The 72,089-nt window shown below is 36.5% G+C and overlaps 1 protein-coding gene across 8 annotated transcripts; it reads right to left on the reverse strand.

Annotated features, from left to right (window-relative positions):
* Positions 1-30,665: 30,665 nt before the first annotated feature.
* On the reverse strand, positions 30,666-54,145 carry LOC141611913 (uncharacterized). 8 transcript variants are annotated; one of them, XM_074430564.1, is made up of 10 exons: positions 53,776-54,133; positions 52,394-52,627; positions 52,018-52,307; positions 51,867-51,934; positions 51,642-51,770; positions 51,485-51,537; positions 32,760-32,815; positions 31,796-31,886; positions 30,973-31,139; positions 30,666-30,891 (listed from the first exon to the last, which is right to left on the reverse strand). In XM_074430564.1, exons 7-10 carry the CDS (start codon positions 32,796-32,798, stop codon positions 30,844-30,846), a joined length of 345 nt encoding a protein of 114 aa, XP_074286665.1. In that variant the 5' UTR covers positions 32,799-32,815; positions 51,485-51,537; positions 51,642-51,770; positions 51,867-51,934; positions 52,018-52,307; positions 52,394-52,627; positions 53,776-54,133; the 3' UTR covers positions 30,666-30,843. The 8 variants fall into 8 exon arrangements, 2 of the variants coding, with proteins under 2 accessions (XP_074286665.1, XP_074286664.1); XR_012528890.1 differs by having other exon boundaries at positions 30,679-30,891; positions 31,096-31,139; positions 53,776-54,132; XM_074430563.1 differs by having other exon boundaries at positions 30,666-31,139.
* Between the last annotated feature and the right edge of the window lie 17,944 nt (positions 54,146-72,089).

The following is a 72,089-nucleotide window of genomic DNA, read 5'->3' on the forward strand; positions in this document are numbered from 1 at the left end:
AGTAGCCTTAGTCGTAGTACTATTTACTATTATTATTATTATTATTATTATTATTATTATTATTATTATTATTATTATTATTATTATTATTATTATTATTTGTAATAAACGGCGGGGTTTTTAGAATCCTAGCCTAGCATTTATTTCAACATTTATACTATTTGGCATACTATTATTATTTATGGAACAAATGAATAAAAGATTAATTGGTTAAGAAACCGTTGTGATTTTCTTTTATTATTATTGTCGAATTTCAAATGCGAATGCAAATGTCCTTCTATTTACATTTTAAAATAATGGGCTGTATTCTGTGAAGGATTGCCTACGTATTCATTACAAAAATGAAATCAAACCCTGTGCATAGTTCGAATAAATGTAAAAGAATAATTGTTCGAAGCAAGAGCTTGTAATGAACTTTAGAAAATAAGCATGAGCTTTACTTACTCCTAAAATACAATTCAATTTATTTGATGACGTGAGGATGTCGAAATGTCAAGACGCAAGAGCATAGTGACATAAGCTTTCTTTCAGCGGGCCGAGGGCCATTTTTATTTTGTGTCGCACGAGCGGCACGTAGGTGTTACGCAAGGCGCGTTTCCTATCTGATGCTAAAGGTAGTATCGTTTTAGTTGGTCAAGGTTAGTGGGGTTAGCAAATTCATTCCCATCTAGGTCTGTAATCCTAACCGCACCTCCTGAGAGTATGGTCTTGACTAAGAAGGGTCCGACCCAATTAGGTTTAAACTTTCCACGTGGATCGACAGGTAGGAGAGCTCTGACGGATTTGAGCACCAAGTTTCCTTCTTTGATGTTCCTAGGCTTAACCCGTTTATTGAAGGCTCGTTTGATACGTGCCTGATATGTTTGCACATTATGTAATGCGCGCAACCTTCGTTCATCCAAGAGGATGAGTTCTTCATATCTATCCCTATTCCATTCAGCTTCTGGAATTTGACTTTCGAGCAGAATGCGTAGGGATGGAATTTCTAGCTCAACCGGTTGCACAACTTCCATGCTATAGGTTAGAAAGAAAGGAGTGGCCCCAGTGGGCGTCCTAACTGATGTGCGATAACCCCATAATGCGAATGGTATTTTGCTAGGCCAATCGCGATAATTGTCGATCATTTTCTTGAGGATGGTGACGACGTTCTTGTTAGCTGCCTCTACTGCACCATTAGTTTGGGGTCTATAAGGCGAGGAATGGTGGTGTTTGATTTTGTATTTGGCTAGCAATTGCTCTGTCTCAGCCTGGAAATGTGATCCATTGTCACTGATGATCTCATGTGGGCAACCATATCGACAGATGATATTGGTTTGTATGAACTTTGCCACGTTTTTGGCGGTGAGACTAGTGTAAGATGACGCTTCGACCCATTTGGTAAAATAGTCGATAGCTACCAAAATAAAACAGTGACCTCCTATTCCGGCTGGGGTAATCTTCCCAATGATGTCGATTCCCCAAGCAGAAAATGGCCAAGGAGATGTCATGGTGTAAAGCAGTGAAGGAGGGACGTGTTGCATGTTCGCAAAGATTTGGCAATTATGGGTCCACTCAAGGGTCCACTCATGTGAGGACCGCAGTGAAGGAGGGACGTGTTGCACGTACTTGATATAATACGACTCCATCGTTGTCCAGTAACATCCTAGACATGTGATTTTCTTTGCCATCATGGGTCCACTCATGTGAGGACCGCATTCTCCGTCGTGGACTTCTTCCATCACTTTTTGTGCCTGTGAATGATCAAGGCAACGCAGGACTACACCAAGAGGTGTTCTTCTGTATAATTCTCCTTGCATGAGGAGGTATTGAGAGGCTAGTAGGCGTATGGCGCTTTGTCCCCTCTTATCCATATCTGGTGGATATGTGCCGTTGAGCATGAAGTTCAAAATGGCTTGGAACCAAGGTTCCTCTGGACTTTCTTCTTCATCTGTAATTTGTTGGACTTAGGCTGCTTCTGACCGCCATTCGATGTATAAAGGCATTTCTACCATGTTGTCTGGCATATTAAGCAAAGATGTAAATTTTGCAAGAGCGTCTGCAAATTGATACTCTTCACGAGGTAGGTGTAGATAAGTGACCTGATCGATGAACTGGGCGACTTGATCTATCCTTCCTTGATACGGTGCTAGACTTTCACTTCGAATTTTCCAAGATCCTGTAATTTAGTTGATGATCAAGGATGAGTCTCCGTAGACTCTAAGGTTCTTGATGCCTAAACTTACTTCTTCTTGTAGACCAATGAGAGAAGCTTCATATTCTGCTGCGTTATTTGTCACCTCGAAGTCGAGTTTGACAGACAGTGGTGTATGCTCCAAATCCTTTTAAATTTGATGCTCCATCGAAATAAAGGTCCCATGAGTCTAAACTAGTTTGTAGTATATCCTTGTCTAGGAATGACCATATGTCTATTGCTTGGGTGTCGTTGATAGGGTTGTCTGCGAAGAATTCGGCAACGACACGTCTCTTTATGACCTTCAGAGGTACGTATTTGAGGTCTAACTCTGAAAGCATTAGTGTCCATCTTGCCAATCGACCATTGAGAATGGGTTTCTCGAAGAGGTATTTGACGGGATCAATTTTGGAGTATACTTTGACCGAGTAGCTAAGCATGTAGTGGCGTAGCTTCTTTGTCGCCCACACAAGAGCGAGGCATGTCTTTTCGAGAGGTGTTTACTTACATTCATATTCTAAGAACTTATTACTAAGGTAGTAGATAACTCTTTCTTCTTTTCCAACAGTTTGTGCAAGCATAGCCCCCATGGCTGTTTCAGTAACTATGAGATATAAACCAAGAGGTTGATCTCGTTGGGGAGGCATTAGCACCAGTGGTTTGGCTAATATCTCCTTGATCCCGTCAAACGCCTTCTGACAGTCGTCGTCCCATATGGTATGATCTGTTTTCTTGAGCTTCTTGAAAATAAGTTCGCAGATCATAGTAAGCTTTGATATGAATCGGCTTATATACTGTACTTTATCCAGGAATCCTCTAACCTCTTTCTCTATTTGGGGTTGCGGCATTTCGATTAGAGCCTTGATCTTGGATGGATCAATTTCTATTCATCTTTGACTGATGAAGTATCCCAGAAGCTTACCTGACGTTACCCCGAATGCACATTTCTGAGGATTGAGTCTTATGTTGAATTTGCGCAATCTTAGGAAGAATTTGCGAAGGTTATCAATATGCCCTTTCCTGTCCTTGAATTTCACAATCATATCGTCGATGTATACTTCTACTTCTTTATGCATCATGTCATGTAGCAAGGTGGTTGCAGTTCGTTGATATGTAGCTCCCGCATTGATGAGCCCAAATGGCATAACTGTATAGCAATATGTGCCCCATTGAGTAACGAAAGTTGTCTTATGCATGTCTTCTATGGCCATTTTGATTTGATTATACCCTGCATACCCATCCATGAAGAACAACAATGCATGATCTGCTGTATTATCTACCAATATGTCGATGTGTGGTAGAGAGAAGTCGTCTTTGGGACTTGCTTTATTTAAGTCTCTGAAATCAACACAAACTCGGATTCGCCCATCCTTTTTGGGTATGGGGACTATGTTAGCAACCCAGTCTGAATACTCGGAAACTTTCATGAACCCGACTTTGAATTGTTTATCGACTTCTTATTTGATTTTAAGAGCCCATTCAGTCCTCATTCGACGAAGCTTCTGTTTGAAAGGTTTGAAACATGGTTTGATTTGAATTCGATGTTCTGCAATATCCCTGTCGATTCCTGGCATGTCCTTGTAAGACCAAGCAAAAACGTCCTTGAACTCGTGTAGGATATCGATAAAACTGGCCCTTCAGTTGGGTTTAGGGTCGTCCCTATCCTAAGTTCTTGGGGTTCTAGTTCGGTTCCTACGTTGATGGGTTCGGTGTTCTCTATAACTGCTGCCCCTTCCCCCTCTTGTAATATCTCTTTAACCATATAGGGTGGTAGTTCGACTGAGTCTGGTTCAGGATCATCCTCATCATCATCGTAAATAGAATTGCATTCACAATAACACAAAGAATAAGCAGAATCTGATTTATTCATATTAAATTTTGAAAAGAGTTGAAACAAAGAAGCCATCTGAACTCCAAGAGGATTCTGAGTATTGTTAGGCTTACCTCCGGGAGGTATGGGTAAACGACCATCTTCAATCATATCCTGAAGGACATGATTTAGCGTGAAACATTTCTCCGTATCGTGTCCCTTGCCTCTATGATATTCGCAGTATGCATTCTCGTCCCAGAATTTGGACTTCTTTTCTGGGGCAGGTGTAGGTCCTATGGGTTGGAGCTTACCTTGTTTCATCAATCTCTTCAGAGCGTTGGAGTATGAATCTCCAATGTTAAGAACGACTCGTCGAGCCTTGATATCCACGACCTACCGTTTTGGACAAGAGTCCTTTACGGATGTCATCTTCAATTCTTGTCCCTAGTACAGTCAAATCTTTGAAGGACTTTATGTTTTGGTACCTCAAATGGTTTGTATAAATGGGCCTCAGCTTATCCACAAACTTTTCCACAAGAGTAGCTTCATCTGGACGTTCAACAAGTTGTGTGCTAGTCTTCCTCCACCTACTTAGGAAGTCAGTGAAGCCGTGTTTTTCATTTTGGGTAAGAACCTCTAGAGTACGCATGTTGACTTGGATCTTAGCATTGTCCGCGTATTGTTTAGTGAATTCAATTGCGGCATCATCCCAAGTGGAAATCTTCTTGTGCTCCAAAGAGTAGAACCATTGCTTAGGAATGGTGTCGAGAGATGAAGGAAAGATACTTTGGAACATCTCAGGTTTGATGCCTTTGATAGACATGTAGTCTTTGAAAGCACGAATGTGGTTCAAAGGGTTTTCATGCCCCCTGAACTTCGGGATGTCAGTCATGTTGAAGTTGGTTGGCAATTGAGCATTCACGGCCTCATACTTGCGGTTATTCTCCCTCTAGATGTCATCTCCCTTAAGGTACATTAGTTGCTCCTCCAAGTATTGGAGTCGCTTTTCAGCTTCAGTAGGACCTAGTGGGGGGTTGATTTCTTGTTGTCCAACAAAGGATGGAAGGTTATCATGCACGATCTCGCTAGGAATATCGTTTTCTGCAGGAGGGAGCCTAGTTTCTATAGCAACGATTAGGCCTTCAATAGCGTTGAGGCGATCATAAGCTTGGTCTTTGCTTGTTTGGACACGGACGAGCGCAGCTAGGATTTGATCATTACCAATTTGGGGTTGACAACTAACACTTGTGGTAATAGTTCCAGGCATCTTAGATACTGGATAAGAGATCGGCAACGAATCAAAACGCGATCGACCATTCTAGCACACTTACTCAAAGAAAAGACTCAACTTGTGAAGTGGGAGTGTGCCACTGTGTTAAGTAAGGTTTGAAAATGACAAAGTCTTGAAATGTTTATCCTAGGAAACTGTAGTGTAGTTGTAGGAGTGCTGACTCGAAGTGAGGTTTTGAAATGGGTTTTGAGGCCCGAATTGGAGAGTTGGACAGAGTTTCGACTTATTTTGCGCTAATTTTTGGGTCATTTCGAAAATATTCAGGTTGAAAAAGAAAAACGGTTTTTGATTTTTTTTTATAGAAATTTCGTCATGGTTTTGTTTACAAAATGGTGATCACATATGTTACAAGCATTCATACAGGCATTATAACGGTATGCTGAGTGCATTTAGAAAGGTTTTGGCTTAAAAGGTGGGTTGCCATACCAAGCAATCAAACTCTGGTCTGTGGAGAGGTCCGTGCCAAACATGAGTAAGGCTGGTTCCTAGTCCATTTCCTCGAGTAGTGAAAGCTCTTGATACAAACAGGAGTATGCACCATGGTATGGTTGACGTTAATCGCTATCTATCTTTAGGCCCAGATAAGAATTTGGACCGTCCAGACGGGACGATTGGTCGAATGGGTTGGGTTGGGCCTAGGAAGGCCGAAGAAAACGACCTAAGAAGGTCGAGTAATGAAAACCGACAACTTTCTTGTATAAACTATTCCCTAACCTTGTTCAAGTTTCACCCTTAGCAACACGTAAGTGTATTCTCCCTAGCGGAGTCGCCAAACTGTGGACACGGGTCACGGAGGAGCTTGGGAGCAAGCGTTTGCATTTGTGGAGTCGCCACCAATTTTTATGGGAAATTGGAACCGTTCGAATACCTTGTGTCATGTCAAGACACAAAGTAATGACATAGACACTAATAACTCGTTAACCTTAGCATTCTATGTCTAGAATGACTCTCGTGGATGCCAATGAACACGGATGTTCACAGAGATCTGGAGTAAGGGGTGAGGGTACGTATTAGGAAGCTCTTTAATCGAACACCTAATCCCGCCCGACTCGATAGCGGCCTCTACTAATGATTAGGGAAGTTATTCATACTTGATATGTCATCGATTATATGCATGCAATGCAACATCCAAAGTTTTGATCCTAACATGTGAAGATTAACTAAGTCGGTGAACAAATAATTAGCATTTATTAATGTTGAATTAGGGTTTAAAATTAATTAGATGTGAAAACAAGTAAATAAATGATAAAATAAAATAAATAAGTAAATTGCGATAATTAAAAGTTACAATAAATTACAATGATCCGATTGATTTACATTAAAAATATACTTAAGACGGACAATTTGAGAAAATGAAAGGAAAATAAGATATAGAAAGATTAAAGGTGATATTACAGATAATAGTCGATTAATTACTTAATGAAGGGATTTGGTTCAAAGCAAGAACGGAAGTCCAGGGACAGAAATCACCCAGGAACAGGCACAGCATTGTTGCGTCCCTTGGAAGAGGAGCAGTGGTCACTATGTCTGTTCCTGAGGTGAGTTCTGGCTCTGAAGTCAGAACTGCGAGTTGTTACATTCGTTCGTGTGTTTAATGGTTGATTATTGATATTTGTCTCGGATGAAAATGATTTAGCGCATTATTAACATGTGAAACCGTCATAAAAGCGATAAAACGAATTAAAACGAGTTAAAACGAATTCAAAACGAATTAAAACGAATTATGTCAAACTAGGTTAAACTATGAAGACGGAAATGAATCAAACGGCGTGACAAACTGGAAATAGACGATAAAAATATGTACAAAGGCGAATCCTAGAAACTTGATATGAACAAATCGAGTCCCTAAAAATCCAGGTTTGATTTAATGGTGAAACCCGCAAATATTGATTATAAGGGATTTAAACCGTAAATAAAACACGATAATTATTAAGAATATGTATTAAAAGATTATTATGTATGAAGAAAAGAGAAGAAAACAAGAAAAGGAAGCAAAAGGGACGAACTAACAGAGAACCGAGGAAGAAGAAGAAAATCAGGAACTGCGGCAGCCTCTGGAAGAGGCGCAGCAGACGTTGCGACTCTTCGAAGAGGCGCAACAATTGCTGCGTTTCTTCTCGACGTCTGCCCACTGTTAATCCGTAAAAACTGTTTAATGAAAGGGTTTTAGAAATCGGTTTTATGCATGCTTTCGACGTAAATCTTACATTAATTAGTACAATAAATAAAATACAATAAAAAGATGGGATTTACACCCTCAGACGTAAATGTTTGACGAAACGAGATTAACTAAGTTAACGTATAGTGATTGCTCGACTCGAATGTATGTAGAAAGTGCCCTCGTTAAAGGATTTAGATTAAATTGATTGATGTGTAGTGGTCAAATTGGTCGGTCATGCAACGTGACTGGAACTCATGATGATCTGAGCTTACGTGGTCGATTGATCAAGCACGTAGGCGTCGAAAGCTTAGAGCACGGTCTTAGAATGCAAAGGGAGAAGAGAAGGGCGAATACTCGCGTGAAAAATATGTGGAACGAAGGTCCCTATTTATATTAAAAAATATGGAGAGTTATGGAATGACTCAAACTTTGGAAACAAATCACGGAAAAATATGAAAATACGCAGAAAAGGGCTGGGGAAGAGGCGCAACAGCTGCTACGATCCTTCGAAGAGGCGCAGCATCTGCTGCGTCATTTCCCCAGAGGTTTCCTCCTCCGGAAGAAAGAATTCCGCATTTCTTTTATGAAATTGCGGTGGATCTCAACTTCCTTATTCATTAAAATAAGATTTTCGCGATATATTTTACCAAAAGATATAATCTTAATTTATGGAATAAATATCCGGAATATTCCGACTCGGCATTTTGAATGGTTTCTTAGAAAATGAAGCGGTTTTTGGACCCGGACTCCAAATGAACTCTAATTAGTATCAAAACAACCGTATTGGCACGTAGATGATGACCAAGGGGTAGACACAAGTATTTGAGCTATCACTTAACGATAAACTTACGAACTGTCATAAATCATTTCGCGTACCAGACATGCGGCCCAATCATCACCGGGTGGCTGGCGGGAGGTGCAGAAATGAGGTATCTATAAATTACTCCCTTTGTTGTTAAGCCTATACCCTTTGAACCATATTTTCTTGTGCCTTCCACCAGATCATCTTGAGCTTCCATATGAATCGAACTCAAGAAGTAACATTGATAGTTCCCATCATATAGCTTCTTGACAATGGATATATCAAGTGGCGACTTATACGGTTCTTTGAATTGAAAATCCGAACAAGTATTATCTTGTAGTAATTCCTAACCCAAGATTGGTAAATAACAAGATCGTCGGACTCACCATTGGACATGTTTGGAATTTCTTCATTATCACCTTCATCTAATGATCCAACAATATTTGTGTCAAACTCCTCTTCCCCTTTTGATTTTTCACCCTTATTTGGACAGTCTTCTGAACTGTCTGTTTGGGTAAGATAAGGCATCTCCACAATCTGGCAGTCACCTGTACTGTTCTGTGCATGCTTTTTGCCACTTCTTTGTGAACGTCTTGCTCTTCTTGAAGATTGTTTTCGACATGCTCTTCTTCTTCCTCATGAGTAACAATAAACTCAATCTTTTCTTCCTTGATCGGACTATTTTGGAGAAATAAATTGTGAACCACTTCTTCTTGTTGATCATCATCACTCAATGGTTCAACATCATAGATCATTCTTTCTTCCTTGTCGCCTTTCTCGTGACGTGGATTCTCGTTTTCTGGCGTGACAAAATTAGGGATCATCTTGCAAAGCTCTTGTGTGGTTAGAACTCGTTTTTGAGGACACTCGTTGGCTATGTGTCCATAGCCTTGGCACTTGAAACATCGCCTCATAGAACTTCCTTTAGTAGACTCCACGGCTACGCTCTTGCCTTTGTCTTTCACATCTGCTATTTGAACTTCCTTAGGCTTGTTACATTCTGGCTCCGAATACGAACTCGAACCTGAATTTCCTCCTCTTGAATAGGCATAGGATTTCCTTGTTTTATCATGCTTCTCAAACTTTAAGGTCAAACGACACACATCATCAAATTCATCATAGTTTTGAACTTCGACCATAGTAGCAATTGATGGCGTAAGTCCCTTTATAAATATAGCAACTCTAAGCTCTTCCTTTTCCTCAAGATCACAAACAATCGTCATCCTCTCGAATTCTTTGATATACTCGGCCACGGACATATTTTCTTGCGATAAAGATTGCAACTTTAGGTAATTTTCTTGCTCATAGTCTCTTGGTAAGAATCTCCTCATAAGATGCTTCTTTAGTTTCTCCCAAGTATCAATCTTGCCTTTCTTATCTCGCTTCCTCTGTTTTTTCAAGTTTTCATACCACAATGATGCATATTTAGTAAGTTTTAGAATAGCTACCTAGAATTGTTTATGCTCATCATACTCCTTGTACTCGAAAAATCGTTCATCTTGCCTAACCAAATCCAAGAATTTCTCGGGATCCAAATCTCCATTGAAATCAGGTATGTCAAGCTTTAGACCTCGATCATCATTGTTCTTGCTTTCTTTCTTAGGTTTGGAAATTGCATCATCTGAATCTGACCCACGGGACGTACTTCGACTTGGACTTTGTTCTTTACCTCGCCCAACTGAAAGGTTCTTTATCATATATTTTAATTCGTCCATAGCGTCCCTCATCTCATTTACTTGATTTTGAAGTGTGCTCGTAACGTCATCGGTACCCTTGCTGGAATCGGCATCTCCTGGCATCTTCACTTCCCAAGATTAACTTGTTAAGAAACAAATTAATAACCTGTCTCTGGTAACCAATTTGATGTAAAATCTACTCGGTATTAAGGATTAGAACAGTACGTTGGACTGTTCGTTTTATGTTGTAATATACGCAGCGGAAATTGAACTGTTTATTTTTGGTTTTTGAATGATAATGAACGAAAATATAAAAGGATATGAATTAGTTCTGAAAATCTTGCAAGACCCCTCAACTAAAACTAGGATATGACGTGAATAAACTCTCCTCCCTCGCAAGGAATTCGAACTCACACATGACTGGTTTTGTGACTCTCAGCTCGCAAGGATTGATTCACACTCTAATCTCTCCCTCGCAAGAAAGAAATAAGACACTCAAAGCTCGCAAGCAATAAGCAATAAGAAAACTTGTATTAATTCTCAAACTCAATGTATCTAAAAACTGAATACATAAGACCCCTATTTATACTAAATAGACCGACCTTAAACTCCCTAAAAATAATAAACTTTCCTAAACTAATTAGGAAATAACAACTACTCTATCAAGAATTAGGAAACTAAACTTTCCTAAAAAAATTAGGAAAGTATTACACCAACTCGACTTAGGAAAATAAGATAATCCTATTTGAACACAAAATACTTATTACCTAAATATAATTAAACTAGGATATGACTCCTTTTGGTAAGAAGTCTCGACGTCTCTTCCTTGGGCGTCAAGTAAACACGTGAACAATGCTCGAGCGTATTGAACAGTCCGGGTGTGTGTTCCTTAATTTGGCTTCGGTCTGACTGATTTCTTCCCAAATTTCCACGGTTGCTTGTCTTGAATCAATTTTAAATCTTTTAATCATTTTTGAAATATTTCCACTTATCAATAAATCATTATCTCCTAATGCTCCTGCATCAATATCTCTTACATTTTTGAGATATTGGGAATGAAGGGACTCTACCATCTTCGAAAGAAGTCCTACCGTATCTTACCTTGGAGTTTATGTGCTCTTTTGTCTATGATGTAAAGGAGAGGACCGTTTCCTTCCGCCTTATGAACGATGACCATAACCTGACACTTGATGAGTTTGCCAACCAACTTGGGCTAGAGACTGAGAAGGAGGGGTACTTGAGGGATGTGGTGAAAAACAGTGGGGCACCTCACTATCTACCTTACTTGACCGGGAGACCTATTCCGAGTGTGAGTTCCATGTTGATTAATGATGTTTAACATGTGTTACTCCGTATGTTCCTAATGATGATGACTTGTCTGCTGTGTGGGAGGGAGGATATGAGCAAGATGAACACTCATGAGGTTATGCTTTTGATGTCTTATCTTAACCCTGGTCGGCGGAAACCTTTTTACTATAGTGCTCCCGGATTTGTATGCTCCAGCTTGGCTCTTAAGGCACGGTCTTCGAGCCGCTACCTTACTTGTGGGGCCATAGTGACCCTATTGGCCCAGAGGTTGACAGATTTTGAGGCTCCACTTGCGTCGGGTATTGGGTTTTTCGAGTCTGCTCCTACGATGGATGCGATGTATTGGTGCCATAATAGGTGGCTTAGGAATCTAGAGGACAAGTCTTTTTCTTGGAGGGTGAAGGGTTCTATGTGGATGGTGGTCCTCGATCCCAAGCACCTTTCGATGGTGGACCACCTGGCAGAGTATGACCCGGGGAGTGGTGAGCAGAGACCTGACCCTCAGTCCTACTTGATCGATCCCACCATTCTGCTAGATTTACCTGAGCCTATCTCCATTTCGGAGAAGCAGACGATTGCTCCTCCGCCCCGTGAGCACCGTAGAGGGAGAGTGGCTAGGGTGGCCGACACCGAGACTGAGCCTTCCTTTTTTGCACCTAGCTTTTACCCATCACAGTACTCGCCCTACCCCACCGTTCACGAACCTAGGATGCAGGTTAGTGAGTTGACCGAGAGGATTTCTTCTACCTTGGTGCTACGAAACATGCATGAGATGGCTTACAACCAGGGTATCGGGAAGGACTTGTTGGAATATGTGTCCTCCGACAATAATGCGATCACAACTGTTGATCATGATGATCACATGTTTAAGTCTCATTATAAAGAATACAATTGGGAAGTAATATTTTACTGTCAACTGGTCCACACATATCGGTAATGATTGGCTGACTAGAGTTTGACATTACTGTCGTGCGACGGTGGTGATCAGTTGATCCCCTAGGTCATACCTAAAGGGCAACACTCTTAATGGATGAATTAATTGATCGTATAACGTTACGAGTCAATTAAATTATTTAAAATTGACGGACGATTTTGGAAGTAATATTTACGTGTCTCATTGAAATTTGATTAAATGAGATACGGTCTAAGTAATCGAATTGTTTCATTACTCAGATGAAATTATTGTTTAAGGAAACAATTTAAATTGAATGAATTATTATAAATACAAATTGTTGTGATTTATAATTGGTAAAATATTTTGGTACAAGTAATTATGAATTACTAGGTCGATTTTTGTATATGACGTATTTTTATTAATACGTTGATTTTTAATATGTTAAAAATACATAACAATTTTATGTGACATGTGACATGTGACATATTGACAAATTGACAAAAATAAAATGGATTCCATTTTACATATATGCCGAAATGAAGAGGAGTTTTAGGATTATATTGTGTTGATTATGTTAGTGGTAAACATCATCATTACCTACTAAACTAGCCATGCAAAACCTAGTTGTCATTGTAAAGACAAACTCAAGCATGCATTGACTCCCCTCTCTTCCCTTACCCGGTTTTTCACAAGAGCAAAACCAAGGGTTTTGCCTTATAATTTATGATATACACATGATAACATAGTAGTGTATTCATTCATTCATCATCTATCAAAAATATTTTAGAGAGATAAAAATATTTTTCTTCCTTCTTCTCCTTCTCCTAACCGGTTTTAGGAGACCAAAACCAAATATTTTGGGTCAATTTTTATGTTAAATTAATATTGTTCTAGTATACATAATATTAATTTAATTAAGAGTTTGCTTTGGGTATTATACTTTGGGAGGGATCTTATACTTGGATCCTAGTTCATCCATTGAGGAAAGCACAAGAACAAGAGAGAAGGAGATCTCTCTTGTGCCCAAATAAACCGAAATACCAATGTAAGATAGAGATTTCTTCTTTAAATTGTTTATAGTTTGCATGCATAAGATCACCAATTAATTTTATAATTAAATTAACATAAAACATATATGAATATGTTGAGTATATAGATCTACTTTTCCTTCAATCGGTATCAAGAGCCATGGTTGTTTGCATGCAAATCGGTTAAAAGTTTTTCCGAGTTATACGATTAACATATAAAACTTGTTTAATTTGTGTTATTATAATATATCATGAAAATCATTATGAATGTTAAAGTTTCTGGTCCTAAAATGTTTTTAGGATATTTTGGTTAATTTATGGATTTTTATTGTTCATATTATATAATAATGGCATTAAAATATGATTTTATGAATAAAATGTCATTTTCGGACTAAAATTAGCTAAACATCGAATTTTCCAGTGACTTTTGGATATGTTGTCACATATATTATTTTGAGATTACCTGTAAAGTTTCATAATTTTTGGACTTCTTATGCTCGAAAAATGGATTTTTCATTATTAAAATCGGATTTAGATGAAAAATAGGTTAATATGAGATAAATTTCGAATCTGGTCATAGAAATTTAGTATGTTATCACATGCAATTTTACAAGATGTGTGTAAAATAATAGGCTATATTGAAGTCTTTATGCATGATTTATGATTTTTTGAAGAAAAATAGCATAAATAGTGACTTAATTAGTGAAATATTAATAAAACATACTCCATGACTAAGGAAAAACTTCATATGTTGCATTTTATTATCCATTTCAGATCTAAAATTGAAAAGTTAATAAATATATTTTTTCTCATGTTTTTATGATTATTTTTGTTAAAACCGATAAACCGCAACATTGTTTTTCCGGATAAATTTCGAAATATTTAACCTAAGTTTTTGAACACTATGAGTGTCATGGTTTTTTTCCAGAATATTCATGAGTTTAAATTTCAAATTTTGAATTTATTTGAATTTTTGTGATTTATTTGAAGTTTATAGCATTTTATTGTAATTTTAAGTCCATTAATGAACAAATTTTAGAAATATGAGTTAATTATGGTCAAATAATTAGTGAAGACTAAATTTTGAGTCCTAAGAGGTTAGGGTAATTAACTTATGCATAAATATGAATTTATGTAATTTTTGTGATTATAAAACGTTGAATCACGCAAATCCGTAAAAACTGTGTAATATACGATATTGGCTACTTAAAGGCGATTTAGCATAAAATTGGGCATGTTCATACATATTATAATGCTGCATTTTATTTATGATTGTCATAATTTTATATTATGTAATTTTACTTAGTATGGCCTTAGTTTTTAATTGGTATTCCCGAAATGTATGGGAATATCGATTCGGTTGTAATTTATTGTGATCTCGTATCACCGTTTTGTAATTTAATAGATTTATTTTATTTTAGTTACAAATGTATAATAGGAAATTATGTAATTTGTTATGTAATTTTATTTATTTCGGAGTTCCCAAAGTCGGATTTCTTCAAGATGGCGATACATAAAGACGGTGTTACCTCGAGATGTGTGCCACAACCGAAGTTCAAGGGACCAATGGAGTTGGTTTCCGAATATGTAATAGTTAAATAGTTTTCCTATTTTAGGAAGGCCATACTAGGATTTATTTTTATGCTTTGCATTTTATTTTATGTCGCATGCATCGCTAAATCGCCATAACTAAAACATGCATTATCTTCTATCGAGTTTATCGACCGTGTCAATTACAATTATCATAGTTCACCGCTTTAGTTCACTTAACATGTGATAGATAATAAATTGACATGACCTCTCGCTAAAATATTTCGCGAGGGAGTGCACTCGGCCCTACCGGGGTACAAACCTTGTTACGTAGGGGAAGTGGGTGATGAATGTTTATCCACCGAGTTCATGTTAATGAGGGTTTCATCGGCCATACCGTGCCCAAGTTGATATGGATTTGGATCATGGACACATTATTCGAAATTTGGATTGAGCTCAACGGAAGTATTCGTGACCGTAGTCGCATATGTTCCGGGCTATAGATAATTATTAGAGTAATTTTATCGACCAAGAGTTCTAAAAGTAGAATCGATTAAACGTTAATCCACCGAGTTATATTGATAAAGGATGAATCGGCCCTATCGTGCCTAAGTCGATATGAATTTGGGTCTTGGAATCATTTATCTAAGTTGGGTAGAGGTCACTAGATAAATGCAATAAAACTTGTTTAAATTAGTTTTAACGAGTATTATTATTAAAACGACATTTGTTTTACTCCTTCTATTTTGTTTTGTAGACCACTTCTTTTTCTCATAACAAATGGCTACACCAAACCCAAACTCCACGCCTCTCGCAAATTCATCATGGCTCCGATCCTTTATGGATCGATGTAAACTTGAAAAGAATTGGTCAAATTTCTCCGATTGGGATGCCCAACTCAAATTAGCCGCCCAAGGTGACGACAAGCTTCGTTACCTAACCGAGGCCTCTCCACCCGAACCTACTACTAGGTCGACCGCCGCCACTAGGGAAGCATATGAGGCTTACCATAAGGAGTCCGCCGCAATGAAAAATGTGTTGATCTTTGCGATGGAGGCGGATCTCCAAAGGAGAGCCTTTAAAATGGGCACCGCTAATGAGATTTACTCCAAGCTTGTGACAATGTTTTCACAAACTCCGCGGATCGTCCAATATGAGGCGGCCGCGGCATTCTTTGATCTCGACTTCAAAGAGGGCCAAAAGGTTATCCCTCATGTGCTCAAACTTATGGAGCTAGTTGAGACCTTGAAAATTCAAAAGGTTGAAATCCCCAAAGAATTCATTATAGATAGGATTCTACACTCCTTATCCAAAGTCAAAGCGTATGTTCAATTCCGGGTGAATTTTAACATGCAAGACAAGGATGTGTCTCTTGAAGAATTGCACAAGTTACTTGTGCAAGCCGAAAGGGACATGGGGTTAAATGTGAACCCACTCAAGGATGTGCTTAACATTAGCACCAAAAGCAAGGGGGAGTTCAAGAAGAATGGGAGGAAGGGTAAGAAACAAGCTCCCACTTTCACCAAAGCTAAGACTTATGAAGCTAGCACTTCAAAAATCAAGAAGGGTCCTCTTGATAAATGCCATTATTGTAATGGTGTTGGACATTGGAAAACAAATTGTTCCAAATACCTTGGTGATATTAAGGCTGGAAAGATTACTCCAGTAGGTAAATGACTATCCTTTTTTTATGTTTCTATTTCAACTATGGTATTGTGATACAGAGTTGTGATAATGTATCTCTCTTTTTATTGTAAATAGGGCCTCCACCAAGCAAAGACAAGGGAAAAGAAAAGCAAGCTTGAGAAACCATCAAGAAGCTAGGAATAGCTTTCATGGACCTTCGCTTTTTATTGTCTTATTTTAATTATGTTTTGGATTTTTGAACCTTTAAGTTTCCGTGTTCGACATGGAAAGGTATTTTGGATAATTGGTTGTATTTTGGATAATGGTGGCTTGGTTTGCAACCCAAGTCACCCGTTTTATCATTTTATCCTTGTTCTAAAATTCGTATTTACATGCTTGCTCTTAGAAACATATGATTATTCACTTAAAGTGATCTAATAGACAACTATAATGATGGGATTCATTATACGTCCACATGCTTAAGGCTTGTGTATGATCATTTATAAAGTGATATTGAGTCTATGAACTCTCTTAAAGGAATGTCAATCACCAAGTACACTTCAAAATCTAAAACTATTAGTCAACCTATGAGATGGTTCTCCTTATACTTCAAAATCATTATTTGTGTCTCATATGCTATCTTTGAATCTCTAGTGTATTTATTCTAAAGATAGAGTGGGAGAAAAATGAGGACACAACACACACCAAGATAAATATGTGTACTTGTGTATATGAGATCTACGCAAGGAGAATGAATATGAATATGGTCTCAAATAGTTCTATATGACTAAAGAGACCAAGTGAAGTAATCAAAGGAATATTTTCTCAAGATAACTACACGAGGAGACCAAAAGAAAGTTTTGGAAGAAAAATGACTAATGTAAAGTCTTAACAAGAGTTTTGACTAGTTTATGATAAATTTTGACCAATAGTTTCAATATTGATATTTACTTAAGAGCCTAAATGAATCAAAGTAACATCCTAGAAAATAAACAAGATTTATGACTAGAGGTTGCAAGGATTGATATACCGATATCTTCAATAGCCAAGTTTTAACCACGCAAATGTCATTACTTAACCTCATTATGAAAATGGAATGGTTAAACCTCCTTCCGAAAGGGTATTTCGAAGGACGTGTTCTAGATATTATTTATATTTGAATAATGACATTGCTACACATCATTATGACATGTGTGAGTTAGAGATTAAAATCTCTTTTAATAAGGTTAAGATGAGACCACTTCAAAATAAGTATTTTGAATGGATATGATGGGAACATATATGGTTTTATCTTAATAACTTGGCAATGCAATTTATATTTCAATTCTTGAAATGTTTCAATTAAGAAGTAAATTTCGAAACATGTGGAATTGAGTGGGAGTTTGAAATTATCATGTGAAGACATGGAATTTAGTGGGAGCAGTCATCTTGTAAAAGTTTATAACTCATCACTCATTGAAGAATGACGAGCTAATACCTTCCTTCACAAAGGAAGATTTGAGTTTTCAATTCTGGATGAAAATGGACCATGATGAATCCAACTACATCATGAGATGTTGGATAAGTATTGTAAGATACACATCGAATCAACGAGATACGTAGGTTATTCATTTAAATGAAAATGGAATTGCCATTAGCAGTCATGGTCGTTCCTTGAACCTAAATATAGTTGATAACATGATTAAAAGTTACTAATGTTTCGGTCATTAGAATAATCATGCACATGTCCAATTATGAATCATATGCATAAGAGCATGATGAATCATTGGTAAGCCATAGAAGAAACATCATGAATTCTCGAGAAGAATTCGATGAGCGATTTCGGTGTTTGACAGAATACTCTGTTATGTGTCAAGAGGTTGCACATATTATAGAAAATCCGAACACACGTAAAGATTTATGAAAATCCTAAACTTTTCAAGCCAAAATGAGAAATAGGAAGTTTGGAAAGATACTTAGTTGAATAAGAAGTTGCTCAAAACTAATCTTTACTAATATGCTAGGACTTGTGAGAAGTGCTAGGCTAATCATCTTGACAAATTGTTGCAAGACTCTACAAAACATATACCTGGTGCATTGTGTGTGGATGGAGTACTTGATCAATACAAGTTATATCATTCACCACAAATTCGTTCGTTATGTGATAATCGATAAGGAAGTTCTTTCAAGATAAAGAACCGAAACCAAGGTCGGGAACCTTGATGTGTACTTGGTAAGAGCTATGAGTGATAACATGAATGTAAAGGATAATACGATTAAGAAGTTTGAACACATGGACACGTAACATGTTAAACTTCTATTGCAATCAACAAGTGTTTACACACTTACGATATGCATCACAAGGTTGTAATATGGTATTGACTACCCAAGTGTGATGTCGACATTTGTCGTTTGAGTTTTTATTAACTCACCTTATACTTTGTTACATCCAACAGGTTGTAGAGACAATTGAACCCCGTTTAAGTGAACACGGATTAGCATTGTATTTGCCCATAGTTACTTACATGAGGTGACGTCTCGAAGTGACTAGAGTGTGATGCGATTGATGGCAAGTTCAAGTGCCATAAAGTCATATGAGAATGACTAGTCGATCACATAGGCGGACTGTTAGGAACATTTTGTCGGGCCTTATGACCGCTTATAGAGTTCTGGAAAATTTATATAGCCTGGTCGTGGCGAGAGCTGCTATAGTATTCAAATGAGTCGATTCTTTTGACTAAAGACTATTCACCTAAGATGGCACAGTTTCAGATTAACTTTGATTTGTGTTACTACGACCTTCGTAAATGGGGTCAAATGGGCATATTTTGGGTTATGATGGTTGTGGCTAGTTGAAGGGAATGAGTGCGATAGGAATTGTCCACCCCTAGTCAGAGTTATAACAATATCTCAGGGCCACTCGAGGAGTAATGAACAGGAAATGCGTGGCCACGCTCGGAATGTATCCATGGTGGATAAATCCGGTCAATCAGTTATTCTCCAGATCGAGGAAACCACTCTCGATATGATCACTCGCAAGTATGACCTGAAAGACACCTTGCATTGAGTGGGAGATAGTAATAGGACAAGGGAATTGGTGATGCACACTTGTCACGACAAGTGGGAGATTGTTGGAATATGTGTCCTTCGACAATAATGCGATCACAATTGTTGATCATGATGATCACATGTTTAAGTCTCATTATAAAGAATACAATTGGGAAGTAATATTTTACTGTCAACTGGTCCACACATATCGGTAATGATTGGCTGACTAGAGTTTGACATTACTGTCGTGCGACGGTGGTGATCAGTTGATCCCCTAGGTCATACCTAAAGGGCAACACTCTTAATGGATGAATTAATTGATCGTATAACGTTACGAGTCAATTAAATTATTTAAAATTGACGGACGATTTTGGAAGTAATATTTACGTGTCTCATTGAAATTTGATTAAATGAGATACGGTCTAAGTAATCGAATTGTTTCATTACTCAGATGAAATTATTGTTTAAGGAAACAATTTAAATTGAATAAATTATTATAAATACAAATTGTTGTGATTTATAATTGGTAAAATATTTTGGTACAAGTAATTATGAATTACTAGGTCGATTTTTGTATATGACGTATTTTTATTAATACGTTGATTTTTAATATGTTAAAAATACATAACAATTTTATGTGACATGTGACATGTGACATATTGACAAATTGACAAAAATAAAATGGATTCCATTTTACATATGTGCCGAAATGAAGAGGAGTTTTAGGATTATCTTGTGTTGATTATGTTAGTGGTAAACATCATCGTTACCTACTAAACTAGCCATGCAAAACCTAGTTGTCATTGTGAAGACAAACTCAAGCATGCATTGGCTCCCCTCTCTTCCCTTACCCGGTTTTTCACAAGAGTAAAACCAAGGGTTTTGCCTTATAATTTATGATATACACATGATAACATAGTAGTGTATTCATTCATTCATCATCTATCAAAAATATTTTAGAGAGATAAAAATATTTTTCTTCCTTCTTCTCCTTCTCCTAACCGGTTTTAGGAGACCAAAACCAAATATTTTGGGTCAATTTTTATGCTAAATTAATATTGTTCTAGTATACATAATATTAATTTAATTAAGAGTTTGCTTTGGGTATTATACTTTGGGAGGGATCCTATACTTGGATCCTAGTTCATCTATTGAGGAAAGCACAAGAACAAGAGAGAAGGAGATCTCTCTTGTGCTCAAATAAACCGAAATACCAATGTAAGATAGAGATTTCTTCTTTAAATTGTTTATAGTTTGCATGCATAAGATCACCAATTAATTTTATGATTAAATTAACAAAAAACATATATGAATATGTTGTGTATATAGATCTACTTTTCCTTCAGGACTTAGCTCTGCCGGTTTGGTGGACAGGACCCGAGGTTGACACTAAAGTGTTCCATAGTTATGGGGTTGACCCCAACGTTTGGAGACCACCGACGGAAACCGAGTTTGGCTGCCTCGCATGAGCGTGAGGAGCCAACTACGGCAGTCAGCTAGACGAGGCAGGGAGGTGGACCGGCGGTGGAGGCTACTCATCTGGAGCTTATCAGGGAGCACGAACATCTGGTACCGGAGGTGCAGAGGATATGGAGGAGGATGCGGACATTTGAGTTCCGCTTTGTTTTTAGACTTGTTTTTCTAGACTTATGTTCGGATATTTGCTGAACTTTTATCGTACTCCTTTTCATTTTGGGTGTTTGTAATTGGCCATAAGGCCGCTACTCGTTTTCTGTATTGCTATTAGGTTATTTAGACCGTAAACCTTGATCTGATGGTAGACACCTAATGTGTTTTGCAGGATAAGGTATTGATGAAATAGGCATGAATGGCCAAATACGAATTCTGGACTCGAAAATTCGGCCAAGCAATCTGATACTCGGTCGAGTATCGCGTACTCGACCCAGTACTTCTCGATACTCGACCGAGTATCTCGACGTTGCGTTGTTATTGCTTAAATTTGTAACGCAATAAAATTAGTATTTGTTTTATTATATGTGTATCATTGGGTGTCAAGTAACAGCATGAGCCATGAATGGTACGAATTTGGCTTATATGATATTAGAATATCGGTTGACTTGGGTTTGAGCAGGTAACGATATAAGGGTTGATTTTGGGGATGACATAACGTCGGTGTCGTGCTAGTAAAGCTGAGTATAGCTCCATAATCCCCGCTATTACTACATGTACTTATTCTTGAATGACGTATATATGATCATTGTTTTACTTATGTGCCAGATGTGTCTTAATTATCAAGTAATGTGATATGTGTCCCATGTTTTTTGTTTCTTTAAGCATATAAGATTTTTGTTTGATGGATGGAGTGAACTTTGGGGACGAAGTTACCTTTTAAGAGGAGTAGATAACATCGCGATAAGAATTTCTTCTATGTTTCACATTTGTTTTACTTTCAAGTCTCTAAGCTGTCACAAAACTTATGTTATGTGTACCTTTGAATATTTAAAGTCGTCATCTCATAACTTAATTGGTTTACGATATCAACCTTGTTACTTAATTAGCTTGGTGGTTGCATACAGTAATAGTATAATGATTCCATGGTTGAGAAAAGTATGTCAAGAAATGATAATAACTTACTAGGTGATTGTTGATATGTGAGTGTCTGGTGATTCCGTGAATGCGGTATCTTGCCGTTTGTGAAGTGAGGGACAAACTTCGGGGACGAAGTTTCTTTTAAGGGGGGAAGACTGTAATACCCGCCCTGTTTAAGGACCCGTTGACTGACCGTTTGACCAAAGGAAACCCATAGCAAGGAATATAGGAGAGGTTAGAAGACCAACTAACGTTACTGATTGCTCGACCTAGTTAAGGTCACTCGGCCGAGTAGTGTGAATACTCGACCAAGTAGGGCTTACTCGGCCAAGTATGTCAATACTCGACCGAGTATCATGTCTGTTAACGTGTTATTATAAAACGCGAGATCGTGAACCTCATTTTATTTTCGACGTTTCTTTTCTCTTTCTAACCCTAATCTGTTTCTCTCCCACTTATCTCCCATCACCCTTCACTCTCTCACTTGGCCTTGACACTAACCCAAGAAAGGGGATGGTTCATGCTGGAAGTCGTCGAGTCGGGTTGTCGCCGTTGCCGTCACTGGTCTGCGTCTCAAGGGGAGTTGGTGTTTCGTCGTCATCTTTCAGTAGGTTGTGAATGGTCTATTAATAGGATGTGGTTGCTAATCGTAGGATTCATCTCGGAGTCTTACTTGGCTAGTTGTTTGATGCACTTGCATGGAATAGCGAAAAGGTAGGGTTTCCCTACTCAGTTGATTGCATAATTGATTTAAGTTGCGTTGTTATGATTTAATTGATATGATATATATTGTTGTCGATTGGTATTCTTAATTGTTGGAGTTGGGGTGGATTGATGATGATGGTGAGGTGCGTCCTCGGCGGAGTGGAGTCACTTGCGGGAGTGGCTTCACCCCCTTGTGGAACCCGCCACAAGAGGAGATGTGCACATTAAGGAACATGGGTTATTGCTCGTTGTGATGATCGGGGCTTAGGTGGGCAAGGCTGCGGTTCCCTAGTGGCAGGACTACGCACTTAAGGGTGTAGTCAGTATTGAGACATAACAGGAAATGTAGAACGATTATGGAACTGTTGCCATTGCTTTATCATAATTTACTTGCCTTTATTACTCAGTGAACTGACTCCGTGTTGTGTTTTCAAAACTCTGGTGATCCATTCGGGGATGGTGAACACTTGGTTTAGCAGGTACATCTTGTGTTGATGCTTACGGGGCATGGAAGGGAATTGAGTCATCACGCTACCGAAATAGATATCGCTAACACTCATGTCTAGTAGTCGTCTTAGTTGTATATGTTGTATCTTCCTCAGGTTGGTTTATGATGTAAAGAATAAAGTTCTTTAATAAACGTTCTGTTATTGTTTATTTGATCTACTTATCTTGGGCAACCGAGATGGTAGCACCCTTATATACTGGGATGGTCCTTGGTAAGGCATTTTGGTATATGGGGGTGTTACACATTTTATTAGACACACCTAGGTTTCATTTTGGTTCATTTGCTTATGTTCCGAAATCGAAGCTCTGATACCACTTGTAACACCCCCTTCTTACCCGACCAGGGTAATTGGTAGATGTTACCATCTCGATTTCCTGAGGCGATGAAATCGGAGTCGCAATTAAGAAACGGTTATTATAAATAAAGTATTTAGTTGATTACATAACCATTAATAAATAAATGAAAGAATACAACGCATGACTACTATGCTATTCTAATCATCTATGCTCTACTCGAATGTCATCAAGGCTCGTCCCTTCTCCCATATGCTACCAAAGCTAACCTATAAACAAATGCTCCCCATATGATCGGAAATATCATATGGATCGACACAGGACACCCCGAAAATGGGTGACATTTACACATACACACAACGTCACTTTCAATGCGTAAACATAAGACACGACTCGAGAAGTAAAGATGCGACATAGTGATTATGTGAATGAGACTCGAATATAAAATCACCATACCGGTACCGGGACACGACCAGACTTACCTACAACCACCGGTGCCAGGGGCACGCCCACGACACCACACCTTACACAAAGGTACCGGGACACGCCCAGACGTACCGGGTCCGTAAGCCAATCGGATCCCCTGCCAGACGTCGTGCCTCAGCCACACGAGTCCCTCTGTAACTCAAACCATTGATGTGCACATCCTCCTTGGAGTGGGAAGCTCCAAGGTGTGACTCAAGCGCAACCGTCTTACGTCTCCTCAACAATCAAGTACCACCACCAAAGAGTTCCAACATAACACAACCACAACCATACATGACAAATGGAAGAACCACATTAAACATATGAGTAATTCATGAATTCAATCCCACATGCTATGAGTAACAACCCCTCGAATACCCACATGACATATTAACCGACTCATGAATGTACTAGTAAGGAAAGACACCCAAATATACATAGACAATATTGAAACCGAGTAGGATAACCTATCTTTTCGCATTCTTCAGAAGCTACTTGATTCCGACTCGACTCCGTCTCATAAAGCCGTCTCATGAGACCGTCTCACCCTAAATAATTACACAATACTATCACAATGGATTTTATACTATCATTATATGAAACCCTTTATTATTAGTCACTAATTATTAATATTACATAAGCTAAATACTAATTAATCTCTATTAGTAAACCCTAATTCGAGACTAACATAAGACAAAGAGGAAAAGGTGAGATTTCGACTTACAAAGGTAGATTGGGAATTAGGAGAGTTGTTCCGTCATCAATCCAAGCTTGAAGGCCAAGAGGAAGGTTTAAGGAGCATTTAGAGAGAGGGGAGAGTGTTTTAGAGTAAGAAGGAAGGAGAAGAAGAATGAAGAGGATGAGGGTTTGGATAAGATGAAATCCCGAAATATCATTTCTCAGGCACAACACAGTGTCACTCGACCGAGTGACTGGTTCACTCGACCGAGTGTCGCTCACTCGGTCGAGTATAATCTTTAATCGACCGAGTGCCACTCACTTGAGTCGCTACAGGTTCTACTTGGTCCACTGGAAGTCTACTAGGTCTACTTTAGGTCTTGGCCTCGTGGGAGGGATCATCCTTTACTTCCTAGTATATGTGGGTTCCCTCATATGTCCTTAGGTCCTTTGTGGGTCCCAAATTATCCGAGTATTACAGAAAGTGGGTTAAGATAACTAAGGTGTAATTAAGAGGAAAAATATTAGTGACCCGATTAACTCGACCTTCTGCTTGGTGATGGTCTAATAGCTTTACTTTATTATTTCAAAAAATTATAAAATTTGATACTTTTAATGTACTCATTAAGACAAATCAAACAAAATTCTGCATGACAATATTTTATGTTATACATTAGTAATTACTTTTTCACATCTGGATTATAAACATTTGAATGGGATGGGAGGAAGAATTACTCCACCTCTTGCTCCCCAAACTGCAATATCTATCTTGAATTATTAAGAACTAACCTAAATTAAATGCGACTCAATACAACCTCAATTTTTTTCGAGATTATAAGTCCCGCTTAATCTAACTCTTTGACCTACAATGAATTAAATCTGGATTGCGGCCCACAAATATAACTTGGCCCCGTATTAAAAACCCGATATATAATCTTGACTACTTCGTATTTGCCGACCATACTTTGACCAATTTATATTGATAGAACACAAATCTGATACAAAGACATGTTTACAACATCTAGTTTTTCATGATTCTTGCATACACTTAAACTAAATTATCGCAAAAAAAAAAAATGTGTGAAAAATTAATGTCAAACAAACAAGATATTTAATTTCAAATAAATTAGGAGAGAAAAGAGACAATAAAAAGCGAAGAAATGAAATATAGTATTACTCCATATATTTTGATAACATTACTCCATATGCTATAATTACTTATGTAGCATTTCATATTCATTAGAAAAATCAGGATCTTGTACGAACTAAATTACGATCCGAACCGTACAAACTGAATAAAAACTCTCATATTAAAGAACTCAACTACCTACCCACGTGACATCATTTGCCTCTCACTAAACTCAAACCTAATATTATTACTCCTACCTATCACACACAAATCTCAACAAACCTAATAAACCAAACTTCCCAATTCCCATCAACTCCCATCTTCATTCTTATGACCTGCTGCCACCGTCGGATAACGTCTGGCGAGTCTCCGGCGACCACCGTCGATAAACATCATTTGTCGTCACTCACCTCAATCCCTCGTTGCGCACCAACGCACTCTGTCGAGTAAGTAGCTTTTTACGCAAAACAGTAGTCTGCCTGTAGGGTACTCGATCAAGTAAGTTGGGGACTCGATCGAGTAAGGGGCACTCGATCGAGTAAGTTACTTACTCGATCGAGTAAGTGTGTTTTACGGGTTTGTTTAGCCGGGTAATGTTGATAACGCGAGATTAATATACAAGCTTCCGTCATTATTTCCTAAACACTTTTATCATTCTAGCTAAAACTTTTGAAGAGGAGATTTAAAGTTTATTTGTTTTAAAATTTGTGGTGATCCATTCGGGGATGTTGAGCAGTTATTGAGTAGGTATGAGTTGACGCGAATGGGATAGCGGGGTTTAGTCATCACGAGCTGTCGTAGAAGTCTTCCGCTGTGTCGAACGTTCTTTTAGTTGTTTAGTTGGTTGACATTTTGAGAACATTTGTGTTTCTTTTATCAGTTTTGGATTTGGTTGTATCGCCTTAAAATTTATTATTAAAGTACGTTTCTTTATGGTCTATTTGATTATCATTGCCTCGGGCAACCGAAAGGGTAGCACTTCCATGCCTCAAGTGGTCCTGGTAATGCACTTGGAGTTTGGGGGTGTTACAAAGTGGTATCAGAGCGACGGTTTTGGACCCTGTAACTAATAAACTCAATGAACTTAGGGAGTCAAAATAAAATGAACTAGGGTAGGAGTTGTTAGGAGCTACTTCAAAGACTTTGGAGACGTCCTAAAGTCGCGATCTTTCCCTACAACTTTGAACCGGTCACTATGGGGTGTATGTTGGGATCGCTATTTCTTTACCGTGTGTGTTGTATATCTATATAGAAATATATGGTATGAATTGGTGGATGTATGCATGTGGCGGATAAAAGGTGTTGAGGTGAACGATGATGAAAGTGTATGTATGCGTGTTGGTTAGTAATGAAGTTGTATGATGAATGTTTTAAGATGTGGCATTTTAGAAACATGTGGAGTAGGATTGTTGTTTGTGGTATAAATATATATAAAGTGTTATGTTGTCGTTTGTCGTTATATATATATATATATATATATATATATATATATATATATATATATATATATATATATATATATAAACATAGTTGGTTGGAAGTCTTGAGATACACATGCGGGTAGTATACGAGTCAGCATGACTCGATCGAGTGGGGGGCACTCGATCGAGTAGGCGAGTGACTCGATCAAGTGGGTGTGACTCGATCGAGTGGGTTGTTTTACGTTTCTGGGGAGTAGTCTGTTTTTGGGCACTCGATCGAGTGGGGTCAGCTCGATCGAGTAAGTAGGTGACTTGGTCGAGTGCGTTTTTGGATGCATTCTGGTCAGGTTCTGGAGTCGAGGCACTCGATCGAGTAAGTGGGCAACTCGATCGAGTGGTCTCAACTCGACCGAGTGGGTTATGTTACTCGATCGAGTGGGTTCTGTGCAGGCTGTTTTCGTGTTTTGAGTATGGGATGTGTGTTTATGTTTGTTTATCTTACATAGTTTCAAGATGCCGCCAAAGAGAAACGCGCTGTATGCCAGGGCTGAGAACATGAGTGTAGATGAGATCGTTAAAATGTTAGAGCACCAAGATGCTCTTACTAAGGCTTTAAAGAAGTTCAGAAAGGATAAAGAGGTCGGTGTAGATTTCGCTAAGATGAGCATAAATATAGCGAGGTTTAACCCTAAGGAGTACATGGGCACTGGGGCGCCAATTCTGCTAGATAATTGGCATAGGGAGATGGAAAACATACTCAATGTGGTTCATTGCCCAGAGGACTTTCGAGTCGAACAATCTGCGTTCTACTTGAGGGAAGCAGCCGAAGATTGATGGGATAAGGTTAGGGTGAGTGCTATGGATCTATATGTGAAACAGGGGTTATCTGCTATACCTTGGGATGAGTTTAAGAGGGTTATGAGGCGAGAGTTTGTGCCAGAGCATGTGCTTAGCAAGCTGAGAGAGGAGTTTGATGACTTCAAGATGACTTCTGATATGACAGTTACCGAGTATTATCACAAGTTCAACGAGAAGTCTAGGTACGCAAAGGATATGGGGCTGAGCCAAGAGAACTTGGCATTGAGATTTGAGAAGGGGTTGTCACCCAAAATTATGGAGAAGTTGCCGGTAGGGGTCCTTACTGATGTTAAGGAGGTATATGAGCATGCTGGGAGAGCTGAAAGGTTGGTAGAGATTACTAAGGAGAACAAAGAGATGGCTTCTGAGAAGAGGAAGGCTGAGAGTAAGGGTGGTGGTCAGTCTAGCTACAATAGAGGCGGCCATAACCAGGTGAGAGCTTACTCTTTAGGATCGGGGTTCAGTGGTGGAGCTTCTTACGGGCGTAGCCATGGTGGTAGTAGTAGCAGCTGTGGTTTATCTTGCTATAACTGTGGCGGCGTGGGCCACAGAGCTACGAGTGTACCAGTGCTATGGGCAGGGGTTTTCAGAGGCAGTCACGGGGGAGTTTCTCTCAGGGTCCATCTCAGAGCTATGCTAGTAACAGACCGGCTGGGTCGTGGAATAATCAGGGTGGTCAGAGTAACAATCATGGTGGGACTAACCGTAATGGCGGTAATTCATATCAGAGACCGGCGACGAACAACAACCAGGGGTCGGCTACAAAGCCGCCTACTTCAGCTAGTACTGTCCAGGGAGGTGAGCAGAAGACCAGTGGTAAGCTGTTCATGATGGAGAAGAAAGCAGCTGAGGATGATGCTCACGTTATCACGGGTACTTTTCTTGTTAATGGAGTCTTTACCTTTGTTTTGTTTGATTCGGGGGCGTCACAGTCGTTTGTATCTTCGAGTCTTTCTAAGCTTTTGGGTTTGAGAGAGTTCGAGTCTGTAAAAGAGGAGGTGTTCATACCATCGGGTAAGTCTGTATCTTGCGGGAAGTTGTATAGGGGTGTGTCCATGATGGTTGGACAGGTTGACCTACCAGTAGACTTGTTAGAGTTTCCCTTAGATGGTTTTGAGATGATAATTGGTATGGACTGATTGGGTAAGTACAAAGCTAAGATAGACTGTCATCAAAAAGAGGGTTTTTTTGAGAGGTCCTAAGGGAGTTAGTGTGTCTTATCATGGGTTTGTTATCAAACCCAAAGTTAAGTTGATTGCAGCAGTGACCTTGAAGTCATATCTGAGGAAGGGTGTCAGTTGATCTTATGCCATGTGAGAGACCATAGTATGGAGAGTCCGACAGTTGAGCAGATACCAGTGGTGGGAGAGGTTCCAGATGTCTTTCCAGATGAGATACCGGGTTCTAAGGCCCCATACCGCATGGGTTTTCAGGAGTTGGAGGAGCTGAAGAAACAGATGGATGATCTGATTGAGAGGGGATACATTAGACCTAGTGTATCACCGTGGGGAGCACCAGTTTCGTTTGTGAAAGAGAAGGATGGGAGTTTGAGGTTATGCATCGATTATAAAGAGTTGAACAGGGTTACGGTGAAGAGAAGATATCCTTTGCCGTGGATAGATGATTTGTTTGATTAGTTAAACGGTGCAACAGTCTTTTTATAAGATCGATTTGAGGTCAGGTTATCATCAGGTGAAGATTCGGGAAGAGGACATACCGAAGACATTTTTACATAGAGGTACGGTCACTATGAGTATGTTGTGATGCCGTTTGGGTTGTCTAATGCACCTGCAGTGTTTATGGATTTGATGAACCGGGTCTTCAGTCAGTTTTTGGATCTGTTTGTGGTGGTCTTTATCTATGATATCTTAGTCTACTCTAAGACTAAGGAGGAGCATAAGGAGCATTTGAGGATAGTGTTGTAGACTTTGCGAGACAATCAGCTGTATGCGAAATTGTCTAAGTGTGAGTTCTGGTTAGAGGAGGTTGCTTTTCTTGGGCATGTGATTTCAAAGAAGGGTGTTGTTGTGGATCCTGCAAAGATAGAGGCAATTACACGGTGGGAAGCACCGAAGAATGTAGCAGAGATCAGGAGTTTCTTGGGTTTGGCAGGGTACTATCGACGGTTCGTGAAAGACTTTTCCAAGATAGCCAGACCTTTGACAGCTTTGATGAGGAAAGAGAACAGGTTTCGTTGGGATGAAAGTTGTGAGACGGCGTTCCAAACATTAAAGAAGCGTTTGGCCATAGCTCCAATCTTAGCATTACCTGAAGGGAGTGAGAACTTTGAGGTATATACACTAGTAGAAAAAGTCTCATTGACATCGCTTATTTTACCCCATTTACATCGCTTTTGTGGCGATGTTTCTGGGGGCGACGTATTTTGTATTTTTACCTTAACATCGGTTTTAGAACCGATGTAAATAGTATACAATTAACATCGGTTATAGGTGAAAACCGATGTTAATTGTGTTTCAATTACATCGGTTTCTAAGTAAAACCGATGTTAATAGCATCTAATTTACATCGTTTTTGGTGTAGAACTGATGTAAATATCAACTTATTTACATCATTTATTGTCTAAAACCGATGTAAATAGGTATTTTTATTATTTTTAAAAAAATATATTTGAGGCGTTTTTAATTGGGGAAAACGCCTCAAATGAGAGCTTCAATCAATTAAAAAAATTACATTTCCAAAACCCAAAATGTATGTATAAATATACATTGTTTTGAACATAAATATTCTTTGATATACACATAAATAGATACATGTAGAATACCTCTGACTAAATAATGACAATATTGATAGTAAGATACAAAATGAAATTAAAAAACTAATATCTCCTTGCTTGTTCCATATATTTGAGCTCCTAACTACCAACATTGTGTCGAGTTTTCATCCTTAACTCTTCATGGCTTGGCGGAGCAATTTAAAAACAAATCAATGTGTATTTGAGCCTGCATATGTACAATACTACAAATTACTATTGAGAAACATATATATATATTACGAGTACCATTTGTGTTGTGAGATCTAACACGGCATTCTGCAAAGTTGTCAATTACTGCATGAGCCTTTCGCTTGTTATCCTCGAGGCAGATATTAGTAACCATATAATATGACATTAGAACTTGATCCTCTGCCTGCAACATAAAAGTTACCTGCTCAGGGGCACCTGGCACCTTTACTGGCTTGATGCTAATTTCTGTTGGTATCCACAAACAAGAATGACAGCTTGTTAACCATGGAAATACATGTTTCGAAACTAGGTGACATTTTGCAAAATGTATAAACAAAAAAACCAGCCACAAACGCTGATAGTAAAAGATCTATGGTCAAAGATTGCTCTTAAATCTCTCTAAAGAACAGTACTAAAGGCTCAGAGAGAGATTCAAGAACCTGCATTAATCACCGAGCAAACCCTTATCTAAAAGCATTCACGAACTTTTTGAAAAAAGAAAAAGGTGAAACTGCAAAAGAGATGACAGTTTTTAAGTAGAATACCTATGAGAGATATGGTGCTGCAACTCTGCAAGCAGTGGTTTAATATCTATCATGAGTATGTCAAGAATTAATTTCTCATTGCCGGTGAACCATTTAGGGAATTTATATTCCAACCCTTGCTACACAGTATCCATATTTACCATTCTCACGCAAAAGGCTGAAGATAACCATTGCACAGCTTTAAATTTAAATTGAAAGAAAACGAATTGACTCCAATTATGCTCTAGCGAATGATAAAAATAAAAGCAAGTACAAGTTATCTTTATAACTGAAAGTCTATGCCTGTTTACAGCGCTAGCATGAAGTATCTTAGAGGCTGAGTTGTTGACTACCAGCCATAAAAAAAGATAAACATACCATTTGCCTGAAGCTCCTCAAGAGCAAAGCAGCTCCCAATGGATTCAGGAAGATATGTTATTTGGTTATTTGAAGCATTTAGAAGCTTTAACTGCAAAAATTAGACCAAATATAAAGATGGTTGAGTAATTTAAAAAAAAAACAGAAAATAATGAACAAAAGGTCAAATAACTTGTGGGGCATCCAGGGTACTTTCGAAGTATCCGTAGCATAAAAAAAATGAAAACTATTACGCTGACGCATACAAAATACGTAGGAAACAACAAATAATAAAAGTTCGTATAAGTAGATCATACATAAAGGGACAACAAGATATTCAAGCTCATATACTTCAACTAAGGTGTGATCATTCTGAACATATCGCAGCCTAATGGTCACAAATACTAACAAGAAACACCCAATATATAACCCATCATAATCATCCTACTGCCTCCAAAGAAGCATAGCCACTCACGAGGTTAGGCGCGTCAAACATTTCACCCAATATAGAGGTTGTTTTCAGTAGATACACAACCACAAGAAAGATGACTGTTTAGTCAGACTTTAGTAAGTTTACTAATAATACTCCCTCCAACGAACCTCATCCAATCCAATCTACCGCCATTAAAATTTTTTAGAGTTAAACTCGGAAAACAACAACTCGATAACAATACAAGACCAATCAAAAACACTAATCAACTTCCCCTTAGCAAATTTTCAACTCCCGTATAATTAATCTATGTCATATAAGGTCTTAGCTATAAATCTCACTATAGCAAAATGACAATTTCACCACTAACGACAACAACCAAACAACAGAAAACAACCAAACAGAAATACATAAATCATGCACCTCAAGTAGATTAATTGGTCTGGATAACATCAAAAATGAGATTGGTCAGGAACACCACAAAGAAACGTCATATTTGTATACAATATTCATAATAAATCAAAGAAACAACATAAAAATAAATGGACAACTCACCTGAATAGAGTGAAGATGTAGTCGTTTGAAGATAGCCATGGAACACCTCTATAATACTAATAAACAATTATGAAATTGGAGATTAGTAAACCCTAATTGACATTGTTCTCTAACATAATCCAGAAACATTCGAGAATCATCAATAGCAGTAGCGATAAAATGAGGAGAATTGCAGAAATAACAGGAATTAAAATGCAAATGAAATTGAAATGGTAACCCTAATTTAGAAAAAGGGGAATGAAGGAAATGTAGATTCATATACATACTAACATACTCATATATGTCTAAATAATTTGTCATAAAATTAAAACGGATTTTATGCATGCAAACAATAATATAAATAGAGGAGAAATCATGTCCTTACATAGTGGATTTCGGTTATATTGGGCACAAGAGAGATCACCTTTCTCTCTTGTTCTTGAGCTTTCCTTATGGATGAACAAGATCTAAGTATAAGATCTCTCCCTAAGCTTTATACCCAAGGCTTCTCTTAATTTAATTAATATTACAAATACTAGTATAATATTAATCAAGGTAGAAAATTGAACCAAAACTTTTATAAAACACTTATATGTTTCGGTTTTTAAGAGAGAAGAAGAGAGGATTTTTCTTCTCACTAGAACTTATATTTTGGATGAGTGAATTGGAATGAATAATAATACACTACATTTAGTATATTATTAAGTAAAATTATAGAGAAAACAATGATCATTTTTCTTCCCCAAAACCGTGTAAGAGGAGCCTTTTGGGTGAGCCAATGCATGCAAGTGTTGTTCTTTACAATACATAATAGGCTTGCATGGCTAGGAAATAAGGTAATCATTGTGTTTACCATTATCTTAATCAAACACAATATTAGCCTATTTCTTCCCCTAATTTCGGCACAATGGATAATATAGAGTCCATATTATTTTTGTCAATTTGTCAATATGTCACATGTCATATGTGACATAAATTTGTTATGTAATTTTTAACATATTAAAAATCAACGTATTAATAAAATACGTCACATACAAATATCGACTTAGTAATATCATAATTACTTGTACCAAAAATTTTACCAATTTATAAATCACAACTGATTGTATTTATAACAATTCATTCAATTTAATTGTTACTTTAAACAATTATTTCATCCGAGTAATGATACAATTCAATTACTCAGACCGTATCTTATTTAATTACATTTCAATATGATACGTAAATTTTACTTCCAAAATCGTCCGTCAATTTTCAAGTAATTTAATTAACTCGTAACGTTATACGATTAATTAAATAATCAATTAAGAGTGTTGCCCTATAGGTATGACCTAGGGGATCAACTGATCACCACCGTCACACGACAGTAATGTCAAACTCTAGTCAACCAATCATTACCGATATATGTTGACCAGTTGACAAGAATAACAAAATTACTTCCCAATTGTATTCTTTAAAATGAGATTTAATAATGATATTTAAATCATGTGATCGCACTATTGTTGAGGACACATTTCCCAACAATCTCCCACTTGTCCTCGACAAGTGTGCGTCACCAATTCTCTTGTCCTATTACTATCTCCCACTCAATGCAAGGTGTTTTTTGGGTCGTACTTGCAAGTGATCATATCGAGAGTGGTTTCCTCGATCTGGAGAATAACCGATTGACCGGACTTATCTATCATAGATACTTTCCGAGCGTGGCCACGCATTTCCGGTTCATTACTCCTCGAGTGGCCCTGAGATATTGTTATAACCCCGACAAGGGGTGGACAATTCCTATCGCACTCATTCCCTTCGACTAGCCACACCATCATAACCCAAAATATGCCCATTTGACCCCATTTACGAAGGTCGTAGTAACACAAATCAAAGTTAATCAAATCGTGCCATCTTAGGCGAATAGTCTTTAGTCAAAAGAATCGACTCATTAGAATACTATAGTAGCTCTCGCCACGACCAGGCTATATAAATTTGCGTAACTCTATAAGCGGTCATTAGGCCCGACAAAATGTTCCTAACAGTCTGCCTATGTGATCGACTAGTCATCTCACATGACTGAATGGCACTTGAACTTGCCATCAATCGCCTCACACTCTAGTCACTTCGAGACGTCACCTCATACAAGTGACTATGGGCAAATACTATGTTAATCCGTGTTCACTTTAACGGGTTCAATTGTCTCTACAACCCGTATGGATGTAACAAAGTATAATATTAAAGATAAAAGACAAATGTGATTATGAACATGAACAAAAACAACACTTTTATTTCATTTCAAAATCTAATGTAAATTTGGTACACGTTTAAGTCCCATGGACGTAACATGCCCATCATGCTTAGCCTGCGATAAAGGCTTGGTGAGCGGATCGGCTATGTTGTCATCCGTCCCAACCTTACAAATCGCAATTTCCTTTCTTTCAATGAAATCTCTTATTACATGATATTTTCTAAGTACATGTCTAGATCTATTACTAGACTTTGGCTCCTTAGCTTGGAAGATCGTCCCACTATTATCACAATAGAGAGTGATGGGATCATTGGCGGTAGGTACTACTTTTAGACCTTCCGTGAATTGCTTGATCCACATAGCTTCCTTAGCGACACGATTCGCTATGTACTCAACCTCCGTTGTCGAATCATGATTCTGACTTCCTTGAAGCTTCTCCACTACGGCACCACCATTGAGCATGAAAACAAAACCGACTTGTGATTTCATGTCATCTCTATCTGTTTGAAAACTTGAGTCCGTGTATCCAGTAACACGCAACTCGGTGTCTCCTCCAAACACAAGGATAGAATCCTTAGTTCTTCTCAAGTACTTAAGGATGTTCTTGACAAAGAATCCGGTGACTCTCACCGGATTTCCTTGATATCTACTCGTCATGCTCAAGGCATACGAGACATCAGGACGTGTGCATATCATGGCATACATGATTGATCCAACAACGGAAGCATAAGGGATCAACTTCATGCGTTCAACATCATGGGGCTCGGAGGGAGATTGAGTCTTGCTCAATATCGTCCCGGTTACCATGGGTACCAAACCCCTTTTGGATTTGTCCATGTTGAACCGTCGAAGAATCTTATCAACATAAGACTCTTGACTTAGTGCCAATATCCTCTTGGGTCTATCTCTATAGATCCAGATACCTAATATGCGTTGTGCCTCTCCTAAATCCTTCATTTGGAAGTGGTTACCTAACCACTTCTTAACGAAAGACAACATTGGAATATCATTTCCAATGAGTAGTATGTCATCGACATACAAGATTAGGAACACAACATTGCTCCCATCGAGTTTCATGTATAAACATGGTTCCTCAATATTTCGAGTGAAACCATTTTCCTTTATAACATGATTGAATCGATGATTCCAACTTCTAGATGCTTGCTTAAGACCATAAATGGATCTCTTAAGCTTGCACACTTTGTTAGGATTTTTAGAATCAACAAAACCTTCGGGTTGTATCATGTACACCTCCTCTTCTAAATGCCCATTTAGAAAAGCGGTTTTGACATCCATTTGCCAAATTTCATAATCATGAAATGCGGCGATCGCTAACAAAATCCGTATGGATCTTAGCATGGCTACGGGGCGAAGGTCTCATCATAATGGAGACCTTGGACTTGGGTAAATCCTTTTGCCACTAGCCTAGCTTTGTAGACATCATCATGTCCTTCTATGCCATTTTTGACCTTGAATATCCATTTGCATTGGAGGGGTCTTGCCCCTTTAGGCAAATCTACCAAGTCCCAAACTTGGTTTTCAAGCATAGAATCCATTTCGGACTTCATGGCTTCAAGCCATAAGGTGGAATTAGGACTAGAGATTGCGGCCTTGTAGGTGGCGGGCTCGTCACTTTCCATAAGCAACACATCGAGTGTTCCATCTTCCTCGATAAGTCCCACATATCGATCGGGATGGCGAATAACTCGGCCCGTCCTTCTTAGTGGAGGAGGTACAACCGCGTTAGACGACGAAGGAACATCTTCTTGCGTCTCTACCTCGGTTTGTGGCTCTTGAACTTCATCAAGTTCAAAATTTCTCCCCTCTGTCTCTTAGAAATAAATTCTCGTTCTAAGAAGACCTCGCAAGACACAAACACTTTGTTCTCTTGAGGTTTATAGAAATAGTAACCTCGAGAGGTCAAAGGATAGCCTACAAAGATGCACTTTTCAGATCTTGGGGCAAGCTTATTGTCGGGTTTAGCCTTGACGTAAGCATCACATCCCCAAATTTTCATATAGGATAGATTAGGAACTCTTCCTTTCCATGTCTCAAATGGAGTCTTTTCGGTGGCTTTAGTGGGACTATTATTCAAAGATAGAATTGCAGTTTGGATTGCAAATCCCCAAAACGAGTTAGGTAACTCGGTTTGACTCATCATGGATCGAACCATATCAAGTAGGGTTCGATTTCTCCTTTCGGCAACACCATTCGGTTGTGGTGTTCGGGTGGAGAAAGTTGTGATATAATACCACAACCTTTCAAGTGTGAATCAAATTCAAGACTAAGGTATTCACCACCACGATCGGATCGCATCGCCTTAATTCTTTTGTTCAATTGGTTCTCTACTTCGTTTTGAAATTCTTTGAATTTCTCAAACGCTTCACTCTTATGTTTCATTAAATAGATATACCCATATCTACTTAAATCATCGGTGAAGGTTATGAAGTAGTCATAATTACCACGGGCGGTGATAGTCATTGGTCCACATACATCGGTGTGTATGAGTCCCAATAGCTCACTAGCTCGTGTCCCTTTACCGCTAAAAGGATTACGAGTCATTTTGCCAAGTAGGCAATATTCGCATGTACCAAATGATTGATAATCAAAAGGTGTAATCACATTAGTCGAAACTAATCTTTTGATGCGATTCTCGTTTATGTGACCTAATCGACAATGCCAAATGAACGCTTCACTTGGGTCACTTGATTTGAGTTTCTTTGATTGAATGTTATAAATATCATTTGTTGGATTTGAGGTCTCTAAAATGTAAATGCCATTAATGGAAGAAGCTTGGCCAATAACCAAATCATTCCTAGAAATAGTACAACGATTGTTCTTAATGACAAAACAAAAACCGTCCATGTCTAGCATAGCGATTGAAATAATGTTTTTAGAGAGCGTAGGCACATAAAAACAATTATGCAAATACAACTCAAATCCATTTGGCAAAGCTAGAACATAAGTTCCTTTGGATTCGGCCGCTACCCGAGCTCCATTTCCAAGGCGTAGATCCACATCTCCCTTGCTAAGCCTCTCCACATCTCTTAAACCCTGTAAATGATTACAAAGGTGAGAACCACAACCAGTATCTAGTACCCATGTCGTAGTGGAAGTATAATTTATATCAATAACATAAATTTCTTTAGGAATTGTACCTTTTAGAGTAATGAGTCCTTCCCTTATATTTCGCAAATACATAGGGCAATTCCTTAGCCAATGTCCCATGCCATAGCAATAATGGCACTCATCATTAACTTGCTTGAAGTTTTTGATTTTCTTTCCTTTCTTCTTGAACCTCTTGCCCTTTGAAGCAAGAACTTGATTGCTAGAGCTCCCACTAGCTTTGGCATCCTTATCTTCCAGAGATAAAGACCCTATAGATCGTATGAGGTAGTCTTCTTGAGACGGACTCACACGAGGTCTAGTAGTAGTGGGTGGTTTAGAAGTGGTGATGAAATTAAGGTTTCCATCCGAACCTATCCCAAAATGAAGTTCTCTAGTTGTATCGAAATTATTGTTGGAGCATACGTCGTCAAGAACATGGTGATATGACTCAATAGTTATAGGTGCGGTAGCATTTGATGGATTCATTGTAAAAACAACAAATATGGAGGAAAAGGAAATATTAACATTTGTCTTTTTAAATCATACTTGCAAATTAACAAGATATGAACATTTATATAGTGACCTCTACCCAACTATAATAAATGATTCCAAGACCCAAATTCATATCAACTTAGGCACGGGGTAGCCGATGCAACCTTCATTAATATAACTTGGTGGATTAACCTTTTAATCGATTCTACTTTTAGAACTCTTGGTCGATAAAATTACTCTAATATTTATCTATAGCCCAAAACACATCAACAAGGGTACGGGGTAGCCGATTGAACCCTTATTAATAACTTTTGTTGAGTTCAATCCAAATTTCGAATAAATGTGTCCATTATCCAAACCCACATCAACTTGGGCACGGGGTAGCCGATACATATACATCCCTTATCAACATGAATTCGGTGGATTAACATTCATCACCCACTTCCCCTACGTTACAAGGTTTGTACCCCGGGGTAGCCGAGTGCACTCCCTCGCGAAATAGGTTTTCATGGTTTCTACTATTTGGTAAGGCTATGTCTCAATTGTTTGTTTTAGCGAGAGGTCATGTCAATTTATTATCTATCACGTTTTAAGTGAACTAAAGCGGTGAACTACGATAATTATAATTGACACGGTCGATAAACTTGATAAAATAAGAATGCATGTTTTAGTTATGGCGATTTAGCGATGCATGTGACATAAAATAAAATGCAAGCAAAAAGATAAATAAATCCTAGTATGGCCTTTCCTAAAAAAGAAAAACTATTAATCTATTACATATTCGGAAACCAACTCCATTGGTCCCTTGAACTTCGGTTGTGGTACGCATCTCGAGGTAACAACGTCTTTATGTATCGCCATTCTTGATGAAATCCGTCTTGAGAACTCCGGAATGAATAAAATTACATAATAAATTACATAATTTCCTATTATACATTTGTAACTAAAATAAAATAGATCTATTAAATTACAAAACGGTGATACGAGATCACAATAAAATTACAACCGAATCGATATTCCCATACATTTCGGGAAATACCAATTAAAATCTAAGGCCATACTAAGTAAAATTACATAATTCAAAAATTACATAAATTAAAATTATGACAATCATAAAGAAAATGCAGCATTATAATATGTATGAACATGCTCAATTTTATGCTAAATCGCCTTTAATTAGCCAATATCGTATATTACTCGGTTTTTACGGACTTGCGTGATTTCAACATTTTATAATCACAAAAATGCATAAACTCATATTTATGCATAAGTTAATTACCCTAACCTCTTAGGACTCAAAATATAGTCTTCACTAATAATTTGACCATAATTAACCCATATTTACAAAATTGTTCATAAATGGACCAAAAAATACAAAAATAAGCTATTAAACTTCAAATAAATCACAAAATTTCAAATAAATTTGAAATTTAAATTCATGAACATTCTGGAAAAATTCCATGACACTCATAATGTTCAAAATCTTAGGTTAAAAATTTCGAAAATTTACCGGAAAAACAATGTTGCGGTTTATCGATTTATAATAAAATAATCATAAAAACATGGAAAAATTATTTTTACTAACTTTTCAATTTTAGATCTGAAAAAGTATAATAAAATGCAACATTAGACGTTTTTCCTAAGTCATAGATTATGTTTTATTAATTTTCACTAATAATGTCACTATTTATGCTATTTTTCTTCAAAAATCCATAAATCATGCTAAAAGACTTCTTTATAGCCAATTATTTTACACACATCTTGTAAAATTGCATGTGACAACATATTAATTTTCTATGAACAGATTCGAAATTTAACTCATATTAACCTATTTTTCACTTAAATCCGAATTTAATAATGAAAAATTCATTTTCCGAGCATAATAAGTCCAAAAATTATGACAATTTACAGGTTATCTCAAAATAATATATGTAACAACATATCCAAAAACCAAGTGAAAATTCGAAGTATAGCTATTTTTAGACCAAAAATGACATTTTTACTCATAAAATCACATTTAAATGCCATTATTGTAAATTATGAACAATAAAAATCCGAAAAATTAACCAAAATATCCTAAAACATTTTAGGACCAGAAATATTAACATGCATGGATTAATTTCGTGATATCTCATAATAACACAAATTTTACAAGTTTTATTTGTTATTCTTATAACTCGGAAAAACTTTTAACCGATTTGCATGCAAACAACCGTGGCTCTTGATACCGATTGAAGGAAATGTAGATTCATATACATACTAACATACTCATATATGTCTAAATAATTTGTCATAAAATTAAAACGGATTTTATGCATGCAAACAATAATATAAATAGAGGAGAAATCATGTCCTTACATAGTGGATTTCGGTTATATTGGGCACAAGAGAGATCACCTTTCTCTCTTGTTCTTGAACTTTTCCTTATGGATGAACAAGATCTAAGTATAAGATCTCTCCCTAAGCTTTATACCCAAGGCTTCTCTTAATTTAATTAATATTACAAATACTAGTATAATATTAATCAAGGTAGAAAATTGAACCAAAACTTTTATAAAACACTTATATGTTTCGGTTTTTAAGAGAGAAGAAGAGAGGATTTTTCTTCTCACTAGAACTTATATTTTGGATGAGTGAATTGGAATGAATAATAATACACTACATTTAGTATATTATTAGGTAAAATTATAGAGAAAACAATGATCATTTTTCTTCCCCAAAACCGTGTAAGAGGAGCCTTTTGGGTGAGCCAATGCATGCAAGTGTTGTTCTTTACAATACATAATAGGCTTGCATGGCTAGGAAATAAGGTAATCATTGTGTTTACCATTATCTTAATCAAACACAATATTAGCCTATTTCTTCCCCTAATTTCGGCACAATGGATAATATAGAGTCCATATTATTTTTGTCAATTTTTCAATATGTCACATGTCATATGTGACATAAATTTGTTATGTAATTTTTAACATATTAAAAATCAACGTATTAATAAAATACGTCACATACAAATATCGACTTAGTAATATCATAATTACTTGTACCAAAAATTTTACCAATTTATAAATCACAACTGATTGTATTTATAACAATTCATTCAATTTAATTGTTACTTTAAACAATTATTTCATCCGAGTAATGATACAATTCAATTACTCAGACCGTATCTTATTTAATTACATTTCAATATGATACGTAAATTTTACTTCCAAAATCGTCCGTCAATTTTCAAGTAATTTAATTAACTCGTAACGTTATACGATTAATTAAATAATCAATTAAGAGTGTTGCCCTATAGGTATGACCTAGGGGGTCAACTGATCACCACCGTCACACGACAGTAATGTCAAACTCTAGTCAGCCAATCATTACCGATATATGTTGACCAGTTGACAGTAACAAAATTACTTCCCAATTGTATTCTTTAAAATGAGATTTAATAATGATATTTAAATCATGTGATCGCACTATTGTTGAGGACACATTTCCCAACAGGGAAGACATATTTTCCAGAAAAGGGAGAAAGAGAAAAAGAAATGAATACCATAAATGTATAAGCTCATTAAATCGAAACCCTAATCGTAGAAAGGCGAGCGATTTGCAGAAGTGAAGGGGCGTCACATACGTATGTAAGCACGAGATATAAGGTGGTATCAATGGTGTGTGCGTCTGTGGTGGTGCAGGATGGTGATGGCGGCGGTGGTCGTCTCTGACGCTGTGGTGGTTGAGGGCGAGGGTGATGGCGAGATGAGGATGAGAGCAATAAGTTATTTGAGAAAATGAAGGGTTTTGTGAAGAGGAGAGGCAGTTAATAAGAAAAAATTTACATCGGTTTTAAATAACCGATGTTTATGATACCCTTTTACATCATTTATTTGAAATCGATGTCACTAATATTTTTGTACAACGTTTTTTAAAAATAATCTATATAAGGAAAAAATATGTACACATTTTACATCGGTTTTTCTAAGAACCGATGTTATTTATGAACATTTACATCGTTTCAACTAAAACCGATGTCTTTGTGGCGATGTCAATAGGACTTTTTCTACTAGTGATATAGATGCTTCGAAAAATGGGTTGGGATGTGTGTTGATGCAGAACGGGAAAGTGATTGCCTATGCTTCTAGGCAATTGAAGCCTTATGAGGAGAACTATATGACACATGATCTGGAGTTGGGTGTAGTTGTGTTTGCTATCATGATTTGGAGGCACTATCTTTATGGGGCGACCTTTAAGGTGTTTTAAGATCACAAGAGTCTCAAGTACATCTTCACTCAAAAGGAGTTGAACATGAGACAGAGGAGGTGGATGGAGCTGATTGGGGATTATGACATGGATATTATATACCATGAAGGGAAGGCTAATGTGGTTGTAGATGCGTTGAGCAGGAAGAGTGTGCATTCTCTTTGCACAACTATGTCTTTGATGAGGTTGAGAGAGGAGGTGGGGAAGATAGGGATACATATGATACAGAAAGGGGATGCTAGAGGGGACTTGACAGTGGAGCCAGATCTTTATGATGACATTCGTAGGAAACAGGCTTTGGACCCTAAGATTGAGGAGTGGAGAGCTGGAGTGGAGAAAGGGACGGTGTGTAGATTCTCTATTCACACAGATGGTAGTGTGAGATTCGATGGTAGGTGGTATGTACCCAATTATGAGGAATTGAGAAAGATGATCATGAAAGAGGCTCATTGCACACCATATTCGGTACATCCAGGCGGTGACAAGATATATAAGGATTTGAAGAAGACTTTTTGATGGCCTGGGATGAAGAAGGAAACAGCTGAGTTTGTGGCTCGTTGTTTGACATGTCAGAGAGTTAAGGGGGGAACAGTGACGACCACAAGGTAAGATTCAGTCTCTTGAGGTACCTGAGTGGAAGTGGGAGTCTATTTCTATGGATTTTATAGTGAGTCTGCCGAGGAGTCGACAGGGTAATAACATGATATGGGTAATAGTTGATCGTTTGACTAAGTCAGCTCACTTTGTGCCGATGAGAGATAATTGGACCAAGATACATTTAGCTTTGTCTTATAGGAAGCATGTGGTTCGTTTGCATGGGGTGCCTAACGATATAGTGTCAGATAGAGATGCAAGGTTCATATCACGGTTTTGGAAAGAGTTGTAGGAGTTGATGGGAACTACTTTAAAGATGAGTACTGTATTTCATCCTACGACAGATGGCTAGACAGAGAGGACCATCAAGACTTTAGAGGACATGTTGCGAGCTTGTGCTATGGATTTTGGTTGTAGCTGGGAGGAGAGGTTGGACCTGATTGAGTTTTCTTATAACAACAACTATCATACTAGTATTGGTATGACACCATTTGAGGCTTTGTATAGGAGGAGATGTAGGAGTCCGATTTACTGGAATGATAGAGCTGAGGCAGTGGTTTTAGGACCACAGACGGTACAAGATATGGTGGAACAGGTTAAGCTGATTAGGCAAAAGATGAAAGTGGCCCAGGATCGACAAAAGAGTTATGCAGATTTACATCGTCGTGACATAGAGTTTCAGGTTGGGGACAAGGTTCTTTTGAAAGTGTCTCCTATGAGTAGAGTCATGAGATTTGGTAAGAAAGGGAAGCTGAGCCAGAATTTTATCGGACCTTATGAGATTTTGGATAGTGTGGGTGAGGTTGCTTACCGGTTAGCTTTACCAGCTGCTTTGGATAGAGTGCATAATGTGTTTCATGTGTCTCAGCTGCGGAAGTATGTGAGTAATCCGTCACATGTGTTAGAGGTAGAGAACATCGAGTTGGATGAGTCCTTGTCTTATCTTGAGGTGCCAAAACAGATTCTGGATCGCAAGGTTAGGAAAACTAGATATGGGAAAACAGTGTTGCTTAAGGTTCTTTGGTCTAACGATGAGGTTGAGGAGGCTATGAGGGAGCGGTATCCGTCTCTTTTTGATCAGGTATGTGTGGTTACGGAGACATAACAATGTTTCTTTTAGGAGGTAAGAGATGGTCGCATAGAGTTTTTGTATGTTTATGTTGGTTTTAGTACAGTTAGTAGTTGTCTTGAGTCGGTTTGAGTGTTGTTTTGGGAGGTTTTTTTTAGTTTTGTTTTGAGTTTTTGTTATGTTGTTGTGTCGGAGTGGAGATAATGTGTTTTGTTTTGTGTATGGGTTGAACTTCGGGGACGAAGTTCTTTTTATGGAGGGAAGACTGTAATACCACGGTTTTCTATGTCTATGGGTACGCTATCAAGTGGGACTTAATCTGTCGAGTAAGTATCTTTTTACGCAAAACAGTATTCTGCCTGTAGGGTACTCGATCGAGTAAGTTGGGGACTCGATCGAGTAAGGGGCATTCGATCGAGTAAGTCACTTACTCGATCGAGTAAGTGTGTTTTACGGGTTTGTTTAGCCGAGTTTTGTAAATAACGCGAGATTAATATAAAAGCTTCCGTCATTATTTCCAAAAAACTTTTATCATTCTAAAACTTTTGAAGAGGAGATTTGAAGTTACGTTGTTCGTATCTCTCGTATTATTAGCAAATCCCAAGGCTAGGATCGTCGGTTCGTCTCATTCTTTACGCCGTTGTGATCGTGTGTCGAGAGTAAGCTTTTAATATAATTTTTATAATGTTTTGTTGAGTTTGGTTAAACCCTAATTGGGTAGATTTGGGGTATTTGGGAGTATTATGATGTGTTGGTAGTAATTGCATGTATACATGATATAGGAGGAGGATTCATAGAGGAGATGTTCTTATTAGCTGCTAGACGGTCTCGTGTGATTGTTATTCCAGGTAGAGTTTTCCCTACTCACTATTGTTTACATGGCATTGTTGATTGTTGGTGATTGTTTTATTGTTATTGATTGATTATCAAAACGGAATTGGTATTTGGTGATTGTGATTGTATAAGGTGATTGTTGTATAACTGTCTGCGGTTCTCGGGGTACGTTACCCCCTGGCTGAGTGGAGTCACTTGCGGGAGTGGCTTCACGCCCTTGATTCGCCTTCTTTGGAACTCGCCACAGAAGAGATGTGCACATTAAGGAACATTGGTTATCGCTCGGATGAGATGAGCGGGGATTAGGTGGGAACGGCTGCAGTCCCCGACTGGCGGTGTGGAATACTTGTTGCGATGAGTATTCTGGCAAAACTACACACTTTAGTGTGTAGTCAGGTGTGTGGTGATGTGACGGAGTTGGTGGATTGGATTGGCTTGACTTGTTGTTTTATTGCAGCTGTTTGTTTTGTGTAAACAGTACTGACCCCGTTTAATTGTTTTAAAACCTGTGGTGATCCATTCGGGGATGGTGAGCAGTTATTGAGTAGGTATGAGTTGACGCGCATGGGATAGCGGGGTTGAGTCATCACGAGATGTCGTAGAAGTCTTCCGCTGTGTCGAACGTTCTTTTAGTTGTTTAGTTAGTTGACATTTTGAGAACATTTGTATTTCTTTTATCAGTTTCGTATTTGGTTGTATCGCCTTAAATTTTATTATTAAAGTACGTTTCTTTATGGTCTATTTGATTATCATTGCCTCGGGCAACCGAGATGGTTGCACTTCCATGCCTCAAGTGGTCTTGGTAAGGCACTTGGAGTATGGGGTGTTACAGCACTCACTCTCCACCACCGCCACCATCACACACCAGGTGATGCCTCCGTCGAACACTGATTCTCCCTCCGACCAACTAGACGACGGCGCGAGCCACCAACCTTCCACCCTACCACCTTGTGCGCTTATCTCCTTCGTCGTTCTTCATTCATTTTTTGGCTATATAATCTCGATTAACACAATTTTTTTGCTTTAAAATTCCCAACAACTTTGCCGGAGCTGTTAGTTTTTTAAATTTGTTCTTCCTTTCTTTTATATATATCTAGCTTTTACATTTCGAATTTGAGTAAAGAAACGTGTATCTTAACTATGGTTATGTATGGTTAGAATTATCGTCGGCGTTTGAGGTGGTTGTTAGTTGTAATCGTCAGGATGAGAGGTGGTGGCGGTGAAGGGAAATCGACGATGGTGGGTGATGTGGTGTTTGTGGGTGGTGCCGGGAGAGGGTTGATCTGAATGTCTCATGTGTAGTTGCTGGTGATATCGCCGACGCAGTCTGCTGTGGTGGCTGGTGATGTCGCTGGTGGTGGTAGTGGTGTGGTGTTAGTCGGGATAGATTGTTCATTGTGGCGGCAACAATGGTGGTGGCTGCACAGGAGTTCGTTATTGGGTGTTGGTGTCTGCTGAGATCCGCAAAAACGTATTTGAAGTTGGATACACACATATAAACTCTAGATACATTTGTATTTGAAGTCGGTTACATGTGTGTATCTGGGTTTGATAAGATGTGTATCTGGCTTTAATGACATGTGTATCTGGCTTTGATAAGATGTGTATCTGGCATTAATAACATGTGTATTCGTAAAAAAATATAAAATGTATCCACAAACAGCATAAAACGTATCTGAGAGTTAGTGTTAAAACTTGTAACAATTTACACAAAGTGTATTCGCAAATAATATAAAACCAGTTTAGGCCTCGTATATTATATGCACGTTACTTTAAGTTTAATATTTTTTATAAAATTACTTATATAATATTGGTATCTTATAATCGTTTACATCTCCCATCATTGTATTTTGCTGATAAATAAAAGCTAAAACTGAAAATTAGTTAAAAGAATTTGAGTAATGAGTTGAAATATATTTTAGTGAAAATATTTTGTATAGCATAAAGCTAATGAGTTTCAATTTATATTTTTTTTTCAAATTTGTTTGTCATAAAAAGTAATAACAACTAAACATAATATGGATCAACTCATCATCTTATAATAGGATCAATAATAGATATAGCAATTTATAGTTTTTTATCAATTTTATTTTATTTTAATTAAAATATTATAAATTAGAGTTTAATGAAAATAATATAATTTGATTAACAGATTAATTTTAATGAAAATATAATAGATGAATTACATTGTAATTGTTAGTTTCTTGGTTTAGTGAATGAACATAATTATCATTAGTTTCCTTTTTTGAGAATATGCTTTTTGGCGGGAAAATTATAGACATCACTTATTCATTTAGTAAATAGGGGATTTATCCGCAAATAGTATAAAATGTATCTCGGAGTTAGTCTTAAAATTCCCAAAAAAATTAGTGTTAAAAAAGTGTAAAAGTGTATCTAGAATTATAGCGTGGAAAAAGTGTATCTACTTATGTTATAAAATGTATCTAAATAAGAAGTGTATCTGGTAAGGTAATAAATAGTATCTGGAAAAAAAAAAAAACGAAGTATAACTAAGCTAGTTCGTACGATTCGTAACGTAACTCCGTTCGCACGGAATCTCGCCCTTTTATATATATATATATATATATATATATATATATATATATATATATATATATATAGAGAGAGAGAGAGAGAGAGAGAGAGAGAGCAAAGTTCAAATGAGTCCTTAATATCAATTGAGTCCATAAGTCCTTATAAGGACCATTAAATGGACTAGATGGATGGTTGAGATTGGATGGAGAAAAATCGATTAAAAACTATCAAAATAAAAAGGACAAAAATGTGGATGGTTAGATTGAAATCAATGGTTGAGATTAAAAGCACTTAGCACTAATCTTTTTCATATTCACTAATTAAATTTCTTTCTCTCTCTAGCAGCTAATTAATCAGTTTTGAGTTTCAGATATTTACGAGTATAACTCTAACATTCTACGAGTGTAACTTTGAAGTTTAACGAATGTAATTTTGATTTTTTTTTATGACGGAAAATTTGAATTTATATAATTTAAACATTTTACTAGTTTAATAGTGTAAGTTTGAAGCTTTACGAGTGTAATTTTGATTTTTTTTTTTGTGACGGAAATTTTGAATTTATATAATTTTAACATTTTACAAGTGTAACTTTGATGTTTTACGAGTGTAAATGTAATATTATAAGAGTGTAAATTTTATTTTTTTGTGACGGAAATTTTGAATTTATATAATTTTAACATTTTACGAGTGTAACTTTGATGTTTTACGAGTGTAAATGTAATATTTTAAGAGTGTAAATTTGATTTTTTTAGGCCATTTTCTATATAAAAATTTGAATTTATATAATCTTAACATGTTACAAGTGTAAATTTGATGCTTTATTAGTGTAAATTTAGTATTTTAAGTGTAAATTTGAAGGTCTGCGAGTGTAAATTTGAAGGTTTACGAGTGTAAATTTAATGCTTTACAAGTGTAGCTTAGGTCCTTTAAGTGTAACTTTGGTCCTTTATGAGTGTCCTCCACCACCAACCCACCCTCATAAAAACCAGAAAAATAAAGCAAAAAAACTAGATTTGAAACCAAAAAAATAGAATACAAGTGTAACTCTGAGGAAATACGAGTGTAAATCTTAACAAAAATATATATAACAAGACGAATTTAAACAAGGCGAGATTAAAAAATATATAAAACAAAAAGAGATTTGAAAAAAATATAAAACTAGTGTAACTTTAAGGAAAAACGAGTGTAAATTAGAGGAAATACAAGTGTAACTTTGAGGAAATACGTATAACTTTAAGAAAATACGAGTGTAAATCTGAAAAAATATATAGAAGTGTAAATCTGATAATAAATATATAACAAGATCCGAAAACACACAAAAATTCTTTAATAAAGTATAAGTGTAACTTTAATAGAGTGTAAGTGTAACTTTAATAAAGTATAAGTGTAACGTTAATAGAGTGTAAGTGTAACTTTAAACACCTAAATCCATAAACTCACATCTAAATTTAAAAAAAAATAAGAAAAAAAAAATCGAGAGTGGCAATGAGAAGAGCAAGCACAATCCATTCATCATCTCCCAACCACAAAACCAAATACCTTCAAGAAACCAAACAAGAAAAAAACGAGATGTGAAAAAAAAATGGTAGATCTCATTTTTGTCGAGTGTAACTTTGATGGAGTACGAGTGTAACCTTGAAAGAGTAGAAGTGTAACTGGAAAAAACAAATAATCTCCTTCCCTTTTAATAAAGAAAATGGAGGAAAAATCAGAAAAAGAAAAAAAAATACGAAATCTTAAAACAAATAAAACGACCACCACCCCATCAAATCCACAACCACGTCCACCACCCACCCATCTGACCCACAACCACCACGTCAGCAGTCCAACACCCACGACGCCAGCACACACCACCACGCCACCAACCCAATACCCACGACGCCACCAGATCTGAAAAAGGAAGCGAGAAATGAGAAGAAGAAAATGTGGCAGCCGCAGTTGAGGAGGAGGGACAACGACGACAGAAGCGATGACGAAGAGTGGTGGAGTGTGGCATCTGGTGGTGGCGGTAGTGGTTCGGCATGTAGTGGTCGTTGTTGTGGTCGTTGTCGGTGGCTGTTGTCGTCAGTTGCTGTTGTTGTCGACGGGGTTATGGACGAGAGGAGGGAGTGGTGGTTGTTGTTTGTGGTGGAGGTGGTTGTAGGGCTGTTGTGGTGGTAGTGAAGGAGGGAGGAGGAAGGCGGCGAGAAAGAGGGAGGCGGCAAGAAAGGAAGGTGCCGTGTGGGGTTGGGGTTGAGGTGGCGCTGGCCGGTGGGGGTGGGTTGTAGTGGCTGAAGAAAGGAGGAAGGTTTTTTTTATTTATTTATTTGGTTTTTTGATTTATTTGGTTTTTAATGAGAGAATTAGTTTTGGCACCCGTGGAATTCACGAGGTTTTTTGTTTTTAGTTTCTCTGTTGGTTAACCGGCCGCATAGCTTTGTTGTGGTATGTCGTTGTACCCGTTTGGCCGTTTAGGTGTCAATTTTTAAGGCCCTATGTTTGTTGGTTATTTATTTATTTTTTTTCTTTTCTCCGTTTCCTCACCATATGGGAACATTAGTGCATATTGCATTGCCATAAATTTCGGGTGTAGTTCAGAAATCCGTTGAAGCCCTTTTGCACGGTCATGAATAACAATATCTCGGTTTCCTTTTTCAGTGTCCCCGTTACCAATAATTAGTGCATCAAATTTGGTGCCTGTTGGCAAGTTGTACTGTCTACGATCTGTGATACGGCTTGCCCGCAGTCGTAGCTGAACAGGTTCAAGGTTCACGCATTCCATACGTTCTCTGACTATTTTCCAAACTTTCGCTATCTTGTTTTGGTCGTACAGCATTTGGGATAGACTTTCGACGATATCAGGTTGTAGGATCTTTTGGCCATCTCCGTTCAACGATGTAACCCTTTTTGTGAGCTCGTTTTTAGTGTCATGAAAATATAGTTGCATGAACCGAGGTGGTTTTCCTACAGGCGGTAGGAGAGACTCAATATTATGATGGTTTTGTCCTCCGAGTCTAAAACAATATGGCGCACCACCCTTGATAGTAGCATTTTCTACTCTGCCACCCATGGATGTGAATGCGTATATTGTGTTGTACGACCTCATGAGCCTTCAGAATTCATTGGAGCGTGGTTTCCCCGTTGGATCTAATAAACCTTTCAATATTTCTGGTGGTTCTTTTACTAATGGGAGTTTCATTTTTTTCTTTTTGGCAACATATATTAATTTGGATCGGCCATTCTTTGAGTTCTTGCCGACCGATTCTTCTTTCCAAGCTATAGCGTTACAAAACTCACAAAGTTCGATACGGCTGCCAAAACTCCAAGCTTTTAAATATTTTCCTATGTAGTTGGGAATATTATTATACATAATACATGATGTGTTAGCCGGTGGCGTTGATGGCATTGTACCATAAACAAATTTCAATGAGTATAGAAGACCAGTTATACGATAAATTGATTTGATTAGTGGGTAGTAATTTGGTTTTGCTGGTTAATTAAATGATTTGTGAACAAGATTTTTTAACTTGATATGATTCAGCAGGAAGGAGGTCGGTCAACGTGTTTGTATATTTACAGGAGAATAACAGGTAGTACTATAAAAATTCAATGCCCGAAGGAAATGGATATTGTCATGATAAGCGAAGTAAGGCTTACTTGAAGTGGGGGCGTCGCTGTCACGGTGTTGTCCGCACTTACAGTTGCATTTCCTGTTTTTATTTTTTTAAAATATGAATTATTAAAACCATCGTTGTTGTCACGATTGGTCAATAACATATATACGGTATAAAAAAGTTCAAATATTATATTATACCTGTTGTGTTGATTTCACATCTTAACGTTGTTGTTGAGGGAGGGGCGAGGTTGGGTTACGAGCTTCCGAAATTTGTAGCTTTGCGCGGCCGGCCTTTTTGGCGATAACTCAGCTCCACGCGATGACTGCCTGTTTAATTTCAGCATAGAAAAATCATGTTACGTTAAATTACCTAAACTACGGTAGTCTTTACAAAGAGTAGGTAAAACAAATAGTGTAGCTTACTTGAAGTCGGGTTCATAATTGATGTAGCAAGGGGTTGTTCATGCATAGAATCGACGCATATGCTGCACCTAGTTTTAATGGTACCCAAAAAATTTAATCATTTTGTTTACTTCCTGAAGTGCAAGACATAATTAAATTTGAGTAATTTTACCACTTTATAGTTGTCGGCTATAAAAAGCACTTGTGGAACGCTACCACTCGAAGCAGGTTTGTCAACACTTGCACTTGTGGGCCTGCGCGGACATCCTCTCTTACGGCGATTAAAATCCATGTTATCAGTATGTCTGTTTGTCTTACGTGGGTTGGCATTTGTATGGGCCAAAGATGAGTAAGAGTTGTCGTCAGCGGATAACATCGAGAATGGAAGGTTTGAGATACCAGCGGTATGGCTCGTTTGCGGACAAACAGGATGTTCAATGTCCATGTTGTCAACAGTTACGCCTGCAGAACGGAATACAGTGAATACAAACAAATTGTTTACAGTATCAGCTGAATAACTAATATAAAAGGAAGCAAAAGAGGGCTACTTGGGATGTCGTCAATCATCAACACCGGCGGCCGTGACATATTTGAGGTGCCTGAATTTGAGTCGCCAGGAGATCTGACCTTGCGTGGGCGGCCTATTTTACGGTAACTATACTCCATTTCAAATCTGTAGGCTGAATTATTGGGGAAAGAGGTGAGAAAACATGTGTCGGTTGGAGGCAGCTCCGCTTCCTGGCCGACCGCTTGTTAGTTGTTAATATGGGGGCAAGCTGTCTCTAAGGTTGCAGACATACACAAGTTAAGAACGTCTGATGTGAGACAGCAATAAAGGTGCAGAACTACAAACAGGAACAGGCAAAATCAGAGGGAACTATTAACTAATAGCGTAACCATACATCATTTGGGGTAAAATAAAACATAGAACTGGAAAAAGAAGATAGATGCACAACACGGTAGAGAACAATGCAGTCGAAGTGGCTGTGTTCATTCACAACTCCAAGCATTGTAATTGCTAGACTATGATATTGATAAAGAATCACCTGAGCATACTGCATAAACAAAGTTCAAAGGTAGAAAACAAATGAACTTAATAATAGAGGTTAACAACTAATTTTAAAAATATAAAATGTGCAGTTAAGCCAGTTTACTCTCCATCAAGGATGCATATGAGCCTAGTAGATTACTACTATTGCCAATAGATTATATCAAAATATAAGTGGTGCGTTTTGGCTGTTCCACTGCGAGTACGGATCTAATATGGTAGAACAATAAGTCTCTCTTGTGACGGGTATATCCGCCACAAGCTTGCGACATGTTAAATACTACCCATGTGGGTAAATAAGACAAAACAAATTGCTACTCCCTAGGCATTTTGCTTTTGTCTTATCTACCCCACATGAGTAGTACTTGACCCGTCGCAAACTTGTGACGGATATGGCCGTCACAAATGATAATTTGTGACGGTAGAAAGCCGCGTACAATAACTTTCACCTGTTGAAATTAAACCACAATCATAGAAATCCCCAACACAGCTAAACAAACAGTTCATCAAAACCGGGTAAAACAACGCACAATTAACTCAAACATGTAAGGCAGATGACATACACGAAACATATGATCAACAATTGAATCCAATATGCAGACACAATTAAAGCCAAATAGGGCAAATGAAAGGAACGACTAAAAATGAACACAATTAGTAGACGGCATCCTTCTTTAATTTCCTCTAATTGGTTGAGTCGGGTACTAAGGTTATTGAAAGGTCATAGAATGCAATAAAACATAAAATTTAATCATATACTATGGGGTAATACATTTGGGGAGGCAAATGGTTGACAATTAATTGTCATCAATGTATGATTTAATAACGGTAAGAAGGGGATGTGAAAAGTTGAAATTGAATTAAATTAAACCGGCAACAAACCTTCAGTTGGAGGCGTTAAATAAACAGGACCCGCCACCAACGCCGCGCACAAGGAGGTGATGTTCAGCCGGGACGGTAGCTATGGGCCGGGTAGATTCGGTACTGCACAGCGCGCAAAGGGGATCCCGGGCCAACTCCGGCGGCCTTAGGAAGGCGAAAAGGGAGGTAACCATTTTGTGAAGGTTGTGTAAGAAGGTGGTTATGTGGCTTGGCGGAATGAGGGTGTATTACATTGTCGGTAGGGTAAGATGATGATAAGTGATAAGAGGCGGCCAATTAGTGATAAGCTGATAACATGGGTTTTGAGAAAGTGAGGTGGCCTTTTTTAACCCGGCGTGGCTTTTTCAATATGTCTACATGACTTTTAATTGCCACTTTAGCTGAGCCTTTTATTAATATTTTATACATGAGGAATGAATTGTGAGACATGAGAGATAAGTGACTGGGAGAAAAAATGATATATAGTAAATTAGTGAATAATTAGGGAAATTAGTGAGTGTAAAGAGAAGATGGATTAAATTAACTAATTAATCACCTTCCATCTCAACCATCCATCCTTCTCATCCAATGACTTGGATGTGGATATATATATGTATATACATATACATATATATATATACATATATATATATATATATATATTACACACACACATATATATATACATATATAGAAGAGATCAAATGAGTCCATGTATATATATATTAAGTCCATAAGTTCTATTACGAGTCATTGGATGAAGGGATGAGATGAACCCACCTAAAGTCATTAAATGGCTAATTAACACACCTTACTAATCCACCCTAATTAATCACTAATTTACTATATATTTGTTTTATACTCACCTGTTTCTCTCTCATCTCACACATTTCACCAATCTTCTCTCTCAAACCCCAAAAAATAAAAAAATTCAAAAAATCCAAAAAAATAAAAACCCAAAAAAATAAAAAAAATCCAAAAAATCCAAAAAAATCAAAAGCCCCAAAAAAATCCAAATAAATAAAAAAAACCCAAAAAAAATCAAAAATCCAATTAAATCAAAATCTCTCTTCCTCATACATCACTACCTCACCCGATTCCACACACCCACCGCCCACCGTCTCACCACCACGATCTCGTTTCACTCTCAGGTCAACGGTTTTTTTTTTTTTTTTCCAGATTGTGTGTCTTTTTTATTGGTTTTTTTTTTTAAGATTTTGTGTTAAATTTGTTGTTTGGAGTTGTTTTATTTCTATTTTTTAATATTAATTTTAGATATATTTAAGTTATTATAATTTATATTTTGACATTTCAAATCTCGTCTCGTTAAATTTTTTCTTGTTATATAAATTTTCACATTTTAGTATTTAAATTTCAATGTATATTTATTTATTTTCTCAAATTTCAATGTTTATAACTTCAACCTCTTGTTTTATAAATTATTTAAAATCTTGTCTTGTTAAATTTCGTGTTGTTATATAAAATTTTCAGATTTAGTATTAAAAATTAGATGTGTATAACTTTACCGACATTATGTATAACTTCAATCAAAATTATGTATAACTTCACTGACAGTATGTATAACGTCAATCCACATTATGTGCAACTTCACTGACATTATGTGCAACTTCAATGGGCATTAGTGGCAATTTGTGCAACTTCAATCTCATCTTGTTATTGTGTTGGTTTCAAATCTGAATTTATATTTGGACTAAAGTTATACAATTCTGGACTAAAGTTACACGATTTTGGACTAAAGTTATACCAAAAAGGACTAAAGTTACACTATTATAGACTAAAGTTACAATATCAATGAACTAAAGTCACTCAATTTTGTACTAAAGTTACACAATTTTGGACTGTTACACAAAATTGGAGCAAAGTTACACATTTTGGACTAAAGGTTACACTATGAATGAACTAAAGTTATACTTAGAAAAAGAGTTACATGAACTCAAAATAATGTATAAAATGGATTATACGACTGAAGTTATAGTATTATGGACTAAAGTTACACCCTTAAAGCGCTAGAGTTACATGATTTTGAAAATATAAATTTAATTTTTATAATTTTAAGTCAATATTGTGTAACTCTAGTCCATATTTGTATAATTCTAGTCCATATTTGTATAACTTTTAGTCCAAATAACTCTAGTCCATAAAGTTACACTATTTAGTCCAAAATTGTGCAACTTTAGTCCAAAAAAGAAGACAAGTGAGAAGAATAAGAGATTTAATATTTTAAGGGTATAACTTTAATCCTTAATGATATAACTTTTGTCCTAAATAGTGTAACTTTAATGTTCAAAGGGTATAACTTTAGTCGTAATTAGTGCAACTTTCATCACAAGTAGTGTTACTTTAGTCATATAGTTAAAACTTATGTAACTTTTATATTTTAAGGGTGAAACATTAGTAACTAATAGTGTAATTTTAGTCCAAATTTGTAAAACTTTTGTATTCCAAATTTTAATAAGACTGAAGTTCTAGTATTAATGATCAATGATTAAAGTTACACCTTTAAAGAAATAGAGCTAAAAATTTGAAAAATGACATTAAAGTTTATGTAACTTTAATGTTTGAAGTGTATAACTTTAGTCGTAAGTAGTGTAACTTTAGTAGTAGATAGTATAACTTTAGTTGTATTCACATATAGATCTGAAAATTCAAAATAAAAAAAAAAGTTAACAAATTTAAATTGTAAACAAAAATTATAAAGTAGAAAAAACAGTTAATCTCACCAATACTAGATCTAAAATTAAAAAACCGAAAAAAAAAATTTTTTTAAAAAAAAACAAAAGTTATACAAAAGAAGAAAACTAGATCTGAAAACCAATAACAAAAACAAAAAAGAATCGAAAATAACTGTATCCATAATAACAAAACCCGTTAATCTAACAAAAAAACCCGTAAATCTGAGAAAAAAAACAAATAACAAAAAAATAAATCAAATAACAATAACAAAAAAAAACCAAACAAAAAACCAAAAACCAAACAAAACAAACTTGAATGGTTGTGTAACTTCAATTCATACAATGTTTAACTTTAGATGTTAATAGTGTAACTTTAATGTTAAAAGGGTATAACTTTAGTCGTAAATAGTGTAACCTCAGTCATAATTAGTGTAAATTTAATAAATATTAACAAAAAATTGAAAAATAACAAAGATCAAAATAAAAAATTAGAAATAAAAAACAACAAAGATCAAAAATTAGATTTGGGTTCCAACAAATTGAGTCTAATTTGTACCAAGTCAAATCTATTAAAATACAATACAAAAAAAATGAAATTTGAAAAACAAGACGATATTTTGAATACAAATCTGAAAAAAATATATAACAAGACGATTTTTTAAAAGACGGCCCAACCGCCACCCAACAACGAGATCTAAGAATTTTTTTTAAAAAAGACAACCCCACCACTATGAGAACAATGAGAAAATTCCCACAATGAGAACTACAAGAAGAAGGTGGCGGCAGTGGGGCATGAAGGAGGGAGAAGGTTGCGGCGTGTGGTGGTGGCGGCGTAAGGGGTGGCGGTGGATGCGGGTGGTTGTGGCAGGTGATGGCGGGTCCGGTGGTGACGGCGTGAAGAGGGAAGTGTTGGTGTTGGTGGGTCTGGTGGTGACGGCGTGAAGGGGTGGTTCGTGGCAAGTGTTGGCGGTTGTGGGGTAGTTCGTGGCAGGAGGAGGGAGGTTGTGGGATCTCCGGGGGTTGTGGGGTGGTTCGTGGCAGGAGGAGGTTGGTTGGGTTGGTGAGCCGTGGGTGAGGAGGAGAAAAAGGGTTTTTTTTTTTGGATTTTTATTTTGTTAGGATTTTTAGAGAAAATTGGTTTTTTTTTTGTTTATTATTTTGTTGGGAATTTGAGAGAAAATGGGATATAGTGAGAGAATATGAGGGTGGGATAATGAGAGAAGAGATTAGGAGAGGCTGAATGTTTAAGAAGTTAGAATGATTAAGGGAGGTAATTAGCTAAGATTAATTTATAGTCATCCATTGAGATGTAATCTCATCCCTCCATTTCCTTCATCCAAGAGCCCTTATAAGGACTTAGGGACTTATATCATATGAAGGACTCATGAGAACCCTTCTCTCTCTCTCTCTCTCTCTCTCTCTCTCTCTCTCTCTCTCTCTCTCTCTCTCCCTCTCTCTCTCTCTCTCACTATATATATATATATATATAGAGTGAAGTTCTCCTAAGTCCCTTACATCTATTGAGTCCTGAAGTCCTTATAAGGGCTCTTGGATGAAGGGAATGAAGGGATGAGATTACATCTCAATGGATGGCCACAAATCAATCTAGTCTAATTAGCTCCTCATTGCAATTAAGTAACTCACTAATCCATTCATCCCTCATTATCACAAACTCATTCCCTCTCTCTAAATCTCACAATCTCTCATTTTTCTCTCATCTAACAAAACCAAACAAACAAAATCTGAAAAAAAAAACCCAAAAAATTCCTAGATCTACAAAAAATAAAAACCAAAAAACCACCACTCACCCTCACCACCCCGAGAACCACAAACACCACTCACCCTCACGCACACCACCGACAACCACCTCCACCACCCGTCCTCTCACCACCGTCGACCTCTCCTCACTCACCACCACCGAACCACCTCAGCCACAACCACCACATCGCCTTTCTCCCTCAAAAACACCCACGGCCGCTCCTATCTTCTCCTTAGTCTGGCCGCCGCCTCCACCACCTTCTTCTGCCTCCCTCCTTCTTATACCGCCTTCACCTTTGTCGCGGCTGCCACTCTTTCTTTCTCATTATTTATTTTTCAGATCTGTGGTGGAGGGGTTTGTTTGGTGTTTGTTGGTTGGGTGACGTTGTTGTCGCGGTGGTTGTCGAATGGTTGTCATTATTGTTTTTGTTTTCTTTGATTTTTCTACTCCTTTTTTTTGTGTTTTTTGTGTTTTGTTTTTAGATTTTTCCTTTATTCTTTTTAGGTCTACTTATGAAATTTTTTAGGTCTTGTTTATATTTTTCCTTTATTCTTTTTAGATCTACTTGTGAAATTTTTTAGATCTTTTTCCTATTAAAGTTACATTTTTTCTGTTAAAAGTTACATATTCTCTATTATTAAAGTGCTGTGTTTAGTGTTAAAACAAAATCGGTTTTTTTCAGAGTTCATTTTATTTTGTGTTTATTTTGGTTGGTGTTTATTTTGGTTTGGTTGGTGTTTATTTTGTGCTTATTTGTTGTGTTAAAACAAAAATTGTTGTGTTTAGTGTTAAAACAAATCTCGCCTTGTTAATATCCCTTAAAATTACATTTTTTCCTGTTAAAATTACACTTTTTTTGTTAAAATCTGTTAAAATTACACTTTTTCTGTTAAAATTACACTTTTTTGTTAAAATTACACTTTTTAGTTGTTAAAATTACACTTTTTTGGGTTAAAATTACACTTTTTTTTTGTCAAAATTACACTTTTATTTTGTTAAAATTATATTTTTTTCTGTTAACATTACACTTTTTTCTGTTAAAATTACACTTTTTTTTGTTAAAATTACACTTTTTTTCCGGTTCAAATTACACTTTTTTTTTGTCAAAATTACACTTTTTTTTTTGTTAAAATTATATTTTATTGTGTTAAAATTACACTTTTTTCTGTTAAAATTACACTTTATCTCTATTAAGGTTACCCTCTCAATGACTAAAGTTACACTCTTGGACTAAAGTTAGACGGACTAATTTGGGCTATTTGGACAATTTGTACAATATGGACTAATTAATATGGACTAATTTGGACTAACTAATGGAGTTATTTACGACTAAATTTGGACTAAAAATACAATATTTACAACTAAATTTGGACTAAAATTATACAATTTTGGACTAAAAATACACTATTTTCGAATAAATTTGAACTAATAATACACTATTTACGACTAAATTTAGAGTAAAAATACACATTTTGGACTAAAGTTACACAATTCATTTATTTTGAGTCATTAAGATTGTGCAATTTCAATCATTGTCCACTAAAGTGTAACTTTAGTAAATTGATAGTGTGTATCTTTTATCATTTAATTTTAGTCCATAAAAGTGTAATTTTAGTTTATAAAAGTGTAATTTTAGTCTATAAAAGTGTAATTTTAGTCTACCAAAAGTGTAATTTTTGTCCATAAAAGTGTAATTTTAGTCCACGAAAGTATAATTTCAGTCCAAATTTGTGTAATTTTAGTCAAAATTGTGTAATTTTAGTCAAAATTGTGTAATTCTAGTCCAAATTGTGTAACTTTAGTCCAAATTGTATAATTTTAGTCAAAATTTTATATTTAGTCCAAATTATGTAATTTGTGTACCTTTAGTCCAAATTATGTAATTTCAATCCAAATTGGTGTAATTTTAGTCCAAATTATGTAATTTCACTCCAAATTGGTATAATTTTAGTCCAAATTATGTAATTTCAGTCTATTAGTCAGTCCAAAGTAGTCCAAATTAGTCCAAATTAGTCTAACTTTAGTCCAAGAGTGTAACTTTAGTCATTGAGAGGATAACCTTTAACAGAAAAAAGTGTAATTTTAACGGAAAAAAGTGTAATTTTAACAAAAAAAGTGTATTTTTAACCCGAAAAAAGTGTAATTTTAACGGAAAAAAGTGTAATTTTAATTAATAAACGTGTAATTTTAACGGTAAAAAATATAATTTTAACAGAAAAAGATGTAATTTTAACGGAAAAAAGTGTAATTTTAACGGAAAAAGTAATTTTAATAGATCCTAAATCACACAATACCAAGACAAAATTTTAAATACGAAAATTGGCAAATATAGATATAATAAGACGGATATTAAAAAAGCGATATCAACAACAAAAAAGTAAAAAATGAGATTTGAAAAATCAAATATGAAAAATGGTAAAACAAATTAAAAGATCTAGTAAAAAAAAAAGTAAACAATGAGATTTCATAATTAATAGATTTGGTATTAAAATCAAACTATAATTTGTAGGAATGCCGATAACCGGAAAAAAAAAAGACCAAAACATCAAAATTGAAAAAAAAAACGGAAATGAAAAAAAAAACGGTCAATGAAAATTGATCTATTTTAGTAGATCTAAGATTAAAATAAAAAACTCACAAATTTGAAACAATATTATATAATAAGACGATATTTGAGAAAAAACAACAAAAAAATAAAAACAACACCAAGATTAAAATTAAAAAATGAAGTTTTTTTTTTAAAAAAAAAATTACGTCGTGGGGCGGTGGAGGCGGCGGCGGTGGTGGTGGCGGCAGCGGTGGCGGTTGGCGATTGTGGTGGTTTTCGGTGGGTGGTGGTAGGTGGATGGTGAATGAAGAATAGATGACTAAATGATTTATTTGGATTTTTTATTTGTTTGGTTTTTTGGGTTTTTTATTTTCATGGTTTTTTTGGACAGAATATGGAGAAGTGGGATATAGAGAGAGAATGAGGAGATATGAGATGATGAATGAAACATGAAGAGGATTAATGTAGTTAATGAGAAAATTAGAGGAAGATGACAAAATTAGAGCATTAACCTTAATTTTTTGGTTCTCATCTTAGCCCTCCATTTCCAAGATCCAATGGCCCATAATGGGACTTATGGACTCACATGTAAGAGGAGGACTCATTTGATCTTATTACTATATATATATATATATATATATATATATATATATATATATATATATATAGGATCATATGAGTTGAATTTTTTTTGGTGAGTTAACCCTCTAAATCTGAACCACATGACTGAGATTAAATTTTGCTTGACCTCTTAATACTCACTTTTCTCTCAATCTCCCTCATTATTAGAAAAATCAATCTCTCTCTCCTCCTTCTTCCCCTTAATAGTTTGAACAAAAAAAAAAGAACGACGACATCGATTTTCAGAAGGAAAAACCAAAAAAATCAACAAATCGCTCATAAATTGCTAAACTTCATCTTCATCATCGTCATTCTAATTTAGCGTCCATCAACATGATTCCTCCGTTTTTGCCTTTTTAATTTGATTTTGTTTTACTTAATGTAAGTTTTTCATGCTCTTTCTTTTACATTATTTTGTCGTTGGCGGACTATTTGGCGAGATTGCAGTTGCGGATTATGTTTTTTTCTGTCAAATTTATCTATATGTAAGTTTGATTTTGATTTTGATTTCTGTATTTGTTAATTTGTTAAAGCTAATACTTTATTATGTCAATTTCGAAAGTTAATTAAATACTCGACTATCATGATTGGAATACTTTAATATAAACATTAAAATACTTGAATATGAGTATTAAAATAACCACATATCATTTTGAGAGCAGGTATTCTCGTTTTTTTGAGTAAATTATTGTTCTCTGAGAAACCAGTTATTGTATTGTGTTAGTTCAGTTATTTCAATGCATTAGTTGGATTATTGTATTTCATTTTGCGTAGTTACTGTTGGAGCTTGTGTCCTCCACAATTAGTGTGATAACATTTATAAATCTCTTATAGGTTCACAAGGGTATACTTCGTATTTTATCAGTTGATTAACGATTACTTAATAACGGTTGGCTTGCTAGAAAGTTTGACGTTATTATCATATTGATGGCGGTGATCAACTGGTCCCTAAAAGTCACACCTAAAGGATGTGTTTGAGAGATGTGATTATGGAAATGTAATCACATTGATGCCTTACGTGACTAAAAGGTTAGTCCATGTATTTGACTAAACAATTAGTCAATGTGATGATGACACGATTATTTAATACAATTAAATAATATTAGCTGAGACGAATTAACTGTCAATTCGTAAATTGAATATAAGCTGTTATATTTAATTAATGTATATAATGTTAGCTTAAACGAATTAAGATGTTAATTCGTGATTAAATGTAACCAGTTATATTTAATAGCGAATTATAAATATGTTATATTTATAGTTAATGTATATATTATGCGGAATTGTCATAATAAAATGTTGACAGACCGGTATTAATAAATCGACTACAAACTGTTGATTGTGGACTTATTAAATACATGTTAACGTAAATGACAATAGAAAAAAATAAACACATTATATATAATTAGATAATAACCGAAAATAATAGGATTTTATCCTTATTTTGGTTGTTGCTAAAACCGGAAAAAAGGAAAGAAAAATCTTACCTAACACTCTCCCTCACACGGTTTTAAGGGGAGTAGGGGACTCATTTTTCTAACCTAATTTTTGACCTAATTTTCTCTCATCATCAAAAACCACAAAAACCCTAAATTAATTAGTGAATTTGGGGATCTCATTCTAGCAATTTGAGGGGCATTTCTCGGAGCATCTTAGGTGCAACAATTAGGAGAATATCATTTTGATATTGTTCTTAGGCTAATTTGCTAGGATCAAAGGTTGATTCTTAAACTTTACTATTTTGTTTATGCAATTTCATTTATGACTAGTATTCATAATCATAATTTCGTTATAATCCTAATAATCTTAAAGGAAGTATACCGATATTTCCTACAAGTGGTATCCGAGCCAAGGCCACGAAATTATTTTACATGATTTTCATAAATGATTTAAACAAAATAATTTCGAAAAGAAAAAAAAATCGGCCGTGAAAAAAAAATTTAACGTGAGAAAAAAAAAAAAAAAATTGCCGATTGGTTTTCTGTTTTTTCTTTGGTTTTTGATGTTTTGTTCCATTTGATTTATTCATATTACTGTTTTAATAGGTTAAGATGATAATATAATAAATTTGTAGATGTTTTGATTTAATTAGAATTAAATTAAAATGTAAATGGAAATCGTTTTGATTGTTGATAATTTGTTTTTGCTATATAGTTTTGGCATAGAAATTAATTTAATCATGTTCAAATCAATTGTGATGAATCATATATATGGATAATCGATTTTGTCATAATTTGGATATTTATTTTAAGAGGTTAAATTGAATCATGAAGTTTGAATCCATGTTTAAATTAATAGATGATGTTTATGTCGATCATGTTATATTAGCAACATTAAACTTTTTGTCAACATAAATTTTTTTCCCGAGAAAAGTAAGTATAAAACGGCTGAAATGCCGCAAGAAAAAAAAGGAAATCTGTTTTGTTTTTTTTCAGATTTGCCGAATAAAAAAAAATATTTTTCTGTTTTTTTGTTTCGGTTTTTGTGGAATTGCCGAAGAAAAAAAATATTTTCTGTTTTGTTTTTTTGTTTGCCGAGAACAAAAGGCAAAAAGAAAAAAACAATTTTGCAAACATGCCGAGTGCAGCCGAGAATTACAAAAAAAAAAAAAAAATTCTGTTTTTTTTTTTGTTTTATTTTGGCCAATGATTATTATTATAGATCATTTCTATATTTTGTATAATTGTTTGTTGTGAAAAAGTTCACACATTAAAGATACCTAGTTATTTTAAAGAGGTTTAAGATAATGTTGGACTAATTCATATTACAAGATTAATATGTATTAAGATTGGAATTATTGTGAGTAATTGAGGAATTGTCACATAATTTGATCATTTAAATAGGTGGTTTGGATAAATTACTCTACATAATTAAGGAATTATGTCTTGAATGTTTAATTTATTAGTTGATACATTTTTATTTAGTTGAATGTTTTGTTGAATGGTTTAATTTACGTATTTTTGCAATCGGTTGTAATTTGTAATACCTAGTGTGGCCTTAGTTAAATTATGTTTTCGTAATGATGGAAACATAATTTTTAATGTAATTTTGAGATCTCGTATGCCCTTTTGGTTTTCTTTAAGTATTATGGTTTTGAAATTAGAATGTAAATAGGTTTATTATGTAATTTTTAATTGTAATTTTAAAGAAGACTAAAGATGGAGATTAGATTGCTCACTCCCGCTACATGGGCCAAGATGGAACATCAAGACAAGCTTCTCGGGTCCAAGGATGGATTCGAAAGTTGTATTTATGTTCATTTTGGTAGATAGGCCACACTAGGACTTTATTTTGTTTTACGTTTTTTCATTCTTATTGCTTTTCATTCGCTTGATAGTTAGTGCATCATTTTCCGCCTAAACCAAACCACCTACTAAAATGCATGAAAATTGACTCATATAGGTTGAATGTTAGTTTTCATTGACATACATATGTCACACAATTTTAAGCCATCATCTTAGTTTATTCATTCTCGCATGCTAGATATTAGTTCACTTAAAATGAATTAAAATAAAGTTGATGGGATCTTCCTCTAAAACTGAAATTGAGACTAGTCTTTATAAGGGCAAACAACTATGAATCCCTTCTTCATGGGTAGGCATATAGGACCTTACTCTCCATATGACCCCTTCTACGTTGGGTAAGTAGTTTGTGTTGACTTAGTTTACCTCAACATTATAATCCGAAGAGTTTCTCGTGATTGTGATGGACTATAGATAGAATTTACAGAAATTTATCGACCAAGAATTCTAATAGTAGAATTAGCCAAGAGGTTGGCTTATCAATTTACAGATAATTGAGTCTTGGGATCATTTATATAATTCTTGAGGGAGGTCAATTGTATAAATGCTTGAGTCTTCGCGTTATAACAGTATTGCATTAGACTTAAATCATAATGATGAGAATGCTTATTATATTTTTCTTCTTTTCGTAGTGTAGAATACGTTTTATTTTGATAATACTGTTACAACAAATGGCTGGAAATAACGAAATCCCAATGCCAAGTGCCACACTTGGACGCGAGTCCTGGCTAAAAGCTTTCATGGACCACATGAATCAGTTCACACGTCTGAAAAATGACGGGTCCAACTTTGCGGACTAGGAGGCATCATTGCGGAATGCTGTCATTGCTGACGGTAAGCTCAAGTACTTAACTGAGCCAATACCGGTAAACCTAGGCCCCAATGCAGGAGTTAACGAGTCACTTGCTTATAGTGACTTCGTCATGGAAGCGGGTGCGATAAAGAACGTACTCATTTTTGTAATGGAAACCAATTTGCAAAGACGCTTCATTGCCCAAGGTGCAAACAAGATTTTCACCACGCACACTAATGAGTTCTCAAAAGCACCGAGAATCGTTACTTATGAGCATACCTGTCGCTTTTTTGATGCGAAACTCCAGAAGGGCCAACCGGTTAGCCCACACATTCTTAACATGATTGAGAATGTCGAGAAATTGGAGGCACTTGATTGCAAAATCAGTGAGAGCATAGTCATTCACCGTATGCTTCATTCACTTCATGATGGTTTTGCCCTCTTCAGGGAAAATTACTACATGAATGACATGAAGAAAAGTCCTCATGAGCTACACTCACTTCTCGTACAGACCGAGAAGGATATGAAATTGAGTGGGAGCATGAAGCAAGATGTTCTCATGATTTCCAACAAGAATAAGGGTAAGGGCAAAGCTCCCGACGACCTAACTGTAGGAAAGCCAAAGTTTAAGAAGCCAGGAAATGGTAAGAGTGGGCCTGGTGAGACTAGTGGCTCACAAGGCAAGACAAAGAGCAAGGGCGGTGACATTGAGTGCCACCATTGTCACAAGATTGGACATTGGAGGAGGAACTGTCCCGTGTACCGTGAGGACATAAAAGCAGGCCGCGTCACTCCTGTTGGTATGTCATCTTATATTCATATGATTGAGATTAACCATGCAAGTTTCGGAACTTGGGTACTTGATACTGGTTGTGGTTCTCATCTGTGAAACCATTTGCAGGGCCTAAAAAACATCACACCTCTCGGAAAGGGTGATGTGGACCTGCGAGTCGGGAATGCAGCTAGAGTTGCTGCAGTCTCAAAGGGAACATACGTACTCCAACTCCCAAGTAGTTTTGAGTTATATTTATATAACTGTTACTATGTACCTAGTTTATCTAAGAACATTATTTCTATTTCCGTACTTGATAAAGGCGGCTTTTCATTTTCAATAAAGGATAATAGCTGTATTTTCTCTTTTAATGAAATGGTTTATGGCAAAGCAGTTTCCATGAATGAAATTTACATCTTAGATCAAACCACGGATATATTACACGTGAATAATAAGAAATTAAAGGTTGGTGACAAAGATCAAACTTATCTATGGCATTGTCTAATGGGACACATAAATGAAAAACGTGTAAAGAAACTCGTCGAGAATGGGTCTATTCCCGCATTCGATTTTTCTACATTTGGCACGTGTGAATCATGTCTCATCGGCAAAATGACTCGAATTTCCTTCAAAGGTGTTAGAATGCGCGCTAGTGACCTATTAGGACTCATACATACTGATGTATGTGGACCTATGTCAATTACCGCTAGAGATGGCTATAGATATTTTATCACTTTCACGGACGATTTGAGTAGATATGGATATGTCTACTTAATAAAGCATAAAAGTTAATCCTTTGAAAAATTCAAGGAATACCAGAATAAGGTTGAGAACCAACTTGGAAGAAAGGTTAAAGCACTCCGTTCAGATCGGGGTGGCGAATATCTTTCAAATGAGTTTGATCAACACCTTAAAGACTGTGGAATCGTTTTACAGTTAACTCCACCTGGAACACCTCAATTAAATGGTGTGTCCGAACGGAGAAATCGAACATTACTTGATATGGTTCGATCCATGATGAGTCACACGGTAGTACCCGATTCATTATGGGGTTTTGCTCTTTTGTCAGCTGCTCTTATACTTAACCGAAGTCCGACTAAAGCTGTCGACAAGACTCCATATGAAATGTGGAGAGGAACGGTCCCTAACTTGTCCTTTATTCGGGTTTGGGGCTGCGAGGCTTATGTCAAGTGAAGACACGAGGATAAGCTCGGCCCGCGATCGGTCAAGACATACTTTATTGGTTATCCAAAAGGAATGTTTGGTCATTACTTCTATTCGCGTACTGCACATTGAGTTTTTGTTGGGGCTAGTGCGACGTTCTTAGAGAAAGAATTTCTCGAGAACAAGTCAAGTAATAGAACCTTCGAGCTGTCGGAGATTCAAGAACCAACAACCGAGGAACAGATGGAGGAAGTTGTTCCTTCAACTGATGATACGGTTAATATTCCTCAGAAACCTAGGAGGTCGGGTAGAGTCTCTAATCCTCCAGACAGATACATTGGTATGGTCGAGGAGAATGACATTTTGCTCCTAGAGAGTAATGAACCCGCTACCTACAAAGGTGCCATGACCTATTCCGACTCAAAGCTATGGCTTGAAGCCATGCAATCCGAGATGGACTCCATGTATGAGAATAACGTATGGGATCTTGTTGATTTACCTAATAAGGTAAAACCTCTACAGTGCAAATGGCTTTACAAAATAAAGCGTTCTGTAGACGGGCAACCATATACCTATAAGGCACGACTAGTGGCAAAAGGTTTCACTCAAGTGCACGGATTGCATTATGATGAAATTTTTGCACCCATAGTTATGTTGCGTTCCATTCGGATAATCTTAGCGATTGCCGCTTTTCATGACTATGAAATTTGGCAAATGGATGTGAAAACCTCCTTCTTAAACGGTTATTTGGAGAAAGAGTTGTACATGGTACAACCCGAAGGTTTCATAGATCCTGAAAATCCTAAGAAAGTGTGCAAGCTTAAGCGTTCCATTTATGGACTTAAGCAAGCTTCTCGGAGTTGGAATCATCGTTTCGACCAGGTGATAAAAGAGTATGGTTTCACTCGATCAGTCGAGGAACCATGCTTATATATCAAGTCGAGTGGGAGCAAGATTGTTTTCTTGATATTGTATATCGATGATATACTCTTGATTGGGAATGACATTCCTCTCTTATCTTCGGTTAAAGGATGGTTGAAGAACCATTTACAGATGAAAGATCTGGGTGAGGCACAACGCATATTGGGAATCCGTATCTACCGAGATAGATCACGACGGATGTTATTACTGAGTCAGGAGTCTTATTTAGATAAGATTCTTTAAAGGTTCAGCATGACCAACTCCAAGAAGGGGAACCTTCCAATGACGTCTGGGATGCATTTGAGCAAGTCTCAGTCACCCACGACACCTGAAGTGATTGAGCGCGTGAATCGTGTTCCTTATGCATCAGCTATAGGATCAATCATGTATGCCATGATATGCACACATCCAGATGTGGCATATGCATTGAGTATGACGAGTCGGTACCAAAAGAATCCAGGTGAAACACACTGGATAGCTGTTAAAAACATCCTCAAGTACCTACGGAGGACTAAGGATTGGGTATTGACTTATGGAGGAGATACTTAGCGATGCGCAATTGGTTACGCAGATGCTAGCTTCCAAATGGATCGAGATGATTCAAAATCTCATTCCGGGTTTGTCTTCACTCTTAATGGTGCTGCGGTCAGCTGGAAGAGTTCCAAACAGGATGTTGTAGCAGATTCTACCATCAACTGAGTACTATGCCGCTTCGGAAGCAGCAAAGGAAGCTATATGGATGCGTCAATTCTTACAAGGCCTTACGATAGTTCCTAGTTCGAATGACCCGATCACCATCTATTGTGACAATAGAGGTGCCATCTTCCCGGCTAAGGAGCCTAAGTCTAGCAACAAGTCTAGACATGTACATCGGAAAGCTCACCTGATCCGTGATTACGTGGAGCAAGAGGAGATAGTGATTGACAATATAGCTTCGGATGACACATCGCGGATCCTCTCACTAAACCGTTGAATTATGATAAGCATGAAGGGCACGTTATTTCCATGGGAATTAAACATGTTCCTGAGTTGTAGTAGTTGATTATGGATTCGATACATTATCTTTTTTCATATACTATTTATAACTTCATCCTTTTATTATAATATTTTGTTTTTCATGTGGATTGTACTGACAACATTGAACACCACAAAGTGAACTGAATTACATTATATTTGTTTTGGTCCGTAATTACCTACATGAGCTGATAACTCTGGCTATTATATTGTGCAGTCGATTGATGGTGGGTTCAATGAGCCATAAGTCAAACAGTTGGCTGATCGATCACAGATACGAGTTATAACGATATCTCGTAGGACAAAAATTATGACAACGTAATGGAGTCCTAAATGTTTAAAAACATTCGCTGCCAGGTCGTGGATTGGACGTTCATTGTGTTCCTAGAGTCGATTCTTTTGACTATCAATTGTCTCTTGAGATTAAGGCAGTTTTTGGGTGACTTTGGTTTCTTTCTCATGGTCTGCCGTAACAGGAGGCTAAGCATATTTTTTATGGGTCATTTCATACTGTGCTTATATCTGCAGGATTCGAGTTGAAGAAAATATCCAACGTTTATCAGGTTTAGTTATTTCTCAGGGCCACTCGAGGAGATGAAATGCATGGCCATGCTCGAATGATGATTCGTTTATCAGTTAAGTTACTCTCTAGTCGGGGAAACCACTATTGATATTGATCACTTGTAAAATATGACCTTTGTGAATACGGATTTTGCAAAAAAATTTACATTGTGTGGGAAAAATTTTAGGATATGAGAATCGGTTATCGCACATACACTTGTGAGGACAAGTGGGAGATTGTTGGAGCTTGTGTCCTCCACAATTAGTGTGATAACATTTATAAATCTCTTATAGGTTCACAAAGGTATACTTCGTATTTTATCAGTTGATTAACGATTACTTAATAACGGTTGGCTTGCTAGAAAGTTTGACGTTATTATCATACTGATGGCGGTGATCAGCTGGTCCCTAAAAGTCACACCTAAAGGATGTGTTTGAGAGATGTGATTATGGAAATGTAATCACATTGATGCCTTACGTGATTAAAAGGTTAGTCCATGTATTTGACTAAACAGTTAGTCAATGTGATGATGAGATGATTATTTAATACAATTGAATAATATTAGCTGAGACGAATTAACTGTCAATTCGTAAATTGAATATAAGCTGTTATATTTAATTAATGTATATAATGTTAGCTTAAACGAATTAAGATGTTAATTCGTGATTAAATGTAACCAGTTATATTTAATTAGCGAATTATAAATATGTTATATTTATAGTTAATGTATATATTATGCGGAATTGTCATAATAAAATGTTGACAGACCGGTATTAATAAATCGACTACAAACTGTTGATTGTGGACAAATTAAATACATGTTAACATAAATGACAATAGAAAAAAATATACACATTATATATAATTAGATAATAACCGAAAATAATAGGATTTTATCCTTATTTTGGTTGTTGCTAAAACCGGAAAAAAAGGAAAGAAAAATCTCACCTAACACTCTCCCTCACACGGTTTTAAGGGGAGTACGGGACTCATTTTTCTAACCTAATTTTTGACCTAATTTTCTCTCATCATCAAAAACCACAAAAACCCTAAATTAATTAGTGAATTTGGGGATCTCATTCTAGCAATTTGAGGGGCATTTCTCGGAGCATCTTGGGTGCAACAATTAGGAGAATATCATTTTGGTATTGTTCTTAGGCCTACTTTGCTAGGACCAAAGGTTGATTCTTAATCTTTACTATTTTGTTTATGCAATTTCATTTATGACTAGTATTCATAATCATAATTTCGTTATAATCCTAATAATCTTAAAGGAAGTATACCGATATTTCCTACAGTTACTCCATTCTACAAACTATGCTTCTATTTCTCTAGATTTTCCAGTTATTTTATAGTGTTTTTAGGGTTATTTCATAACTTAACTTATAAGTGGTTATTGAATTTCAGTTGCATAGTTATTTTCAACTTACGCCTTTTTTTTTGTTTTTATCTCTTTTACCGAGCTTTCGTTTTATGTTGCTCACCCTTCATCAATAGACAAGACATGATTTTCGCCGGAAAGAAAATTAGCGGAAGAATGGTGAAAACACCGGCAATACACGGTTCTCGTCCGGAAGACATACTCTTAGACGTAGCATTGGAGATACATATATGTAATGTTACTGTTGTTACTATTGTTAGATGTATTGTTTGAGATGCTTAGATGTAATGATGAAGATGCATAGATTGTTATAGATGTTTAAGTGTAATGTGTTGGTGGATATATTTAAGTGTAATGTGATGGAGAGAAAATAGTTATGTAATGAGAGCAAATTTTTTTTTAACGTCGTCATAATGAAATGACCACTTATTCAATTAAACAAGATGAAAACAAACAAACGATAGAAAGTTGACTATATTTGAATTTCATCTAAATACAATAACACGTTTTATTTATTACCATAAGTCAATAATTGAGTTTCTACATTACAATAACTACAAGTACCAGAGTTTCTACATTACAATAACTGAGTTTCTACATTACAATAACTACAAATAGGAGAGATTATACATTACAATACCTGAGTTTCTACATTACAATAATTGTAAATACCTGAAAACATTATTCTCAGTAAATAACTTAATTAACTATAAAATAACTACATTTCTTCATTAAAATGACCAAGTATATACATCAATTTTTCCATTGAACGTCAATTATCCGCGCCTATCGTGATTCGGCCTCT

This window comes from Silene latifolia, chromosome 11 (genome assembly GCF_048544455.1).
Source record: "Silene latifolia isolate original U9 population chromosome 11, ASM4854445v1, whole genome shotgun sequence".
Classification (NCBI taxonomy): domain Eukaryota; kingdom Viridiplantae; phylum Streptophyta; class Magnoliopsida; order Caryophyllales; family Caryophyllaceae; genus Silene; species Silene latifolia.

What these genes read in the sequence shown, in the direction of transcription:
- LOC141611913 (XM_074430563.1), bottom strand. Translation starts at nt 32,798, where the DNA reads ATGGCTATCTTCAAACGACTACATCTTCACTCTATTCAG. An exon ending in TACATCTTCACTCTATTCAG is followed by an intron (nt 31,887 to 32,759) that starts GTGAGTTGTCCA and finishes TAATTTTTGCAG; the next exon opens with TTAAAGCTTCTAAATGCTTC. An exon ending in TGAGGAGCTTCAGGCAAATG is followed by an intron (nt 31,140 to 31,795) that starts GTATGTTTATCT and finishes GGATACCAACAG; the next exon opens with AAATTAGCATCAAGCCAGTA.